The following is a 72,089-nucleotide window of genomic DNA, read 5'->3' as shown; positions in this document are numbered from 1 at the left end:
TGTGGGACCCCGGGGCTCGACTACAACACGACCAGCAACTTTGAAATCTGAAACACATTTTTTTTAAAAAAAAATTAAATGCTACATAACTAGCGTAGTTGCGCTCCAACACAAGTCTAGTCTAGGGCAGAAGCGCTTCTGCGCTAGCAAGTGGATCAAACATATATTTTTGCTTTAAGAACTCGTACAATACTCTCCATGGAGTGCTTAGAGGTGAAGAGCTAAAAACGTTGTATAGCAGCACATCCTAGCATTCAAAATTAAGGAATAAAATAAACTAGAAATGAAATGGATGTGAGTTGCATGAAAGACAATTATTGACAAAGATCTTGATTGTATCCACCTTACCAACACCATACCACGGATTCCCTTGTTTTGGACAGAAAAATCAAAGAAAAGATGCTGAATGTAAGGACTACAATATCCAAAGAAAAAGTCATGGAATTCACATATAATCATCAGGATTACCTGAAATTCAAGGCCCTTGCACTCCACTATAGTGAGAATAAGAGCCCGACGACCAATATATTTAGAAATTCCTTTCTTGCTGAATCATCGCGAACTAATATGACTTGCTCAGCACCAAAACCTACTTGTTTCTCACTCCCACTTCCGCTGCGCGCGTCCAAAAATTATAATAAGTGAGTTTTCATTGCTGCCAGGCTCTAGTACAACAGGTGGTTCACCATATAAACAAGTAGTCTCAGGAGCCAATGCATCAACAGATAGTGGGAAAAAATGATAGAGAAGATCAATGACAATCTGCGCTAATCTAAGAACTCCAGCATGAGTACGAAAATTCTGGCACATTCTAAAAACATCTGACAGAAGGCCTTTCCCCTCTATTCTCGCGTATGACGAATTTTCGGATTTCATGACAAATTCATTGTAAAACAAAGATCGGATATCTTCAAACGTAAAGTCAATTCCCCTGGCAATTGTTTGTGCTGTATCACCAGAAAAGACAAATCCTTCATCAACATTTTTGCAGATATGTCTGAAAAGAGCAATTTGACTCATACTAAGGTCTTGCACTTCATCAAGGTAAACAAAATCCCTTCTGTCACCAACTAAATTCTCTTTGCTTAGCCGAAGATGTATGTCAATCACAAAATCAGCAACATCAAATTCACCACGCGCCATCTTCATTTTCTCGTAGTGTTGATATGTTTCATAGATCACCTTTCTCTTCTTGGCACTTGTTGGAAAATTTGTTATGGACAAATGGATGGTGAATGAGGCTTTATGCTCATTGTCCCACATTGATAAAATGTGGGAATAAATTTCACTATATAATGTCAAAGTTTAGACAATGGGTTGGGGCCCCAAGGGGTACCCATGTTTGTTAAAGGGATCGGACCTAGTCTAGGCTAGGTTCGAACCATTAGCCACACGCGCGCGCGCCGCCATTCGGCCGGCTCGGCGTGGGCTGGGCTGGGCTGGCTTTGACATGAATATAACTTTTTTGGACAAAAATTAATTAAATATTTTATTTTGCTTTTGAATAGGTGCATCTCTTCAGCTCGAACCACTTTTCGGCCATGCATGCATCGAAGGGGTGCAACCGTCCGAGGCAGCCTTCCAACGTCTATAAATAGATAGCCCCTGCATTCATTCGAACTCACCAATTCACTCATTCTTTCTTCTCTTGTCTTGCATTGAGACTTCATAAAAGATTTTCTTTAAAGCACTTTGTGTTCGAAGTTCTTTGGGTTTGCAGTGCTGCTACTCAAAGTTGTAAAGCGTTCTATCTTGGGAGACACTTTGCACAATCCCGTTAGCACCTAGGCGGGGCAAATTTTGTCTTAAAGAAAAAGAGTTAAACTCTTGGCTCGCTGTTTTGATCGTGTGGTTGCAAGTGGTGAAATTTGTCGCTACAAGTTTAAGACAAAATTTTCGTTTCATGGCTACTGATCCATCTGCCAGTATTACGCCCCCACCACCGCCCCCTGTTACGCCACCACCATATGTTACGCCGCCGCCACCTACGGCCCCTGCTTCTACTGCCCATGCCGAGAAACCTGAGAAGTTCTCCGGTACTGACTTCAAAACATGGCAGCAGAAGATGTTGTTTTACCTCACAACACTTCATCTTGCGAGGTTTCTGAAGGAAGTCGTTGCTGTTCCGGTACCGGATGCTGACACACAAACAAGGTCTTCTTTCAATGCATGGTGTCACAGCGACTTCTTGTGCCGAAACTACATACTGAATGGGTTGGACAATACACTGTATAGTGTATATTCTGCAACCAAGACTGCTAAGGAACTATGGGAATCCTTGGAGAAAAAGTATAAGACCGAGGATGCTGGCACAAAGAAATTTGTAGTCGGAAAATTTCTTGAGTTCAAAATGGTTGATACCAAGACAGTGATTAGCCAAGTGCAAGAGTTCCAAATCATCATCCATGATATAATGGCCGAAGGGATGATGATCAGTGAGTCCTTCCAAGTTGCTGCTATAATCGAGAAGCTTCCTCCTTTATGGAAAGACTTCAAGAATTATTTAAAGCATAAACGCAAGGAAATGGGGCTCGAGGACTTGATAGTAAGGCTGCGAATTGAGGAAGACAATCGCAAATCGGAGAACAAAGCTGGTAAGATACCGATGGAAGCGAAGGCAAATTTGGTGGAGCCAAACGCTATGAAGAAAAGAAAGCATTTTGGGAAAGATATGAAGCAAGGGAAGAACAAGAAATGGAAAGGAACATGTTGGAACTGTGGGAAGAAGAACCACAAGACCAAGGATTGTCGCTTACCGAAGAAGGACAATCAATACCGGGCAAATGTGGTCCAACACAAATCTGTGCCTATTGATTTGTCCGAGATAGATCTGTCAGCAGTGATCTTTGAGGCTAACATGGTTGATCATCCCAAAGAATGGTTTATCGACACTGGAGCTACGCGACATGTCTGTGCTGACAAGGATCTATTCTCGAAGTATACTCCTATAAGTGGACGAGAGCTCTATATGGGTAACAATGCGACTTCTAAGATCGTTGGATTAGGCAAAGTGGTGATCAAGATGAATTCGGGAAAAGAGCTTACTCTCATCGATGTCCTCCATGTTCCGGACATAAGAAAGAATCTTGTATCAGGGTCTAGACTGGTCAAAGCCGGATTTAGAATAGTGTTTGAAGCCGGCAAAGTTGTAATCATGAAAAATGGACAGTTCCTAGGAAAAGGATATATAGAAAAGGGACTGTTCAAAATGAATGTAATGACTGTACTTCGTGATCTTGAAAGTAATAAAGTTAATGCTTTGAATTACTTGGTTGAATGTTCTAATTTATGGCATACTAGATTAGGACATGTTAACTTCAACACTTTGAGAAAACTTGGGAAATTAAATCTTATTCCAAGAACTAAGATTGATTCAAACTACAAATGTGAAATATGTGTTGAAGCTAAATTAACTAAAGTACCTTTTCACACAGTGGAAAGAAGTACAATACCTCTAGAACTAATTCACACTGATGTTTGTGATTTAAAGTTTGTGCAAACTAGAGGTGGGAAAAATTACTTTATTACATTCATAGATGGTTGCACAAGATTCTGTTATGTATTTCTTTTCAGAAGCAAAGATGAAGCTCTTGAAGCATTTAAGACCTATAAGAATGAAGTTGAAAATCAATTAGGCAAAAGAATCAAGAAAATTCGTAGTGATAGAGGAGGTGAATATGTTGCTCCATTTGAAGAATTTTGCAATGAATCTGGCATTATTCATCAAACAACTGCTCCTTATTCACCACAATCTAATGGTGTTGCGGAAAGAAAAAACCGTACTCTGAAAGAAATGATGAATGCCATGCTAATAAGTTCTGGACTTTCCCAAAACTTGTGGGGGGAAGCAATACTTTCGGCAAATCATATTCTTAACAAAATTCCACATAAAAATAAAAATGAAACTCCTTACGAATTGTGGAAAGGACATAAACCCTCATACAAATACTTGAAAGTGTGGGGGTGTTTGGCGAAAGTAGAAATACCAAAGCCAAAACAAGTGAAGATTGGACCTAAAACTGTAGATTGCATCTTCATTGGATATGCAAACAACAGTAGTGCATATAGATTCCTAGTGCACAAGTCAGTGATTCCTGATATACATGAAAATACCATTATTGAATCAAGGAATGCTGCATTTTTTGAGAACGTCTTTCCTTGTAACGAAGGAAAAGAAAAGAGATCTTCGAAAAGAGTTCATGAATCCAATAATGAGGAAACTCATGAAAACGAAGAACCAAGGCGTAGTAAGAGAGCTAAAATAGCTAAAACTTTTGGTCCTGATTTTCTTAGTTATGCTATAGAAAATGATCCAAGGACCTTAAGCGAAGCGTTATCTAGTCCTGACCCTCCGCTTTGGAAAGAGGCCATAAAAAGAGAAATAGATTCCATCATGCAAAATCATACTTGGGAGTTAGTAGATCTCCCACCGGGAAGCAAAACTTTAGGATGCAAATGGATCCTAAAAAGAAAATACAATGCTGATGGATCTGTTGAAAAATACAAAGCAAGGTTAGTGGCCAAAGGATTTAGACAAAAAGAAGGGTTGGATTTCTTCGACACTTATTCACCTGTTACAAGAATAACGTCTATTCGAGTACTTATAGCAATTGCTGCTTTAAATAATCTCGAAATTCATCAAATGGATGTTAAAACGGCCTTTTTAAATGGTGAGTTAGAGGAAGAAATATATATGGCACAACCTGAAGGATTCATTGCTCCCGGTCAAGAAAAGAAAGTGTGTCGACTCATTAAATCATTGTATGGGCTCAAACAAGCTCCTAAACAATGGCACGAAAAGTTTGACAAAACAATGATGTCAAATGGATTCAAGATTAATGAGTGTGATAAATGTGTTTATATAAAAGGCACACATGACTCATATGTAATTGTTTGTCTATATGTAGACGACATGCTCATAATGGGTAGTAATCATGATATCATCATGAAAACTAAGAAAATGTTGACAAAACATTTTGATATGAAAGATATGGGAGAAGCTGACGTTATCTTAGGAATTAAGATTGTAAAAGCGCCTGAAGGAATTATCCTAACACAATCTCATTACATTGAGAAAGTACTTAGGAAATTCAACGCATATGACGTCACACCGTTAAAATCACCCGTGGATTTAAGTTTACATTTATCCAAAAATCGAGGTGAACCCGTATCTCAACAGCAATATGCAAGGATAATTGGGAGTCTAATGTATATTACAAATTGTACTCGTCCTGATATTGCATACTCAATAAATAAATTGAGTAGATTTACAAGTAATCCTAGTAATGATCATTGGAAAGCGTTGGAAAGAGTATTTAAATACTTAAAGTATTCAATGGACTATGGATTACATTATGCAACATATCCTTCCGTACTAGAAGGATACTGTGATGCAAATTGGATATCTGACACAAAAGATTCTAAATCCACAAGTGGATATGTGTTCACCATCGGTGGAGGAGCTGTGTTGTGGAAATCCTCAAAACAAACGTGTATAGCTCGTTCCACAATGGAATCGGAATTCATAGCTTTAGACAAAGCGGGAGAAGAAGCGGAATGGCTTCGTAATTTTCTAGAAGATATTCCGTGTTGGACGAAACCAGTGCCAGCAATTATGATACATTGCGATAGTCAGTCGGCTATTGGTAGGGCACAAAGTAGTATGTATAATGGTAAGTCAAGACACATACGTCGAAGACATAATACCATTAGGCAGTTGATCTCAAATGGAGTTATCGCAGTTGATTATGTAAAATCAAAAGATAACTTAGCTGATCCGTTGACAAAAGGTTTAGGGAGAGATCAAGTAAACTGCTTATCAAGAGGAATGAGATTAAAACCTACAAAATTAAAGAATATTCATAGCAGAAACCCAACCTTGTAGATTGGAGATCCCAAGATCTTGGTTCAATGGGAAAATCAAGTTATGAATGTTCGTGTGCACTTAGAACTTCGTTCTCTTCTCATTCCTAGGATAAAAGTGCAACCTGTGCAAGTAGTAAGGTTAAGTTTTAAAACTTTTAATGATTCCTATATTTTTTTAAGAAATAGGGTATGGCAGGATACTCATATAATAAGAGGTCACCTATTTAAGTGTGAAGACGGGCCGCTTCAACGAAACACTTAAGAATCCAAGATTTTGTCCAGGGCCAAAACGGACAAAACCATGAGAACAAATAAAGTGTGAGAAAAATTATTGTGTGAATACTGTTGTCTTGGTTTACATCAACAGCTGAATAGTTCAAGACATCACGTTCACTAGACAGCCTAGTAAATCCGATAGTATTTCACTAAGGAAGGTTCAAAGCCACAAGCTACCTCTCCCCATATAATAATTTTCGTAAGAAACTCTGTTTTAGCATATGCATACATATTCTCATAAATCACATTCATATGGGGGATTGTTGGAAAATTTGTTATGGACAAATGGATGGTGAATGAGGCTTTATGCTCATTGTCCCACATTGATAAAATGTGGGAATAAATTGCACTATATAATGTCAAAGTTTAGACAATGGGTTGGGGCCCCAAGGGGTACCCATGTTTGTTAAAGGGAGCGGACCTAGTCTAGGCTAGGTTCGAACCATTAGCCACACGCACGCGCGCGCCATCGCCGTCGTCCGTCCGACCGGCCGGCTCGGCTCGGCACGGCGTGGGCGGATAGCCAACTTTTGGCTAAGGGCTTTTATGACTCTTTGTGTAAACAATCTTTGTTTAATATAATTTACATTTTATTAATGGCAATGACTTTATCTTTCTTCATATTGTTATATTGTGATATACTATTGTTGTTTTGATAAAGACCTTGAATATACTATAGTGTATGTAAGATGTGGTAGTACATGGGGATGACTATCATGAAACACATCTTATAGTCACTGTATATTCTAAACAGTTCCTAGTCGATTGAGCCGTCCGAAAATAAAGATAAGGATCGCTCGAGTTTGAGACTAGCATTTGCGATGCAGAGTACCACGTTTCATTGGTAGGGAACATAGAGATGTTCGAAGCATGCAAATGGATATTCATATGATGAATGATCGAACTACCCTATTCGGACTTTCCAAGTGGTTATCACTTATCGAGTGGATAAAGTCCGCGTTTTTGGTTGTACACCATTAGTCCTTATTACTTGAAACATCATTAAGACTCTATATGCTAGTACTGTGCTTTGACTCGTTTACCGACTCTTTGGGGGTCATCAGGTGTCGGGATTGGGTACAGTTACGACGCATATAGGAGTCGATGCTTTGTTGTCAAGGATTCACCACATACTTGCGAGTGTGGATATCCTATGCGATCTGAGGAGATATTAGTGTGACGAATCTCTGGCCAGAGTACATGATGTGTTTTAGGTTAATGGTTATCCTAGTAACACATGCGATGTCACTAATAGATCTCCAAGATGTTGTGCATAGTTATCGAATCTCGAACGACTCTCGATGCACCAATGGTTGTTGATTCGATCGGGATATTTGGTTGAAGGGACCGTACTGTACGCTAACCAAAATCTAATGGTTCTTGCAGGCACTATCAGTAATACCTAGGGAATCATGGGGCGATGTTGCTAGACGCTCTTACCATGATTCGTTGGGTAAGTCGAAAATTGTTGTTCCGAGTCACAAGGAGTTGTGAGCCCACGACTAGCTGTATTCCTGAACCATTGAGGGTTACACAAGTAATGGATTACTAAAACCCCGTAGAGATAGTTAAATTTAAAGAGTTAAATTTAATGAAAGAGAAATTGGAATTCTCAACTAAAGGGAGTGGAATTTCCTAAAATGACATAGTGATGGGCATTTTTGGAAATCACTGAATTCGGATTCAGAAAAATTATCTTGACTCTAAAAGATGCAGAAATGGTTTCTGTGCACATTGGTGATATCAGTTTATCAATCGGAGTCAGGATGAATTTTATATTAATTTCTATAACAACGGGCTTGGCTTGTTGGACTTAAGTTATGGATTGTGGGCTTTAAGGAGTTAGAGTCCTGATACAATTATAACTAGAAATTATCTATAAATAGAGGTGTTGGGTTCGAAAATCAAACACTTTTTGTCTTATAATTTTCGAAATTACACTCTAAATATTCTAAGGGTTTTTCGAAATCCTTGTCCCTCCCGGAGAAAATTCAGACTTGTGATTTTTGTGAAAAATTACAATTCTGAATTAACAGATCATATTTGTTTATTCTCTACGCAAAACTTCTGATTGATTTCTAGTGCAGTCAATCAGAGGGTTTCTGTTTTCTGTTCGTGGACCTTATTTCGGTGATTGATCGTGACGCCATCGGTTCCCGGGATATACAAGAAGAGCAGATTAAATTCTGTTGGTGTCCATAATCTCTCTTCGAGATTGGAGGTAAAATATTTAATTAATTATTATTTATTTTACTTGTGTGATTTAATCGTTAAACGTTTTGATACCCATGATATGAAATTGTTTCATATCAAAGAAAAATAAAATTTTTAAACTTTCGCTGCACCGGATATCGATTCAATTGATCTGAACACGATTTTCCAACAGTGGTATCAAAGCCAGGTTGCTTAGATCAAACGATTAAATTAATCGATTGTACAAAAATTTTTGGCCTCGGGTTTTTGAAACAAAAAATATTTTTAAAAAAATCAAAAATTTTATTTTTCTGACGGGCAAGAAAAAAAGGGCAGCGATTGGATCGCTGCCCAAGGGCAGCGATCGTCGCTGCCCAATGGGAAGCGGTGGGCTGCCCAGCCCGCGCCCGGTAAGGGCACGGGCTGCCCGGGATTGTCCCGGGCAGCCCGGAAAATTAAAAATTGATTTTTGAAAATTTTGAAATTTTGAAATTCTAGTGTTTGATCCGATCGAAAAATGTTTTTGATAAGATCACGAGGCATCGGATCGAATTGTTCGAGTCCGAAATTTTTAAAATTGATTTTTGGATAAATTTGAATTTTTGGAAAATTTAAATATTTTATCCGTTAAATTGAATTTTGAAAATTGATTATTTTGGTACAATTGATGATAAGATGTGATCTTATGGATGGATAAGATAAAATATGATTTTATCTTTTAAATTATGATGCCACAGCATGTTTATCCAATTATTTAAATTTTGAATTTAAAATTGGATAATGGGATGATCGATTGCCATAACCAATTTTGTAGGTGTATGTTAGGAATTTACATTTGTCTTATTGTTGTTGGTGTTTATTAATGGGCTTGGTTTATAGCCCAATATGATTGTCATATGTAATAAAAGTGGGCCTGGTTTATGGCCCGTTCCCACCCCTACAAATGTATCCCATATTTGTCATCGAAATTTATTGTAAATTTATTAGACTTAGTGGGAGACAAAGATTTGAAGAAATGGTGGGCCCAGCAGACAATGAAGACTGAAGAAATGTAAATTGGAAGCTCAATGTAATAGGATTGCATTGCATACCTGCATATTACCTATGATTGGATTTAGACTCGTGATTGGCAACCACGGGTCGAATAGATAATGGGATCGATCATCCTTAAATAATATATGATATTATTGATGTATGCATGTTTAGAACAAATTGTATGAATCCCACAAGCATACATAAAAATGAATGATGAGACAAATTTTCAAAATTAAAAATCCCTCATTTTAAATATGATTTAAAATTTATATCAAGATTAATAAAAGGGAATTTAAATATTGTTTAAATTTTCCTACCTTCCATCAACGATCAATGTATGAGATGCTACCCGCGGATATGGTCCGGCTCATATTATTGGGGGGGCCCGTTCGTCGGAAAGCTGTACATTGGATCGACAAATGTTGTAAGTTGGGTGGAACTCCCATGAGATCGGCTCATATTATTGGGGGATCCACATGGCGACCGTCCATCACAACTTAATATTGATGGGTCATCTTGACATGTCACAATAAACGGCGTCATATTATTGGGCCCTTATTGGACATGAGGTAAATACATGGGGTTACTTTGGAAGTAATTGGGCTCTACCTTTTGAAAATTATGGTTGGCTGATATTATTCGGGACTATGATTTGTCAATTGGACTCCATGTTCTCACTAAGGAAAAAGTTTCCCGTTTTCACTAGAGGGTGGTAAAATCGTTAAAATAGTGGGAGTGTAATTCATAAAATTAAAATTCGCCATATTTTATGTCTTAGTAAATTAATTAAACAATCACTGATTATTGTCTGTTTCCTTTTCAGTATATCGTTACAATGAATTCGCGTAATCCACTATTTGCAATTCTCGAACAAAACAAACTCACTGGCGCAAACTATACGGAATGGTTCCGTAAGTTAAAGATTATTCTCACTTCGGAAAAGGCTTTCTACGTGTTAGAGAAGCCGCCCCCGAAGGAAGCCCCGGCTAATACAAGTCCGGAAGAGTTGGCCAAACTTGATTTATGGTGGGACCATGATATCAAGGCCAAATGCTACATGCAGGCTTCGATATCTGATGAACTCCAGAGGCGATTTGAGGATGCCGTGAATGCTGCTGACATTCACAAAGCACTCAAGGAGCTATTTGGAGCTCAGTCAAGGTCGGAGAGGTATGCCACTGTCAGAGAGCTCATGACAAGCCGCATGCGAGAGGGGACTTCTGTCCGTAAGCATGGGGTGCGCATGATTGGGCTCATTGAAAAGTTGGTAACACTCGACTTGACTTTGGAGCATGAACTCAGCTCGGACTTGTTACTCCTTTCACTTCCTTCATCGTATGACGGTTTTGTGGTGAAATTCAACATGAACAATATAGAGGCCACCCTTGAAAAGATGGTCAATATGCTTGTCACATATGAAGCCACACTAAAAAAGGATAAACCGGTACTCTTGGTTGGGTCCTCTTCTAACTCGAAGAAGGGGCCAAGTGGAAAGGGTAAGAAGCGTTCTGCCCCGCCCAAGAAGAGTGTACCAAATAAGAAGGGGAAGGCCAAGGTTTCATATGAGAAGAAGGATGAAAACGTTTGTCATTACTGCAAGAAGCCCGGTCATTGGAAACGTAACTGCAAGGAATACCTCGATCAGTTGCGAACTGAAAAGGGTATGTTTTACATTGAAATAAATGTTTCTCTTAATACTTCTTCTTGGGTATTGGATACCGGATGTGGATCTCACATTTGCAATGATTTGCAGGTAATGACAAGAAGTCATAAGCTAAGGATGGGTGAGACCCAACTGAGACTCGGAAATGGTTCAAGAGTCGAAGCCAAAGCGATAGGAGACATTTATTTAATTTTGCAAAACAATTTTAAGTTATTTTTGAGAGATGTTTTGTATGTTCCGGATTTGGTCAAAAATATTATTTCTATTTCTATGCTTGATAGAGATGGTTATTCTTGCAATTTTGTGAATGAGATTTGCAATATTTACAAGAATGAATGTTTGATTGGAAATGGACAACTTGAAAACGATCTATATAACTTAAAATTAAAAGACGTTTCAATGAATTATGTCGATAAACCGGTAACAACAAATAAAAGGAAAAACGATAGTCAAAACCCGGCAAATCTTTGGCATGCTAGGCTAGGTCATATTTCCTCAAGGAGGATGAACAAGCTAGTGGGAGAGGGCATGTTTGATATGTCTGATATTAACTCTCTACCTACTTGTGAATCCTGCCTGAAAGGAAAAATGACTAAATCTCCATTCAAGGGGAAACCTGAGCGTAGTCAAAATCTGTTGGATTTGATCCATACAGATGTTTGTGGTCCATTTAGAATTGGTACTCAATTTGGCCACACCTACTTCATTACCTTTACTGATGATTATTCAAGGTATGGGTATTTATATTTAATGAAATATAAGTCTGAAGCATTTGAAAAGTTCAAAAAATTCAAGGCTGAAGTAGAAAACAAACTAGGCAAAAGTATTAAAACACTTCGATCGGATCGTGGTGGAGAATACTTAAGTGCCGAGTTTTTGGACTATCTAAAAGAGAATGGGATTCTCTCTCAGTGGACTCCTCCTATGACACCACAGCTGAATGGTGTTTCGGAGCGTCGTAATAGAACCTTGTTGGACATGGTTCGATCCATGATGAGCTTCACTGAGCTCCCACCATAGTTTTGGGGCTACGCGTTTGAAACGGCGGTTTTGTTGTTGAACAACGTTCACACTAAAGCAGTAGATAAAACACCATACGAGTTATGGAATGGCAAAGCTCCTAAGTATTCGTACTTGAGGATTTTGGGATGTCCTGCTTACGTGAAGCAGACAGTGGGAGATAAGTTGGATAGTCGATCCATCTTATGTTATTTTGTGGGGTATCCGAAGAATTCAATCGGATATTATTTTTATCATCCTGCTGAAACAAAGGTGTTTGTTTCAAGGAATGCCACCTTTTTGGAGAAGGAATTCTTATTGGATAAGAAAGGCAAGATGATGGAACTCGAAGAAATTCGAGAAGAACCCGAAATACAAATTAACGATCCTACACCTCAAGAATCATCACAAGACACGCCTATTGCCAGAAGATCCGAGAGGACTTCTAGGCCTCCTGTTATATATGGTCTTCTTCTTGAAGGAGATCAAAGTGAACCCGATATTGGATGTGATCCAAGAAACTTCAAGGAAGCAATTTCTGATGCGGATTCTAATTTATGGCTTGAAGCAATGCAGTCGGAAATAGACTCGATGCATTCAAACCAAGTTTGGTCTTTAGTAGATCCTCCTGATGGAATTGTTCCAATAGGATGTAAATGGATTTACAAAATAAAACTTGGGCCTGATGGCAAGGTGTTGACCTATAAGGCACGATTGGTTGCAAAAGGTTATACTCAAAGACAAGAAGTTGACTATGATGAAACCTTTTCACCAGTCGCAATGTTCAAGTCCATAAGAATCCTAATTGCCATAGCAGCATGGTATGACTATGAGATATGGCAAATGGATGTAAAGACTGCATTTCTTAATGGAAACATTAAGGAAGAAATCTATATGATGCAGCCTGAAGGATTCACCTCCATGGGAAGCGAGCATAAGGTATGCAAGCTTCAGAGATCAATTTATGGTCTAAAACAAGCATCAAGAAGTTGGAACCAGAAATTTGATGAAACAATAAAGGATTTTGGTTTCATCAAGAACCCGGAGGAACCATGTGTGTACAAGAAAGTAGTTAAGGATGCGGTAACATTCTTAGTACTTTATGTTGATGACATCCTACTCATTGGGAATGACGTAGGGATGTTGCAGTCAACAAAGATATGGTTATCAGGTAGATTCTCGATGAAGGATTTGGGTGAGGCATCCTATATTCTAGGGATACAGATCTATAGAGATAGATCTAAGAGAATGATAGGACTCACTCAAGCAACCTACATCGACACTATATTGAAAGGTTTTCAATGGATGAGTCCAAGAGAGGACATCTACCTATGTGTCATGGAGTTTCTCTATCCAAGTCTATGTGTCCCAAGACTGACGAAGAGATAGAGAAAATGACACATATACCATATGCGTCAGCCATAGGTAGTATCATGTATGGGATGATATCTACTAGACCGGATGTGGCCTATGCTCTGAGCGTCACGAGCAGATATCAAGCCAATCCAGGTCAAATGAATTGGAAAGCCGTGAAGGATATTCTTAAGTACTTGAGAAGAACTAAGAATATATTCATGGTTTATGGTGGAAGAGAATTGAAGTTGGAAGGCTACACCGACTCTAGCTTCCAAAGTGACGTGGATGACTCGAAATCAACCTCTGGATTTGTATTCGTGCTCAATGGCGGTGCTGTCTCTTGGAAGAGTTCCAAGCAAGACACCACAGCGGATTCCACCACTGAGGCAGAATACATTGCAGCATCAGCTGCTGCTAAAGAGGCGGTTTGGATGAGGAAATTCATCCAAGAGTTGGGTGTGATTCCAGAATCTGTTGGTTCAGTCCCGGTGTACTGTGACAACACTGGTGCCGTTGCTCAGGAAAAGAAACCAAGGTCTCATCAAAGATCCAAACACATACTGAGGAAATACCACATCATCCGGGAGATCGTGGAAAGAGGAGACATTACAGTCGAGAGAGTGGCCTCTGCAGACAATATCGCTGATCCGCTTACGAAGCCCTTGCCAGGACCATTGTTTGACAAACATCGCGAAGCAATGGGATTACGTAATATGACTAGTTGGCTTTAGGGCAAGTGGGAGATTGAAAGAGTGGGTGCCCGAATAGCCAACTTTTGGCTAAGGGCTTTTATGACTCTTTGTGTAAAAATCTTTGTTTAATATAATTTACATTTTATTAATGGCAATGACTTTATCTTTCTTCATATTGTTATATTGTGATATACTATTGTTGTTTTGATAAAGACCTTGAATATACTATAGTGTATGTAAGATGTGATAGTACCTGGGGATGACTATCATGAAACACATCTTATAGTCACTGTATATTCTAAACAGTTCCTAGTCGATTGAACCGTCCGAAAATAAGGATAAGGATCGCTCGAGTTTGAGACTAGAATTTGCGATGCAGAGTACCACGTTTCATTGGTAGGGAACATAGAGATGTTCGAAGCATGCAAATGGATATTCATATGATGAATGATCGAACTACCCTATTCGGACTTTCCAAGTGGTTATCACTTATCGAGTGGATAAAGTTCGCGTTTTTGGTTGTACACCATTAGTCCTTATTACTTGAAACATCATTGAGACTCTATATGCTAGTACTGTGCTTTGACTCGTTTACCGACTCTTTGGGGGTCATCAGGTGTCGGGATTGGGTACAGTTACGACGCATATAGGAGTCGATGCTTTGTTGTCAAGGATTCACCACATACTTGCGAGTGTGGATATCCTATGCGATCTGAGGAGATATTAGTGTGACGAATCTCTGGCCAGAGTACATGATGTGTTTTAAGTTAATGGTTATCCTAGTAACACATGCGATGTCACTTATAGATCTCCAAGATGTTGTGCATAGTTATCGAATCTCGAACGACTCTCGATGCACCAATGGTTGTTGATTCGATCGGGATATTTGGTTGAAGGGACCGTACTGTACGCTAACCAAAATCTACTGGTTCTTGCAGGCACTATCAGTAATACCTAGGGAATCATGGGGCGATGTTGCTAGACGCTCTTACCATGATTCGTTGGGTAAGTCGGAAATTGTTGTTCCGAGTCACAAGGAGTTGTGAGCCCACGGCTAGCTGTATTCCTGAACCATTGAGGGTTACACAAGTAATGGATTACTAAAACCCCGTAGAGATAGTTAAATTTAAAGAGTTAAATTTAATGAAAGAGAAATTGGATTTCTCAACTAAAAGGAGTGGAATTTCCTAAAATGACATAGTGATGGGCATTTTTGGAAATCACTGAATTCGGATTCAGAAAAATTATCTTGACTCTAAAAGATGCAGAAATGGTTTCTGTGCACATTGGTGAAATCAGTTTATCAATCGGAGTCAGGATGAATTTTATATTAATTTCTATAACAACGGGCTTGGCTTGTTGGACTTAAGTTATGGATTGTGGGGTTTAAGGAGTTAGAGTCCTGATACAATTATAACTAGAAATTATCTATAAATAGAGGTGTTGGGTTCGAAAATCAAACACTTTTTGTCTTATAATTTTCGAAATTACACTCTAAATATTCTAAGGGTTTTTCGAAATCCTTGTCCCTCCCGGAGAAAATTCAGACTTGTGATTTTTGTGAAAAATTACAATTCTGAATTAACAGATCATATTTGTTTATTCTCTACGCAAAACTTCTGATTGATTTCTAGTGCAGTCAATCAGAGGGTTTCTGTTTTCTGTTCGTGGACCTTATTTCGGTGATTGATCGTGACGCCATCGGTTCCCGGGATATACAAGAAGAGCAGATTAAATTCTGTTGGTGTCCATAATCTCTCTTCGAGATTGGAGGTAAAATATTTAATTAATTATTATTTATTTTACTTGTGTGATTTAATCGTTAAACGTTTTGATACCCATGATATGAAATTGTTTCATATCAAAGAAAAATAAAATTTTTAAACTTCCGCTGCACCGGGTATCGATTCAATTGATCTGAACACGGTTTTCCAACAGTGGTATCAAAGCCAGGTTGCTTAGATCAAACGATTAAATTAATCGATTGTACAAAAATTTTTGGCCTCGGGTTTTTGAAACAAAACATATTTTTAAAAAAATCAAAAATTTTATTTTTCTGACGGGCAAGAAAAAAAGGGTAGCGATTGGATCGCTGCCCAAGGGCAGCGATCGTCGCTGCCCAATGGGCAGCGGTGGGCTGCCCAGCCCGCGCCCGGTAAGGGCACGGGCAGCCCGGGATTGTCCCGGGCAGCCCGGAAAATTAAAAATTGATTTTTGAAAATTTTGAATTTTTGAAATTCTAGTGTTTGATCCGATCGAAAAATGTTTTTGATAAGATCACGAGGCATCGGATCGAATTGTTCGAGTCCGAAATTTTTAAAATTGATTTTTGGATAAATTTGAATTTTTGGAAAATTTAAATATTTTATCCGTTAAATTGAATTTTGAAAATTGATTATTTTGGTACAATTGATGATAAGATGTGATCTTATGGATGGATAAGATAAAATATGATTTTATCTTTTAAATTATGATGTCACAGCATGTTTATCCAATTATTTAAATTTTAAATTTAAAATTGGATAATGGGATGATCGATTGCCATAACCAATTTTGTAGGTGTATGTTAGAAATTTACATTTGTCTTATTGTTGTTGGTGTTTATTAATGGGCTTGGTTTATAGCCCAATATGATTGTCATATGTAATAAAAGTGGGCCTGGTTTATGGCCCGTTCCCACCCCTACAAATGTATCCCATATTTGTCATCGAAATTTATTGTAAATTTATTAGACTTAGTGGGAGACAAAGATTTGAATAAATGGTGGGCCCAGCAGACAATGAAGACTGAAGAAATGTAAATTGGAAGCTCAATGTAATAGGATTGCATTGCATACCTGCATATTACCTAGGATTGGACTTAGACTCGTGATTGGCAACCACGGGTCGAATAGATAATGGGATCGATCATCCTTAAATAATATATGATATTATTGATGTATGCATGTTTAGAACAAATTGTATGAATCCCACAAGCATACATAAAAATGAATGATGAGACAAATTTTCAAAATTAAAAATCCCTCATTTTAAATATGATTTAAAATTTATATCAAGATTAATAAAAGGGAATTTAAATATTGTTTAAATTTTTCTACCTTCCATCAACGATCAATGTATGAGATGCTACCCGTGGATATGGTCCGGCTCATATTATTGGGGGGGCCCGTTCGTCGGAAAGCTGTACATTGGATCGACAAATGTTGTAAGTTGGGTAGAACTTCCATGGGATCGGCTCATATTATTGGGGGATCCACATGGCGAGCGTCCATCACAACTTAATATTGATGGGTCATCTTGACATGTCACAATAAACGGCGTCATATTATTGGGCCCTTATTGGACATGAGGTAAATACATGGGGTTACTTTGGAAGTAATTGGGCTCTACCTTTTGAAAATTATGGTTGGCTGATATTATTCGGGACTATGATTTGTCAATTGGACTCCATGTTCTCACTAAGGAAAAAGTTTCCCGTTTTCACTAGAGGGTGGTGAAATCGTTAAAATAGTGGGAGTGTAATTCATAAAATTAAAATTCGCCATATTTTATGTCTTAGTAAATTAATTAAACAATCACTGATTATTGTCTGTTTCCTTTTCAGTATATCGTTACAATGAATTCGCGTAATCCACTATTTGCAATTCTCGAACAAAACAAACTCACTGGCGCAAACTATACGGAATGGTTCCGTAAGTTAAAGATTATTCTCACTTCGGAAAAGGCTTTCTACGTGTTAGAGAAGCCGCCCCCGAAGGAAGCCCCGGCTAATACAAGTCCGGAAGAGTTGGCCAAACTTGATTTATGATGGGACCATGATATCAAGGCCAAATGCTACATGCAGGCTTCGATATCTGATGAAATCCAGAGGCGATTTGAGGATGCCGTGAATGCTGCTGACATTCACAAAGCACTCAAGGAGCTATTTGGAGCTCAGTCAAGGTCGGAGAGGTATGCCACTGTCAGAGAGCTCATGACAAGCCGCATGCGAGAGGGGACTTCTGTCCGTGAGCATGGGGTGCGCATGATTGGGCTCATTGAAAAGTTGGTAACACTCGACTTGACTTTGGAGCATGAACTCAGCTCGGACTTGTTACTCCTTTCACTTCCTTCATCGTATGACGGTTTTGTGGTGAACTTCAACATGAACAAGATAGAGGCCACCCTTGAAGAGATGTTCAATATGCTTGTCACATATGAAGCCACACTAAAAAAGGATAAACCGGTACTCTTGGTTGGGTCCTCTTCTAACTCGAAGAAGGGGCCAAGTGGAAAGGGTAAGAAGCGTTCTGCCCCGCCCAAGAAGAGTGTACCGAATAAGAAGGGGAAGGCCAAGGTTTCATATGAGAAGAAGGATGAAAACGTTTGCCATTACTGCAAGAAGCCCGGTCATTGGAAACGTAACTGCAAGGAATACCTCGATCAGTTGCGAACTGAAAAGGGTATGTTTTACATTGAAATAAATGTTTCTCTTAATACTTTTTCTTGGGTATTGGATACAGGATGTGGATCTCACATTTGCAATGATTTGCAGGTAATGACAAGAAGTCATAAGCTAAGGATGGGTGAGACCCAACTGAGACTCGGAAATGGTTCAAGAGTCAAAGCCAAAGCGATAGGAGACATTTATTTAATTTTGCAAAACAATTTTAAGTTATTTTTGAGAGATGTTTTGTATGTTCCGGATTTGGTCAAAAATATTATTTCTATTTCTATGCTTGATAGAGATGGTTATTCTTGCAATTTTGTGAATGGGATTTGCAATATTTACAAGAATGAATGTTTGATTGGAAATAGACAACTTGAAAACGATCTATATAACTTAAAATTAAAAGACGTTTCAATGAATTATGTCGATAAACCGGTAACAACAAATAAAAGGAAAAACGATAGTCAAAACCCGGCAAATCTTTGGCATGCTAGGCTAGGTCATATTTCCTCAAGGAGGATGAACAAGCTAGTGGGAGAGGGCATGTTTGATATGTCTGATATTAACTCTCTACCTACTTGTGAATCCTGCCTGAAAGGAAAAATGACTAAATCTCCATTCAAGGGGAAACCTGAGCGTAGTCAAAATCTGTTGGATTTGATCCATACAGATGTTTGTGGTCCATTTAGAATTGGTACTCAATTTGGCCACACCTACTTCATTACCTTTACTGATGATTATTCAAGGTATGGGTATTTATATTTAATGAAATATAAGTCTGAAGCATTTGAAAAGTTCAAAAAATTCAAGGCTGAAGTAGAAAACAAACTAGGCAAAAGTATTAAAACACTTCGATCGGATCGTTGTGGAGAATACTTAAGTGCCGAGTTTTTGGACTATCTAAAAGAGAATGGGATTCTCTCTCAGTGGACTCCTCCTATGACACCACAGCTGAATGGTGTTTCGGAGCGTCGTAATAGAACCTTGTTGGACATGGTTCGATCCATGATGAGCTTCACTGAGCTCCCACCATCGTTTTGGGGCTACGCGTTTGAAACGGCGGTTTTGTTGTTGAACAACGTTCACACTAAAGCAGTAGATAAAACACCATACGAGTTATGGAATGGCAAAGCTCCTAAGTATTCGTACTTGAGAATTTTGGGATGTCCTGCTTACGTGAAGCAGACAGTGGGAGATAAGTTGGATAGTCGATCCATCTTATGTTATTTTGTGGGGTATCCGAAGAATTCAATCGGATATTATTTCTATCATCCTGCTGAAACAAAGGTGTTTGTTTCAAGGAATGCCACCTTTTTGGAGAAGAAATTCTTATTGGATAAGAAAGGCAAGATGATGGAACTCGAAGAAATTCGAGAAGAACCCGAAATACAAATTAACGATCCTACACCTCAAGAATCATCACAAGACACGCCTATTGCTAGAAGATCCGAGAGGACTTCTAGGCCTCCTGTTATATATGGTCTTCTTCTTGAAGGAGATCAAAGTGAACCCGATATTGGATGTGATCCAAGAAACTTCAAGGAAGCAATTTCTGATGCGGATTCTAATTTATGGCTTGAAGCAATGCAGTCGGAAATAGACTCGATGCATTCAAACCAAGTTTGGTCTTTAGTAGATCCTCCTGATGGAATTGTTCCAATAGGATGTAAATGGATTTACAAAAGAAAACTTGGGCCTGATGGCAAGGTGTTGACCTATAAGGCACGATTGGTTGCAAAAGGTTATACTCAAAGACAAGGAGTTGACTATGATGAAACCTTTTCACCAGTCGCAATGTTCAAGTCCATAAGAATCCTAATTGTCATAGCAGCATGGTATGAATATGAGATATGGCAAATGGATGTGAAGACTGCATTTCTTAATGGAAACATTAAGGAAGAAATCTATATGATGCAGCCTGAAGGATTCACCTCCATGGGAAGCGAGCATAAGGTATGCAAGCTTCAGAGATCAATTTATGGTCTAAAACAAGCAACAAGAAGTTGGAACCAAAAATTTGATGAAACAATAAAGGATTTTGGTTTCATCAAGAACCCGGAGGAACCATGCGTGTACAAGAAAGTAGTTAAGGATGCGGTAACATTCTTAGTACTTTATGTTGATGACATCCTACTCATTGGGAATGACGTAGGGATGTTGCAGTCAACAAAGATATGGTTATCAGGTAGATTCTCGATGAAGGATTTGGGTGAGGCATCCTATATTCTAGGGATACAGATCTATAGAGATAGATCTAAGAGAATGATAGGACTCACTCAAGCAACCTACATCGACACTATATTGAAAAGGTTTTCAATGGATGAGTCCAAGAGAGGACATCTACCTATGTGTCATGGAGTTTCTCTATCCAAGTCTATGTGTCCCAAGACTGACGAAGAGATAGAGAAAATGACACATATATCATATGCGTCAGCCATAGGTAGTATCATGGATGGGATGATATCTACTAGACCGGATGTGGCCTATGCTCTGAGCGTCACGAGCAGATATCAAGCCAATCCAGGTCAAATGCATTGGAAAGCCGTGAAGGATATTCTTAAGTACTTGAGAAGAACTAAGAATATATTCATGGTTTATGGTGGAAGAGAATTGAAGTTGGAAGGCTACACCGACTCTAGCTTCCGAAGTGACGTGGATGACTCGAAATCAACCTCTGGATTTGTATTCGTGCTCAATGGCGGTGCTGTCTCTTGGAAGAGTTCCAAGCAAGACACCACAGCGGATTCCACCACTGAGGCAGAATACATTGCAGCATCAGCTGCTGCTAAAGAGGCGGTTTGGATGAGGAAATTCATCCAAGAGTTGGGTGTGATTCCAGAATCTGTTGGTCCAGTCCCGGTGTACTGTGACAACACTGGTGCCGTTGCTCAGGCAAAGGAACCAAGGTCTCATCAAAGATCCAAACACATACTGAGGAAATAACACATCATCCGGGAGATCGTGGAAAGAGGAGACATTACAGTCGAGAGAGTGGCCTCTGCAGACAATATCGCTGATCCGCTTACGAAGCCCTTGCCAGGACCATTGTTTGACAAACATCGCGAAGCAATGGGATTACGTAATATGACTAGTTGGCTTTAGGGCAAGTGGAAGATTGAAAGAGTGGGTGCCCGGATAGCCAACTTTTGGCTAAGGGCTTTTATGACTCTTTGTGTAAACAATCTTTGTTTAATATAATTTACATTTTATTAATGGCAATGACTTTATCTTTCTTCATATTATTATATTGTGATATACTATTGTTGTTTTGATAAAAACCTTAAATATACTATAGTGTATGTAAGATGTGGTAGTACATGGGGATGACTATCATGAAACACATCTTATAGTCACTGTATATTCTAAACAGTTCCTAGTCGATTGAGCCGTCCGAAAATAAGGATAAGGATCGCTCGAGTTTGAGACTAGCATTTGCGATGCAGAGTACCACGTTTCATTGGTAGGGAACATAGAGATGTTCGAAGCATGCAAATGTATATTCATATGATGAATGATCGAACTACCCTATTCGGACTTTTCAAGTGGTTATCACTTATCGAGTGGATAAAGTCCGCGTTTTTGGTTGTACACCATTAGTCCTTATTACTTGAAACATCATTGAGACTCTATATGCTAGTACTGTGCTTTGACTCATTTACCGACTCTATTGGGGTCATCAGGTGTCGGGATTGGGTACAGTTACGACGCATATAGGAGTCGATGCTTTGTTGTCAAGGATTTGAAAGAGTAGGTGCCCGGTGAGCCAACTTGTGGCTAAGGGCTTTGATGACTCTTTGTATAAACAATTTTTTGTTTAATATAATTTACACTTTTATTAATGGCAATGACTTTATCTTTCTTCATATTGTTATATTGTGATATACTATTGTTGTTTTGATAAAGACCTTGAATATACTATAGTGTATGTAAGATGTGGTAGAACATGGAGATGTCTATCATGAAACACATCTTATAGTCACTGTATATTCTAAACTGTTCCTAGTCGATTGAGCCGTCCGATAATAAGGATAAGGATCGCTCGAGTTTGAGACTAGCATTTGCGATGCAGAGTACCACGTTTCATTGGTAAGGAACATAGAGATATTCGAAGCATGCAAATGGATATTCATATGGTGAATGAACGAACTACCCTATCCGGACTTTCCAAGTGGTTATCACTTATCGAGTGGATAAAGTCCGCGGTTTTGGTTGTACACCATTAGTCCTTATTACTTGAAACATCATTGAGACTCTATATGATAGTATTGTGCTTTGACTCGTTTACCGACTCTATTGGGGTCATCAGGTGTCGGGATTGGGTACAGTTACAACACATATAGGAGTCGATGCTTTGTTGTCAAGGATTCACCACATACTTGCGAGTGTGGATATCCTATGCGATCTGAGGAGATATTAGTGTGACGAATCTCTGGCCAGAGTACATGATGTGTTTTAAGAAATGGTTTCTTAGTAACACATGCGATGTCACTATTTGATCTTCAAGATGTATTGCATAGTTATCGAATCTCGAACGACTCTCGATTTACCAATGGTTGTTGATTCGATCGGGATATATGGATGAAGAGACCGTACTGTACGCTAACCAAAATCTATTGGTTCTTGCAGGCACTATCAGTGATACCTAGGGAATCATGGGGCGATGGTTCTAGGCGCTCTTACCATGATTCGATGGGCAAGTCGGAAATTGTTGTTCCGAGTCACAAGGAGTTGTGAGCCCACGGCTAGCTGTATCCCTGAACCACTGAGGGTCACACAGAGTAATGGATTTTTAATCCCCGTTGAGATAGTTAAATTTAAAGAGTTAAATTTAATGAACAAAGAAGTTGGACTTCTTATTTAAGAGTAGAGGAGTAAGATTTCCTAAAATGACATAGGGATGGGCATTTTTGGAAATCACTGAATTCGGATTCAGAAAAAATTTATCTTGACTTTAAAAGGTGCAGAAATGGTTTCTGTGCACATTGGTGAAATCGGTTTATCAATCGGAGTCATGATGAATTTTATATTAATTTCTGAACATGCGGGCTTTGCTTGTCGGGCTTGAACTTATGACTAATGGGCCCTAAGCTGTTAGCGGCCTACATTATAAATAAGTTATTGTAGTACAGAAATTACACACAACAGGTCACAAATTTTCGAAAACCCTAAGTATTTTCTCTAACAGTGGCCGCCCCCCTCCCCTCTGCTCAGGAAAATCCAGCCTGTGAATTTTGAATTACAGTCTGGTTTAACGGATCAAATTCGTTAATTCTCTTCGTAGAAACTTCTGATAGATTTTCTAGTGCAATCTATCAGAGGGATTAATTATCCGTTCGTGGACCTGATTGAAGAACAGTTCGTCCATCAGTTCCAGGGATATACAACAAGAGCAGAGCAATCTGTTGGTGTCCATAATCTCGCTTCGAGATTGGAGGTAAAAATTTATAATTGTTATTTAATTTTTACACACACAATTTAATCGTTAAGTTTTGATACCCATTATGGAATCGTTCCATATAAAATTTTTAAACTTCCGCTGCACCGGGTATCAATTCTGATTGATCTGATCGCCGCGTTCTCCAACAGTGGTATCAGAGCCAGGTTGCTCAGATCAAGCGATTAAATTAATCGATTGTACAAAAATTTTTAAGCCTCGGTTTTTTGAAACAAAATAAATTTTAAAAATAAAAAAAAATTTCGGGCAAAACCCGGGCAGCGATTGGATCTCTGCCCGGGGGGGGCAGCGATGGTCGCTGCCCCGGGCAGCGCAGGGCGGCGCACGGCGCTGCGCAGGGCAGCGACGTGATCGCTGCCCAGGGCAGCGATCGTCGCTGCCCTAGGGGCAGCCGGGCTGCCCGGCCCGAGCCCCTTTGGGGCGCGGGCAGCCCGGGAGTGTCCTGGGCGGCCCGCGAAAAATTATTTTTAATTTTTAAATTAAAATTTTAATATGTTAAAATTCTATTTTTGGTCCGATCGAAAATTGTTTTTGAATGGTCCACGAGGCATCGAATCGAATTGTTCGAGTCCGAAAATTTTAAAATTGATTTTTGGATAAATTTGAATTTTTGGAAAATTTAAATATTTTATCCGTTAAATCAGATTTTATGAAATTAATTATTTTTTGTACAATTGATGATAAGATATGATCTTATGGATATATTGAGTAAAATATGATTTTATGTATAAAATTGGATTTTATAGATAAAATATGATTTTATTTGATAAAAAGATAAAATATGATTTTGTATGTAAAATAAGATTTTATATATAGAATATGATTTTATCCTTTTAAATTTAAATTGTCATTGCATGTTATCCAATAAATTAATTTTGAATTAAATGTTATTGGATAAGGATGATCGATTGCCATGACCAATTTTGTAGGTGTATGTTAGGAATTTACATTTGTTTTTATTGTTGTTGGATTTATTAATGGGCCTGGTTTATGGCCCAATATGAATTGTCATATGTAATAAAAGTTGGCCTGGTTTATGGCCCGTCCCACCCCTTGAAATGTATCCCCTACTTGTCATGGTTATTTATTGTAAATACATTAGACTTAGGGGGAGATGAAGATTTGAAGATGGAGGTGGGCCCAGCAGACAATAAAGACAGAAGAAATCTAAATTGGAAGCTCAATGTAATAGGATTACATTGCATACTGCATATTACCTAGGATTGGACTAAGACTCGTGATTGGCAACTACGGGTCGATTAGAAATGGAATCGATCATCCTATATAATATATGATATTATTGTTGTATGCATGTTTTAGACAAAATTATGTGAATCCGGCAAGCATACAAAATTTTAAAATGATGAGACAAATTTTTAAAATTAAAATCCCTCATTTTAAATATGATTTAAAATTGATATCAAGATAAATAAAGGAAATTTAAAATTGTTTAAATGTTCCTACCTTCCATCAACGATCAATGTATGAGATGCTACCCGCGGATACGGTCCGGCTCATATTATTGGGGGGGCCCGTTCGTCGGAAAGCTGTACATTGGATCGACACATATTGTAAGTTGGGTGGAACTCCAATGGGATCGGCTCATATTATTGGGGGATCCACATGGCGACCGTCCATCACAACTTAATATTGATGGGTCATCTTGACATGTCACAATAAACGGCGTCATATTATTGGGCCCTTATTGGACATGAGGTAAAAACGTGAAGGTTGCTTTGGAAGCAATTGGGCTCTACCTTTTGAAAATTATGGTTGGCTGATATTATTCGAGACCATAGTTTGTCAATTGGACTCCATGTTCTCACTAAGGAAAACAGTTTCCCGTTTTCACTAGAGGGTAGTGAAATCGTTAAAAATAGTGGGAGAGAGATTCATAAAATAAATTTCGCCTATTTTATGTCTTAGTAAATTAATTAAACAATCATCGATAATTGTCTGTTTCATCTCAGTATATCATTATGATGAATCTTCATAATCTACTATTCTCTATTCTCGAACAAAATAAACTTACTGGCGCAAACAATACAGAATGATTCCATAAGTTAAGATTGTCCTAAATTCGGAAAAGATTTTCTAAGTGTTAGAAAAGGCTTCTCCGAAAACAGCCCCGGCTGATGTAACTGCCGAAAGGTTGGCCGAACTAGAGAAATGGTTGGACCATGATCTCAAGGCCAAATGTTACATGCAAAATTGGACAAGTCTAAACAAGTTTGCCATCACTGCAAGAAATCCGATCATTGGAAACGTAACTGCAAGGAATACCTCGAGCAGTTGCGAACTGCAAAGGGTATGTTTTACATTGAAATAAATGTTTTTCTTAATACTACTTCTTGGATATTGGATACCAGATGTAGATCTCATATTTGCAATGAGTTGCAAATGATGACAAGAAGTAATAGGCTAAGGATGGGTGAGACCCAGTCAAGGCTCGGGAATGGTTCCAGAGTTAAATCCATAGCTATGGGAAATATTTGTTTAATTTTGCAAACCAATTTTAAGTTGTATTATGAGAAAGATATTTTTATTTGTGCCAAATATTTCATTAAAACATTATTTCTATTTCTATGCTTGATAGAGATGGGTTTTCTTGTAATTTTGTGAATGAGATTTGCAATATTTACAAGAATGAATGTTTGATTTGAAGTGGACAATTTGAAAAGGATCTATATAACTAAAAATTAAAAGACGTTCCAATAAATTACGTTGATAAACCGGCAACAACAAACAAAAGGAAAATCGATAGTCAAAACCCGGCAAACCTTTGGCATGCTAGGCTAGGTCATATTTCCTCAAGGAGGATGAACAAGCTAGTGGGAGAGGGCATGTTTGATATGTCTGATATTAACTCTCTACCTACTTGTGAATCCTGCCTGAAAGGAAAAATGACTAAATCTCCTTTTAAGGGGAAACCTGAGCGTAGTCAAAATCTGTTGGATTTGATCCATACAGATGTTTGTGGTTCATTTAGAATTGGTACTAAATTTGGCCACACCTACTTCATTACCTTTACTGATGATTATTCAAGGTATGGGTATTTATATTTAATGAAATATAAGTCTGAAGCATTTGAAAAGTTCAAAGAATTCAAGGCTAAAGTAGAAAATAAGCTAGGTAAAAGTATTAAAGCACTTCGATCGGATCGTGGTGGAGAATACTTAAGTGCCGAGTTTTTGGACTATCTAAAAGAGAATGGGATTCTCTCTCAGTGGACTCCTCCTATGACACCACAGCTGAATGGTGTTTCGGAGCGTCGTAATAGAACCTTGTTGGACATGGTTCGATCCATGATGAGCTTCACTGAGCTCCCACCATCGTTTTGGGGCTATGCGCTTGAAATGGCGGTATTGTTGTTAAACAACGTCCACACTAAAGCAGTGGACAAAACACCATATGAGTTATGGAATGGCAAAGCTCCTAAGTATTCGTACTTGAGAATTTGGGGATGTCCTGCTTACGTGAAGCAGACAGTGGAAGATAAGTTGGATAGTCGATCCACCTTATGTTATTTTGTAGGGTATCCGAAGAATTCAATCGGATATTATTTCTATTATCCTGCTGAAACAAAGGTGTTTGTTTCAAGGAATGCCACCTTCTTGGAGAAGGAATTCTTATTGGATAAGAAAGGCGAGATGATGGAACTCGAAGAAATTCGAGAAGAACCCGAAATACAAAATAACGATCCTACACCTTAGGAACCATTGATAGACACGCCTGTACCTAGAAGATCCGAGAGGACTTCTAGACCTCCTATTCGATATGGTCTTCTTCTTGAAGGGGATCAAGATGAACCCGATGTTGGATGTGATCCAAGAAACTTCAAGGAAGCAATTTCTGATGCGGATTCAAATTTATGGCTTGAAGCTATGCAGTCGGAAATAGATTCGATGCATACAAACCAAGTTTGGTCTTTAGTAGATCCTCCCGATGGAATTGTTCCAATAGGGTGTAAATGGATCTACAAGAGAAAGCTTGGACCTGATGGTAAGGTATTGACCTACAAGGCGCGATTGGTGGCAAAAGGTTATACTCAAAGACAAGGAGTTGACTATGATGAAACCTTTTCACCAGTTGCAATGTTCAAGTCCATAAGAATCCTTATTGCCATAGCTGCTTGGTATGACTATGAGATATGGCAAATGGAAGTGAAGACTGCTTTTCTTAATGGAGACATTAAGGAAGAAATCTATATGAAGCAGCCTGAGGGGTACACATCCATGGGAAGCGAGCATAAGGTATGCAAGCTTCAGAGATCAATTTATGGTCTAAAACAAGCATCAAGAAGTTGGAACCAGAAATTTGATGAAACAATAAAGGATTTTGGTTTCATCAAGAACCCGGAGGAACCATGCGTGTACAAGAAAGTAGTTAAGGATGCTGTGACATTCTTAGTACTTTATGTTGATGACATCCTACTCATTGGGAATGACGTAGGGATGTTGCAGTCAACAAACATATGGTTATCAGGTAGATTCTCGATGAAGGATTTGGGTGAGGCATCCTATATTCTAGGGATACAGATCTATAGAGATAGATCTAAGAGAATGATAGGACTCACTCAATCAACCTACATCGACACCATATTGAAACGTTTTTCAATGGATGGGTCCAAGAGAGGACATCTACCCATGTGTCATGGAGTTTCTCTATCCAAGTCTATGTGTCCCAAGACGGATGAAGAGATAGAGAAAATGACACATGTACCATATGCGTCAGCCATAGGTAGTATCATGTATGGTATGATATCTACCAGACCGGATGTAGCATTTGCTCTGAGTGTCACGAGCAGATATCAAGCTAATCCCGGTCAAATGCATTGGAAAGCCGTGAAGGACATTCTTAAGTATTTACGAAGGACTAAGAATATGTTCATGGTATATGGAGGAAGAGAACTAAAATTGGAAGGCTATACCGACTCTAGCTTCCAAAGTGACGTGGATGACTCGAAGTCAACCTCTGGATTTGTGTTCATGCTCAATGGCGGTGCTGTCTCTTGGAAGAGTTCCAAGAAGGACACCACAGCGGATTCCACCACTGAGGCAGAATACATTGCAGCATCAGCTGCTGCTAAAGAGGCCGTTTGGATGAGAAATTTCGTCCAAGAGTTGGGCGTTATTCCTGAAGTTGTTGGTCCAGTCCCGGTGTACTGTGACAACACGGGTGCCGTTGCTCAGGCAAAGGAACCAAGGTCTCATCAAAGATCCAAACACGTACTGAGGAAATACCACATCATCCAGGAGATTGTGGAAAGAGGAGACATCACTGTCGAAAGAGTGGCCTCTGCAGACAATATCGCTGATCCACGTACTAAGCCCTTGCCAGGACCATTATTTGACAAACATCGCGAAGCAATGGGTCTACGTAGTATGACTAGTTGGCTTTAGGGCAAGTGGGAGATTGAAAGAGTAGGTGCCCGGTGAGCCAACTTGTGGCTAAGGGCTTTGATGACTCTTTGTATAAATAATCTTTTGTTTAATATAATTTACACTTTTATTAATGGCAATGACTTTATCTTTCTTCATATTGTTATATTGTGATATACTATTGTTGTTTTGATAAAGACCTTGAATATACTATAGTGTATGTAAGATGTGGTAGAACATGGAGATGTCTATCATGAAACACATCTTATAGTCACTGTATATTCTAAACTGTTCCTAGTCGATTGAGCCGTCCGATAATAAGGATAAGGATCGCTCGAGTTTGAGACTAGCATTTGCGATGCAGAGTACCACGTTTCATTGGTAAGGAACATAGAGATGTTCGAAGCATGCAAATGGATATTCATATGATGAATGATCGAACTACCCTATCCGGACTTTCCAAGTGGTTATCACTTATCGAGTGGATAAAGTCCGCGGTTTTGGTTGTACACCATTAGTCCTTATTACTTGAAACATCATTGAGACTCTATATGCTAGTACTGTGCTTTGACTCGTTTACCGACTCTATTGGGGTCATCAGGTGTCGGGATTGGGTACAGTTACAACACATATAGGATTCGATGCTTTGTTGTCAAGGATTCACCACATACTTGCGAGTGTGGATATCCTATGCGATCTGAGGAGATATTAGTGTGACGAATCTCTGGCCAGAGTACATGATGTGTTTTAAGAAATGGTTTCTTAGTAACACATGCGATGTCACTATTTGATCTTCAAGATGTATTGCATAGTTATCGAATCTCGAACGACTCTCGATTTACCAATGGTTGTTGATTCGATCGGGATATATGGATGAAGGGACCGTACTGTACGCTAACCAAAATCTATTGGTTCTTGCAGGCACTATCAGTGATACCTAGGGAATCATGGGGCGATGTTGCTAGGCGCTCTTACCATGATTCGATGGGCAAGTCGGAAATTGTTGTTCCGAGTCACAAGGAGTTGTGAGCCCACGGCTAGCTGTATCCCTGAACCATTGAGGGTCACACAGAGTAATGGATTTTTAATTTCCGTTGAGATAGTTAAATTTAAAGAGTTAAATTTAATGAACAAAGAAGTTGGACTTCTTATTTAAGAGTAGAGGAGTAAGATTTCCTAAAATGACATAGGGATGGGCATTTTTGGAAATCACTGAATTCGGATTCAGAAAAAATTTATCTTGACATTAAAAGGTGCATAAATGGTTTCTGTGCACATTGGTGAAATCGGTTTATTAATCGGAGTCATGATGAATTTTATATTAATTTCTGAACATGCGGGCTTTGCTTGTCGGGCTTGAACTTATGACTAATGGGCCCTAAGCTGTTAGCGGCCTACATTATAAATAAGTTATTACAGTACAGAAATTACACACAACAGGTCACAAATTTTCGAAAACCCTAAGTATTTTCTCTAACAGTGGCCGCCCCCCTCCCCTCTGCTCAGGAAAATCCAGCCTGTGAATTTTTAATTACAGTCTGGTTTAACGGATCAAATTCGTTAATTCTCTTCGTAGAAACTTCTGATAGATTTTCTAGTGCAATCTATCAGAGGGATTAATTATCCGTTCGTGGACCTGATTGAAGAACAGTTCGTCCATCAGTTCCAGGGATATACAACAAGAGCAGAGCAATCTGTTGGTGTCCATAATCTCGCTTCGAGATTGGAGGTAAAAATTTATAATTGTTATTTAATTTTTACACACACAATTTAATCGTTAAGTTTTGATACCCATTATGGAATCGTTTCATATAAAGTTTTTAAACTTCCGCTGCACCGGGTATCAATTCTGATTGATCTGATCGCCGCGTTCTCCATCAAGATTCACCACATACTTGCGAGTGTGGATATCCTATGCGATCTGAGGAGATATTAGTGTGACGAATCTCTGGCCAGAGTACATGATGTGTTTTAGGTTAATGGTTATCCTAGTAACACATGCGATGTCACTAATAGATCTCCAAGATGTTGTGCATAGTTATCGAATCTCGAACGACTCTCGATGCACCAATGGTTGTTGATTCGATCGGGATATTTGGTTGAAGGGACCGTACTGTACGCTAACCAAAATCTACTGGTTCTTGCAGGAACTATCAGTAATACCTAGGGAATCATGGGGCGATGTTGCTAGACGCTCTTACCATGATTCGTTGGGTAAGTCGGAAATTGTTGTTCCGAGTCACAAGGAGTTGTGAGCCCACGGCTAGCTGTATTCCTGAACCATTGAGGGTTACACAAGTAATGGATTACTAAAACCCCGTAGAGATAGTTAAATTTAAAGAGTTAAATTTAATGAAAGAGAAATTGGATTTCTCAACTAAAGGGAGTGGAATTTCCTAAAATGACATAGTGATGGGCATTTTTGGAAATCACTGAATTCGGATTCAGAAAAATTATCTTGACTCTAAAAGATGCAGAAATGGTTTCTGTGCACATTGGTGAAATCAGTTTATCAATCGGAGTCACGATGAATTTTATATTAATTTCTATAACAACGGGCTTGGCTTGTTGGACTTAAGTTATGGATTGTGGGCTTTAAGGAGTTAGAGTCCTGATACAATTATAACTAGAAATTATCTATAAATAGAGGTGTTGGGTTCGAAAATCAAACACTTTTTGTCTTATAATTTTTGAAATTACACTCTAAATATTCTAAGGGTTTTTCGAAATCCTTGTCCCTCCCGGAGAAAATTCAGACTTGTGATTTTTGTGAAAAATTACAATTCTGAATTAACAGATCATATTTGTTTATTCTCTACGCAAAACTTCTGATTGATTTCTAGTGCAGTCAATCAGAGGGTTTCTGTTTTCTGTTCGTGGACCTTATTTCGGTGATTGATCGTGACGCCATCGGTTCCCGGGATATACAAGAAGAGCAGATTAAATTCTGTTGGTGTCCATAATCTCTCTTCGAGATTGGAGGTAAAATATTTAATTAATTATTATTTATTTTACTTGTGTGATTTAATCGTTAAACGTTTTGATACCCATGATATGAAATTGTTTCATATCAAAGAAAAATAAAATTTTTAAACTTTCGCTGCACCGGGTATCGATTCAATTGATCTGAACACGGTTTTCCAACACTGGGATGGGCTGGCTTTGACATGATTATAACTTTTTTGGACAAAAATTAATTAAATATTTTATTTTGCTTCCGAATCAGTACAACCATCCAGCTCGAATCAGTGCAACTTTTCGTGTGAACGGGCACGACTTTTGGTCCGAAACAGTGCGTCCTTTCGGCTGAACAGGTGCATCTCTTCAGCTCGAACCATTGCAACTTTTCGGCCATGCATGCATCGAAGGGTTGCAACCGTCCGAGGCAGCCTTCCAACGTCTATAAATAGATAGCCCCTGCATTCATTCGAACTCACCAATTCACTCATTCTTTCTTCTCTTGTCTTGCATTGAGAGTTCTGATCTCTCTTGTTTCTCTTCATAAAAGAGTTTCTTTAAAGCACTTTGTGTTCGAAGTTCTTTGGGTTTGCAGTGCTGCTACTCAAAGTTGTAAAGCGTTCTATCTTGGGAGATATTTTGCACAATCCCGTTAGCACCTAGGCGGGGCAAATTTTGTCTTAAAAAAAAGAGTTAAACTCTTGGCTCGCTGTTTTGATCGTGTGTTTGCAAGTGGTGAAATTTGTCGCTACAGCACTTAAAGTGGATACCCTACTCTTGGATAATGAAACATAGTGCTGCTGGTTTCTCTTAACATCACATGCTTCCCCTGCTTGTAGACCAACTTTGATATGAGACAATCTCATTAAAAACTTGAGAAAGATCAAGGTTATTTGTTAGCTTTGTACTGAAATGTGGCCAATAAAAGGATGAGAAACGGTCGTAAGTAACCTCATTTCTCCACATGAGAGTCTGGACAGCAATGGATCTGAAACTTCTACCTCCATAATTAGAGGAATCTCTTACATCACCCAATCTCTCAAAATATGAATTGCCTAGAGTACCATCAAGCATCATTAAGAATTTATGAAATGTGATAATAAGCGGGTACTTTTCAGGTTGAATGCCAACAAATATGTCTGGAATATCTTTAAATTTAGCCAAATCTTCTATATCATCAGTATCAGTGAAGCTACAGTTGGTAGAGAAGTCTTCATTAGCAAATCTGCAAACAAACATGTAAGAATGATACTGGTGAATTGAATCGAAGTAATACTAGTTAAGTCATTGGAGAATGCATGTAACATAGCAAGCTCTTAACTATTGCTCGCAAGCGTATGAGTGTCAAGTTTTAATATAGTGATAAATTAAGTATCGTTCGCACATAGAGTAAAATGAAAATATTCAGTTCTTGTAATTAAAATAGTCCTAATTTTATCTAGAAAATCAATGATCAAGAGGTTTTGCAGAAAATAAAATAATCAATGAGTTTTTTATAACATGCACACAACTTTTAGATAAAAATCAATCAGAGGAAAAATGATCTATAGGTTTAGATTTCACCTGGTTTCAACAACAATCAATTCTAATTAATTAATTTTCATGAATTTCAGTCAATTAATAAGAACACTTAAATTAAGTGTATAAAATACACTTATCAACTATAGACAGCTTTCCCTTCATACAATTTTACTATGCTTTTTCTTTTTGCCCTGACTTCACCGTGGTAAATTTTATAGAAATGTAAGAAAATTGTTTTACGAGTAATTGTTTTTTTTTTTTTAACAACAACAATGGAAAAATTATACACAAAATCATATTAAAATCCAAAGACCTGTTCAATAATTATTCGTCAAAATAATGCAAGAACCGACTATGAATTATCAATCATTCGATTTACTCTAGTTAAGATATATGTAAAAGAACAAGTTATGGCCAATAACAAAGAGCATGAAATGGAAGATAGGACAGGTGTGATTGAGTTTTGCATATGTCCAGTTTGTTTTTGGCAAAGACTTGACGAAAAGACCAAGTTTGTGTGTGCATACTTGAGATTTCATCTAATCCTATATTAGCATGCTATCACATGCAGTAAATTCAAAGCAATATCACTTGAATCAGTTCCACTTAATAAATATGTGAGCAACAGAAACATGCAACAAGATTTACAAAAATATGAATGACAAAGCCAATTTCAGAACACAAGGCTACCTTTTGAGCTGAGACACGTGTCGTTTGACTAAGTACATTGACAAAGTTTTGGACTCACGATGACAAATAGCTGACGCAAGGAGGATCACGTGCAGACATTTTGTACTGCTGTAACTTCTGGAACAGCTTCCTAGAGTTTCATTATATTTTGGACCTCAAAATCGTGAAATAAAAAAAAAAAGGGAAGCAACAGAGGCAGTTTATCAGTCCGAAAAGGATAAGTTTGGCACAAAATAGAATCAAATTCTCTGATAATTTGTAATGCAAACATCAAGGAGTCAAAGGTCTCGTTTGGTATCAAAAGTCAGACCAAAAAAAAAAATTTTTTTTATAAAAAAAATGTTTTTTCAACTAATAAGGTATTTGGATGACCAAATAAGTGCTTAAAAAAACATTTTTTTAAGGAAAAAAAAGAGCTTTTTCAAAAGCAAAAAATTATAGCTTAAAAAAGCACTTATTTTAAAAAATCTCTACAAAATCCAAACGGGCCCAAAGCTATGGAGGAAATATTTACATAACCTGCCTTTTTCCTTTCTCCTACTTATCATTGTTCTTCTTCTTTCTTTTTCCCTCAGTGACTGGTTTTTCTGCCTGCTTGAGGGGCTTCTTTACATTATCAACGACGAGCCAAACCTGCTTGCTGGGCTTCTTTATATTATCAACAGCAAAACCTTTAGAGTCTTCAAGGTTCTCATCACTTTTGATAATACTCGAGTTTGTGTCCATCAAACTTGATAACATTAAGTCTTCCAGTAGAGGCCTTCTGGACTCCAAGCTCTTCAAAACTTCTCCAATCTCAGACAAGTCTTGACCATCCAAGTTACTGCATAATCGCCAGATCATCATTACCATGATATGAGTTCATTCCAAAAGAAGTCAACAGTGATCCCTAAAAAGTTATGTGATTCATGAAGCAATTTAGTTACATACTGATGACTAACCTTGTAACTAGCCAAATTTGATAGCTGCTTCAATTCCTTGATCGTGTCTTTGACATCAAACATGTTTTCATTTGTTACGCTGTAACGAGATTTCCGCTCAGTTAGCTGAAACACTAGAGCTGCAAAGAAGTTCATATGCTCCTGGACCTGACAATATAGCAAAATCAGAAAATCTTTATTAGCAAGAAGCTAAGAGATAAAAAAAAAAATCATTTGAGTTACCTTATTTTTCAGGCCAATGACATTGAAATTTCTGTTGTATTCACTTCTACGGGACTGTAACATGTCACGTATGTCCGTGAGAAATCCCCATTTCATTCGGAGGTCAAATTTTGAGTTCTCTGAACTCAAGTTTGAATCAATTTTTGGCATTGTTTCTGAAGGTTGAACAGCACTTCTCTTACCTTTATTTTTAGCCACTTGAGGAAGGCTGCTGCCAGATTCAGTCACATTTCTCTCAGCCGTAGTTACTCGAGCATTTGATGTTTCAGTTTTTTTTGGAAATAACACATTCATTATGTCATTTTTGCATGAAAACAACCTGAGGTCCAGAAAAATGGCATCAGGACACACAAACTTGAAATTATGTCCTCTGAATGTCACAAGCACAACAGGATCCTCAATAGCATTGAGTGCTGCCGCAACTTTCGCTACATGTGATTTGTTATTCCTCTTTCCATGTAAGAGAGCATCATAAAATTCTTTTCGCTGATGGGATCTTATTTGAGGCCTCTGCAACAGCCTAAGGAGTTTATTAAGGGGCATTTCAGAGTTCAGATACACCAAACATAGAATCACTACCAATCTTTGTACTAGCACTGGAAAATAGGAGTCATAATCAATGTTGGACTGCCTAATCCATTCTTGCGTATCAACAACGTTTTCGTAAAGAAATTGGTGAGCCACACTGATTGTGAAATCAATGATGCTTTTTGGGGAGGATCCCATGTCTGTATCTAAATTGGCACTTGGATTAGCATTCGACTGTTGGCATACAACCCACTCTACAAATGATGATTTTGAGGTGAAAAAACAGCCACGAGGGTGAGGTGCCAAAATCAAAAGGCGCTCCAAAAGATATAAGAAACAATTCGGTGATATATAGTTGCGTACCCTCCAGTTGGACATGTAAGTTTCTTCTAGAGCTTTATAAAATCTATGACTCAGAGATTCCTTGGAGTTTTTTGATAGAGAGTTATGCAAACTTCCTGATTGTGTGCTTTCGTTCTCCAAAGTGGTATCAGGAAGAACTTGTGGTGCCAGATTGCTCGAGGCAGACACAATTGGAGATTCTGGCTTAATGATGCCCCCAAGGATCTCGATGAATGCTTTCCAATACGAGTTCTCAGGTAAATTTTTGACCATTCTCTCACAGATAGAATGTTTTGGCTTGCCAGACCCTAGCCATATCATCACCACTTCTCCTATTTGCCTATAGGTAATATCACAATTTTTGCTGACATTTCTAGAGAGAACTTCTTCCAGTAAAGTCTTTGAAAGTTCGGTTTCCCTAAGAACAATCATGTTTGCTGATAAGGACTGTTGAGGGTTTAAAGGGAAAACAATTTCAAAGTATTTGGTCGATAGTTGTAAGCATTCTTGTAGTTTCATGTCTTCAGATTTCTTCAATTCGAGTGATTTTGAATCGATCAAGAACTTTGCTATATCAAAAATGAAAGTTAAGCATATGCCTTGGTAGTATACGGACGAGGATTTCACCCCAAACAATGACTGAAGTGCCTCCAAAACTTGAAGCCCAACAGAAACCAACTCTTGGTGCCAGTATTTTTGAGCTGCTGACAAAAAATGACGAGCATGAAGAGTTGCCACATTTCTCTTCCTATGAATAAACGTCTCATGCACATTTTCAACCCATTTAGCATCAGGGTTCATCAAAAGACAGGTGACACTAGAATCTTCCAACCACCTCACACCAAAGTAATGCAAACAGAATTCCATGGTATCTTTAAATTTGTCAGTGTCGCCTCTTTCAAGAGAACCAAGACATTCTACGATCTCCAAAATGTTTTCCTTGTACAAGTTCCAAATATAAACAAGAGTTCTCACAGAGACTTGGTCCCTCAAAAATTTTTCCTCCGAGTCACCTTTTAGATCAACTGGCGATTCCTGATCCAATTCATATTTTGCCACATGTATTCCAAAATGCACATCTAGTAGTTTTCTAATAGAGAGGATTTGACCTCTGCGACTTTCATCTCGGCTCAAAGCAATGTAACATCGCATCAACTCAGCCAAGTTCATATGCTCATGGGACAAAATTTTTGTGTATGTACAAATGGATGAATGAAAATTTCCAGAAACTTTCTCAGCGAAGGACATCAATTTAGTCAAGAGTTCCTCCTTTTGAGGAAATGACTTCAAAGGCCAACCTTGGGTTGTCGATGACCATATAGAGTTTGAAAGAACGTATGAAAGGATGAGCATGGATGCACTGGCAAAATTCCCAGCCTTCGCAAGCAGATCAACCTCAGCAAGATTATCTCCCATCAGCTTCACAACATCTGCTGCCTCTTTGAAGTTTCCAGACTCTTTCTCCAAACTCAAAAGCTCTTCAAGGCAATCTAAAGACCTCAAGAAATTGCGTTTAGATTCCATAGTACCAAAAGCTCGAATAAATTTCATAAACAATATATTGTTCTTTGTGCTGTAATATTCCAAAGCACCACTTTCCAAATACTCCTGCTCAATTTTGTCAATCTCATTTAGTTTAGTCCTAATTTCAGTATTACAAGGTGCTTGCTGTTTCCAGAACTCTATATATTGCAAACCCATGTCAAAAAGTTTTCCTTTAGCGCAGGCTGACAAGCACTCGATGAACAAATTTCCCTTGGCACACACATCTGCTGCAGTCTCATAGTGCCCAGCTAATGTGAAACAGTCACCAGCTTTTCTCAACTCCAATGCACCACATTTCTGGAGGTAAATCATTCCTGGAGCATGGTTTTTGAATAATCATCGTAACAGCCAAACTTTAATAACAAAAAAAACCCGATTATCTGACTTTATAGAAATGTCAATAAGAAAACTTTGCTACAAGGGCGACCAATGAGATTCCAGATCAAAATAACTTCAACATTACCCTTTCCTCAAATTTTCATAGCTCACAGATTTTAATACGAGTCACAGACTCAAAAGTTAACCACACAAATGCTCATCATATTCTAGAATGAGAATGAATCCCAACACTTTTCTATATAAGTCCAGGAGGAGGGTATACATTGGGTCTGGACAGACATACACAAATAGAATAAATGAAAATATATAAATGGGTGGTGAAATCGACAACAATACTACGATTTCACTACTACTTGTTTATAAAGTAACAACTATTCTCAAGTTAATCCAATATGTTGAAGAAATCTTCCATCTGATGCCCAGAGACACATTCGTCTTGAAAATATCGAATACTAGAATGGGAAATTCAACAAAGCAAAAGGTGATAGCTTCACTAAAACTATATCCAGAATTTAGACTGGTAAATTTATTGGTATAGTAGATTAAATTTTTGTAGTCCAGGATGACATAAAACTTGATCATACCTGCTTTTTCGTATTCCTCCAAAACACAGAAACATTCAGCTGCAGAAACAGCTCTTCCAATAGAATCAAATAATTCTGCAGCCTCTTTAATCATTATGTGTGCCTCCCTGGGATTTGAAACGTGAAGAGCAGATGCTCTTAGCCCAGAAGCCTTGGCTCTTTTCTCCCATGTTGCTTCTCCTGCTCTTTCAAAGCACATGGTTGCCATGTCGTAGTTTTTTTCCCAAAACAGCTACACAAACACAATATGTCAACTTCGCAAGATATTAAAATATAGGAACCAAAACAAGGTGAAGAGAGCCCAACCTTGATTCCCTGTGATTTCCACTCCTCTGGGCTGCTTGCCCTTTGCATTTCTTCTGCAAGAGCATGATCTAGTTTTCTAACTTTCATGAGACCCAATCTCTGCCAGTAGTAAAATATAGGTTTGGAGATCTCTGCATTGTCTTCGTAGATCCATAACCTTTGTCTCGTTCGTGTGATTGCCATGTATAACTGTTTCAGTTCGGAACACAAGATACTATGTTTCGACTGGCTAAAACTTGGAAATGACTTTGGAAAGTTTGGATCAAACAGATCTTTATGCTTTAACAACTCGTACAATACTCTCCATTGAGTGCTTTGAGGTGAAGAGCTAAAAAAGTTGTAAAGCAGCGCATCCTAGCATTCAAAATTAAGGAATAAAATAAACTAGGAATGAAATGGATGTGAGTTCCATGAAAGACAATTATTGACAAAGATCTTGATTGTATCCACCTTACCAACACCATACCACGGATTCCCTTGTTTTGGACAGTAAAGCTAAAGAAAAGATGCTGAATGTAAAGACTACAATATCCAAATAAAAAGTCATGGAATTCAAATATAATCATCTGGATTACCTGAAATTCAAGTCCCTTGCACTCCACTATAGTGAGAATAAGAGCCCGACGACCAGTATATTTAGAAATTTCCTTTCTTGATGAATCGTCGCGAACTAATATGACTTGCTCAGCACCAAAACCTACTTGTTTCTCACTCGCACTTCCGCTGCGTCCAAAAATTGTAATGAGTGAGTTTTCATTGCTGCCAGGCTCTAGTACAACAGGTGGTTCACCATATAAACAATTAGTCTCAGGAGCCAATGCATCAACAGATAGTGGGAAAAAAAGGTAGAGTAGATCAATGACACTCTGCGCTAATCTAAGAACTCCAGCATGAGTATGAAAATTCTGGCACATTCTAAAAACATCTGACAGAAGGCCTTTCCCCTCTCTTCCTGCGTATGACGAATTTTCGGATTTCATGACAAACTCATTGTACAACAAAGATAGGATATCTTCAAACCTAAAGTCAATTCCCCTGGCAATTTTTTGTGTGGTATCACCAGAAAAGACAAATCCTTCATCAACATTTTTGCAGATATGTCTGAAAAGAGCAATTTGACTCATACTAAGGTCTTGCACTTCATCAAGGTAAACGAAATCAATTCTGTCACCCACTAAATTCTCTTTGCTTAGCCGAAGATGTATGTCAATCACAAAATCAGCAACATCAAACTCACCACGCTCCATCTTCATTTTTTCGTAGTGTTGATATATATCATAGATCACCTTTCTCTTCTTGGCACTTAAAGTGGATACCCTACTCTTGGATAATGAAACATAGTCCTGCTTGTTTCTCTTAACATCACATGCTTCCCCTGCTTGTAGACCACCTTTGATATGAGACATAATCTCATTAAAAACTTGAGAAGGATCAAGGTTTTTTGTTAGCTTTGTACTGAAATGTGGCCAATAAATGGATCTGAAACTTCTACCTTCATTATGAGAGGAATCTCTTACATCGTGCAATCTCTCAAAATATGAATTGCCTAGATTGCCATCAAGCATCATTAAGAATTTATGAAATGTGATAATAAGAGGGTACTTTTCAGGTTGAATGCCGACAAATGTGTCTGGAATATCTCTAAATTCAGCCATATCTTCTATATCATCAGTATCAGTGAAGCTACTGTTGGTAGGGAAGTCTTCACTAGCAAATCTGTACAAAACATGTAAGAATGATACTGGTGACTTGAATCGAAGTAATACTAGTTAAGTCATTCGAGCATGCAGGAAACATAGCAAGCTCTTAACTATAGACAGCTCCCCTTCCATACAATTTTACTATGCTTTTTCTTTTGGCCTAACTTCACCTTGGTAAATTTTATAGAAATGCAAGAAAACTGTTTTACGAGTAATCGTTCATTTTTTTTAACAACAACAATGGAAAATTTATATACAAAATCATATTAAAATCCATAGATCTGTTCAATAATTATTTGTCAAAAATAATGCAAGAACCGACTATGAATTATTAATCATTCGATTAACTCTAGTTAAGATATATGGTAAAAAAAACAAGTCATGGCCAATAACAAAGAGCAGGAAATGGAAGATAGGACAGGTGTGATTGAGTTTTTCATATGTCCAGTTTGTTTTTGGCAGAGACTTGACACCATTTTTTTAAAACAAAACAGGTCAAAAAGACCAAGTTTGTGTGTGCAAACTTGAGATTTCATCTAATCCTATATTAGCATGCTATCACAGTAAATTCAAAGCAATATCACATCTATCAGTTCCACTTAAATATGTGAGCTACAACAGAAGCATGCAACAAGATTTACAGAAATATGAATGACAAAGCCTATTTCAGAACACAAGGCAACTTTTGAGCTGAGACACGTGTCGTTCGACTGCATGACAAAGTTTTGGACTCACGGTGACAAATAGCTGACGCAAGGTGGATTGACCCTGGCACTGAATGTGATCAACACTCTCTCGTGCAGACATTTTGTACTGCTGTAACTTCTGGAACAGCTTCCTAGTCAAAACAGTTGTTGTCCCAGTGCCAGATCTACCTAGTATGAAGCTGCTTCTAGGAAATATTATTATCTCTCGCTCTTCTTCAGTCACCTCCGATGGGAGTTCAACTTCTCTACCCTCATGGTCAGAAAACAAATGCTTCGCACAAGATAGAGAGTAAAACTTCATTGAAAGCAAGCTTTCACACACTCCGGAATTTGCAGCATAACTGCTGCTACCGATGGCCGAATTCATGCTGCATTTCGTATCATGATTGAGATTCTTGTATCGGACAACAGCATCAGAACTGGACCAAATCTTTGGAATTTCCCACAATATGTCCCAAACTTTCAAATATTGCGTCCACATGGAGTCCTTCACTATATCAATGGAGCACAAAAGATAGTATCCTTCAACTTTGGATTGTTTTACAACATATGAAGAGCTCTGACATCTCAAATCCACATCAATGTTCTTGGGTCTCCACCCATTAGCAAGCTTAAGCAATACATTTACCACCAACTTCTTTATGTGTGATGGTTTCAGTTTTTCGAAAGATTTTCTGAAGTGATCACTGAATGTTACCTGAAGGAATGAAAGATTATAAAGCATCACAAAAGAATCTTTCTTAGAGGTACAATTTGCATGCCTATACAAAATTGGTACTTAAATACATTTAATCAGCGCTGAAAGTAAGCACAAAGCAGAATTTTGGTGATGGAGTCTCTAGAAAAAAGAATGCATCTAAACTATATCAATACACACATATATATATATATATATCACCAACGGCATTAAATTTGCAATGATTCATGCATGCAGAGATAACCAATCAGGCAAATGAGAGACATTAGAAAACTACCTACTTAGCATGCATCAATTTAACTCCTAGATTTATATACCAGATCTTTTTGTGCAACTAGCATGCGATGCAGTAGATAACAATCAAATATAATAAAAATAAAAAATAAAACATTTTCATGTTAAAAACAAAATTTCTAAACATTATTATATATATAATTTTTTTTGAAAGTATATTTGTATTAGATTGTATTTCTGTAAAGTAATATTGATAACTATTTATTTCCTCTTAAATAAGCCCTGCAATAGCAATAAAATAAACTTACCTAACCAATCATCAAAATCAACTAAATTAATGCAGTATATAAATTATATATCAATAGATTCCACGAATACTTTTTGTTGCCAACATTTGAAACATAAATATTTCAAATATAAATTATCCAATTTATTTATCATAAATAAAACAATATAAAGATATACAAGAAAATTGAAGAGTTCATAAAATTTATTGATAATATCTCCATTTATTATTAATATATTTTTAAAAAAAATTGGTATTAAATCTGAGAAGTTCATAAAATTCATCACTGATATTTTTTAAGGTTAACGGCTGATTAGTGATATAATTATAATATATTATTGGTGACATCTACATTAAAATAATAACAATAGTTAGAAGAATAGTGATCCATCTTTAACAGCATTGGTAATAGGGAATTGTAGTTTAATTATAAAAATATTTGTATTTATAATTTTATTTCTCTTATTAGAATTTATCAAACTTTTAAACTTTTTGGGAAATATTTATTATTTAATAAGGTTATTCATTTGACATGAAATAAAAAATATTGCAAGTAATAAATCAAATAAATTCACTAATCTAATTATATATATGTTATATAATTCAAAAAAATTTGGAAATGATTATCAAAGGAGAGAACTAAAGGGGCATAAATTTTGTAAAGTAACTCAAACAAATACTAACACTAAAATTCATAACATACAATGCGTACTCGAGAAATGCTAATTTATTATTACCCTATGTACTAATCTTTAGTTTTTTTCAAATAATCACCCTTCATGATGCCTTTAAAAATTTATTTATATCTTTTAACATTCAATTTATATGTTTTTGTGCGTAAATTTTTAGTGTAACTTCTAATCAACTAGTAGTAAGCACGTGTATTGCACGTGGATAACGAACATGGGAAAATAAGAATGATCGTAACTTTTTTTTTAGAATAAATAATTAATTGTTATTTTGCAAATGAATATATATGTACATATAATTTATTTCATTTCTCATTCAATAACAATATTGTTCCATAATTTATTTATGACTATAACTGACCATGATTTTCAATGTTTTCATGCTTGATTTTCATCGGTTTTTTTTCCTGCTTCCTTTGATCAAATTCAACAATACTTTCATCATATATCGTGGTTTCCTTGTCATCATTGAATTTAATGTTTATTATTCACTTTATTTGAGTTCGTTTTTCCCACTAGGTCTTCTTCTCGTGTTTATATGATTATTGTTCAAGCGTCATGTCTTTCTCTTTTTTATTTCCTCCTAATTTTAATTTTCATTTGGTCCTTCCACAGTTTTCGCCACCGACATATCATTTTTTTTCTACAAAAAAAAAAAATTAAAAAAAATTTTGAATAGAAACTTGCTTGGTTCGTTGATGGTTTATAAAGAATATTTTTTTTATTTCATCTAAGTTTTTATTGAACTTTTTTAATCACGATTATACGTGTTGGAAGCATACAATATAGATCTAAAATTAATATATTTCAAAATATTAATATTTAAATGTCAAAATAAATTTATTGAATTATTATTTAAGAACTATGTAGAAACTAAAATATACATCATAATTAAGATTTAAAGATTAAGATACTGATATATATAGAATTGTGATGAGAATATTATGAAACAAATGGTGTAAGTCTAAAAGAATAAGGTAGTGTTTGAGAGAGCTTTTAAGAAATACTTTTCAGTTTCTTCTTAACAAAATTTCACAAATTTTCAAAATTTTGTTAAGAAAAAGCTGAGAAGTATTTTCTAAACTCTCTCAAACACTACCTAAGTATGATAATTGTGAGTAACTTTTGTCTAATTAATTAGAAATTTTTCAATAAATATGTTTAATTAATTAGAAAGTTTTTCCGTATGAATTAGTGATTGAGTCCTTAATTATGAGCATGTTTTTTTCCTACCTGAAGTTCTAATAATAGTATCTTGTGAGTTAAATAACAAATTAAACAAATTATCAAAATAAAAACTATTAAGAAAATTCAAAATATGTGGCTATTCGATTAGTAACATGTTTGTTAATTTGCTAATATAATAAATGTGAAACTCATATTTGATGAGTTCGACAAGAAGTCGTGTAGGACAAAATACAATTTCAGTGAAATTGCTCGATTCTAGAAGAAAACACATGTGTTGCACGTGGACATAGTTCTATTTGAAAAAAAAATTATATAATTCGAATAATATTAAAAATAACAAGTACATATTTTTACAATTCATATTAATCACTCGTACGTTACTAACTTTGGGAAAAATCATTATTTTCCTATTTTTTCTCTTTATATTAGATTTAACTTATTTATTCTTTGTTATATATGTTATTTTGAGTTATCATATTCAATCTCAATAGTTATATTTTCTTGATCATTTGGTGATTTGTTAATTCTTTTCTCTTTTCGGTAAAGTGAATTTCATTGCTGCAAATTATTATTTTCTTTTTTGTAATATTTGTTATATATATATATATATATATAATATCACATTTGATTTTTAAGACATTTGCGGTTTTTGTTTTTATTTCGGGAAGAAGCGCAAAAAATATGAAACATTGTGAGTTTATGATAAAATTTCAAGTTAACTTTTTATTTAGTTTTAAGCTAAATTTTATTTTATTTTATTTTTATAATAGTTAACTTTTAAATTTTAAATAATAAGTATTTCACGCATAAAATTTTGAGAAAATACATTGTTGGTTCCGTGTATGTTTCTTTACGATTTTGATCTATGTTACCAATTATAGGTCTACTGGAAAAGGATGACAGGGCTTCCATTAGATCAAGATCAGTGTTAGTTCTTTGTCTTCTATTTTGATAATTTTAATCATTTTCATTGCAAGTACTGATGTGACATCACATATGTCAAGGACACAATATTGGTGTCACATCGGATAAATAAATAAAATTTTAAAAAACACAAAGACACAAGGTCAAGACTAAAATTTGATAATATAGAGGACTAAATAACAAATAGTCAAACACACACGACCAAAAATATATTTTTTTCCTAAATGTTTAAAAAATTACTCTAAAAGCAATGAAACAAAACATCACATAGTAGAAATTTGTAAGATTTATGCTTTTATTCTTAAATTTTGTATGCTTATGCGTTAATTAACATCTATCGATTGACTTATATAATTAAAATTATAGCAAAACATAAAGACATATAATCATGTTTAATGTCACTCTAAATTGCTTAAAGCTATGAAGTTTTGACACTTAACAATGAGTTTTGTCATGTTTTTTAGAATTTTGTATAAAAGTATATAAGGAATGCAATATCTAATTTACAATTAATAAAAATAGCATTTCTGACAAGAAGCATCTTGTTGCTATCTCTGTTTTGTATATTTATGTCTTAATTATCTTATTGATTGATTTCATATAATTAAATTTTTTAAAATCTTTTATATATATATATATATATGAAATGCAATATCTAATATGTAATCTACAAAATTAGTTTTTTTGAGAATAAGTTTGGTGTTGCTATCTCTAATAACTTTTATTTCAAACATTTGTAGTATAAATCACAAGAATATCTTTTATAGTCAAAATTAATAATCAAAATAGATTTATTTCATTTACAAAATTAAATAAATGAAATAAGAGTGCATTTGAATTGAGTTTTTTGAAGTTATGAATTCTAAATATACTGTAATTGTTTGGGTAAATTTAACCAAAATAATTTTCGTTTCATCTCATTCAATTTATAAATAGCAGTTTCAAATGATTTCGTATACCTATGTTAATCTACTTTGAAATTCATTTTTCATATCATTACTCAAATCAAAATTGTTTAGAGTATGTTTGGTTACAAACCCAAAAAAAGAAAGTTTTTTTTAAAGAAGTGATTTCTTAAAAACTTAGACATTTGATTACAAAAATATTTTTTTAAAAGCACTTAGTACTTAATAGTGCTTTTTCAGAAATCATAAATTTTTGGTTTTTTGGCTTTTGTTTCTACTTCTAATTATTTTATTTTTAAAATATATATATAACATTTTTACAAACGCCAAAATTTTTTTATTGTTGTACAATTTTCGTTTCAAAAAAAAATAAACAAATAAAAATTCACAAATAATAATGGAAAGACCGAAATCATAAATAATCTAAAAGAATAAACTATGCAAATATTTTTCTATTTTGCAAATGAACTTTCCCATATTGATTGATTGATAGTCTATACGAAAGCATATAATAAAGAGAAGGATGCATAATGATGCAAATTTTGACACTAAATTTATTTTGTGTCACACTTTAAGAAAAAAATTATAATGATGAATAAATAATAAATTTTGTTCAAATTAAAAATATATGTAGGAAATATATAATGAAAATAATATTTTTATTCAAGATAATGAACATTTGTTTAAAAATACAATACAATATAATATATTCTTAAAATCTAGATAGTCCATAAATTAGTTGTCATTAGATTTTCTCATTTTCATCACTCATTCCTCAATACACTTTCATTTTTCATTCATACTTTATCGTGAACGTGCAAAAGATACGTAAGTATTGAAAATAGAACATATTATCCATCTTATTTAAGGAAAGGAAATGGATTGAATAATTCATTCAATAGACTTGAAAATTAAATTTAACATATCAACCGGTCTTTATGTAACACCCGGTATTTTAAATACGTAAATCCGCATGCATAATTAGGGTATTTAATTATTTAAATTTGTGATTTATGGGTTAAATAATTATGTGAATTATTTGTGCATGATTTAATTTATTTTTAAGCACTTAACCCATAATTAATGATTTTTATGATTTTTAGTATTTTAATTATTTTATCGCGTAGACGGGACCGTGGACGGACGAGATGACAACTTTCTAGCCAATTAATTTCATGAGCCTTTTTAGAGCCCTAAAATATTATTTTGAGTTTTATTACCTCAAAATTTTTAGTATTTAATTTTATATAATTTTAGGAGTCCATTTTATTCAAAATAAGCCAAAATATTGACTTTTTAGTATTTTTAAAATTCCATTAATTTGATATTTCGGGATTTTAATATATTTAAGTTATTTATCAGATTATTAAATTTTATATAGATTTTTAAGTGGTATAATTTTTATAATTAAAATCTTTTTAATTATATTTAACTATCCTATACTTTAATTTAATTAAACCCTAAACCTAATATACCCAACCTCACGTATTCAAGCCCCAGCCGACACCCCACTCTCCTCCATCACCCTCTTCATCGTTCTAGACATCCCCAAGACTCCATAGCTCGATTTTTCTTTAAGCTTCGAAGCTGTGTTTGTCGTTCGTCGTCCCGGAATCGTCCCACGCTCGTTTTTCTCTTCGTTTCCGGTGAAAGGCATGATTTCCTTCTATATTTTTCGTGCCTATCAGATATATTAGTGTGTGTATTGGGTATGCATCAAAAACATTGAAGAATTTTCAGAAAACAAATTTATTGTGGTTGTATGCGCATGTCTCTTGTTTTGGGTTGATCATGTCCACGTTTTTCCTAGCCATGAATGTTCTAGCTGCTGGTAAGGGTCCCTAGGGTGTCTAGGGTGAGTCTAGGCTCGATTGGCTCGGTTGGTTCAAGCCAAACGAGCCCAGGAACCCAGTTGGTGCAGATCGGCCATGGGTGGTGCAGTGTAGGGTTCGTTGGAAGAGGCTTCGGCTGCTGTGCTTGGGGCTGCATGGGGTCGGGGTCGTGACCAGGTTAGGACCGCCCAGACGTGGGCTACGTCTGGGCGGCGAAGCTCCGGCCAGGGGCGGCCGGAGCACAGTGGCAGCAGCCCTAGAAGGGCTGCTGCTCGCGGCGGACAGATTAGAGAAGGGGTAGGGCAGTTCGGGTTTTAGGGTTTGAAGGGTCCGGGTCGGGTGGTTAGGTCCGGGTCGGGTCAGTCCAGTCTTGGGTCAAGTTAGTTGGGTCCGGGTCCGGGTTGAGTTAGTTGGGCTCGGGTATTTTTGTTTTTAAGTTTTAAGTTTAATTAAAGGTTTAATGGGCCTAATTAAATCTTAAAATTTTATTGGGCTCCATTTAATTATTTTGGGTTGATTTCAATTATTTGGGCTTAAATTGATTTAATTAAGTGAGTCCAATAATTTTCATGGGCTTTAGGGCCCGTGAAAGTTATTGGGCCAGTGTTTGGGCTTTGGGGCCCATTGGGCCAGAATTGTGTTATGGGACTTTAATTAATTTTATTTGGGCTTAGAACAATTTTATTGGGCTTAAGTATGTTAATGGGCCAGATTTAAGTGAATGGGCTTGAGAGTTTAGGGCCAGCAGTCCAGTACAATCCATGAGAAATTGCATGTGTCCTGATTATATATTTAATTATTTTTATGCATTGAAGTTATTTTAATATTTATATGTTAGTAAGAAATTAAATTAAATATATATGAAGGACACACATTTTATTTAAGTACATGCATTCATAAAATAATTTTATGTATGATTAAATGTTTAAGGTTGAGCAATAAGAAAATATTTTATGTTTGAAGTTGAAGTAGTGTGACATTTTGATATTTGAGGGGGATTCGTCCCCATATGTGAACTATTGAAGGGCAGTTTACTGCCAATTTAAGAGGTGATTCGTCACCGCCACGTACGTTGGTTTCCACGCTGATCAGTATTTAATGTATGATTTAAGGTTACACTACGGATACAATCATGCGATGTTAGAAAATAATTTGCTCAACAATATTTATGTGTTATGTTATTTAAGATAATTTAAGTTATGATATGTTATGATATTTTTAAGCATGCACCTTCATGTATATGTTATGTATTAGTAGCAATTTGATTTAAATTATTTTAAACCCTTGTTATGTTAGCATGTTGGGCCTCTAGGCTCACTACACTGGTATGGTGCAGGTGAGTTCGTAGAGGAGGATGTAGTACCCACCGGAGGCGAGGACGTCTGAGCGGACTGGCAGTGATCCCCGTGACCGTGATAGATGTCTGAGTCGTTGTGCATGTTTTGAATATTTTTAGTATGTTACATTTTTAAGTATTTTTCAGTGGTTGGGTTTGAAATATTTTATTTAAATATTTTCAGTGCATGCAAACTTTAATCATTTTATTTATGCAGTATTTTTATTCAATATTTGACTCAGATATTTATTTTATTAAAGAATGCATTTTATTTGAGTTATTTATTTATTTATTTATTTATTTTAAATCTTTTTATTCTGTGCGTATATGTATGGGCATATATGTACATATTTTATTTAGTAAGTATAAAAAAAAAAAATTTCGCATATTTATTTATTAATTATAGAGTTAGGGTCGTTTCAGTTGGTATCAGAGCACGGTCCTTGGAAGGGTCATTACTGCTATGCGAGCTCAGAAATCCACGCTACCGGTCTGTAAGTTTTAAGTGTTTATAGCATGATTTAATTTTTAGAATTTAAGTTAGCATTAATTTTAAACAACTTAATTATGCATGGCGATTTACGTAAAGAAATATGTGGTGGTGCAGAATGCCTCCCAGACCGATGAACAGACGTGGGGGATCTCCACCTACACCTCCACCTCCACCTCCACCTCCGCAGAACCCTCTAGCAGCATTAGAGCAGGCCAATGCGACCTTGATGGCGGGGATTACTGCTCTGCTAGAGCAGCATGCTTCACGTCCGAGGATGTCCCATGAGGAGGACGTAGCAGAGCGGTTCCAGAAGAAGGGACCCAAGGAGTTTTCTGGTACCACCGATCCTTTGGTGGCTGAGGGGTGGATTCGCTCTTTGGAGTCCATCTTTGCGTACATGGGGATCACAGATGCCGACAGGGTGAACTGTGCGACGTATATGCTGAGAGGAGACGCAGCTCTATGGTGGGAGGGTGCTGCCAGGGGAGTTCACATTCCTACACTGACATGGACAGAGTTTAGGCGTATCTTCTACGCCAAGTATTTCACCGAGGATGTGCGTAGCCGCATGATCCGGGAGTTCATGAGTCTCCGGCAGGGGGACCGATCAGTGGTGGAGTATGTGCGACAGTTCGAAAGGGGCTGTCACTTTGTGCCCTTGATTTCAGATAGCCCGCAGGAGAAGTTGAGGCAGTTTGTGGAGGGCCTGAAGGCAAATATCAGGCATGACGTTCGCATGGCAGACGTCTTTACTTATGTGTCTGCAGTCAGTAGAGCCTTGCATTCCGAGGAGGGTCGGAGAGAGATCCAGAGGAAGCAGCAGGGGAAGAGGCAGTTTCAGGCTGGGTATCAGCGACCATCTTCGCAGCCTCCTGCGAAGAAGCAGTTTACAGGGCCGGCTAAGGGCCCGAATCCGCAGTAGAGGCCGCAGCAGCAGAGGGGCGGGGCCCCTAATGCCATAGGTTTTCCTACTTGCCCGAAGTGTCAGAAGATGCATTCGGGACCGTGTTTGTTGGGAGCAGGGGTTTGCTATCAGTGTAGGGAGCCAGGGCATGAGATAGCTAACTGCCCGAGGAAGAAGAACACTGCTGGTAGAGTGTTCGTCATGCAGGCCGAGGAGGTAGATCCAGACACCTCCTTGATCACCGGTATATCTTATCCCTAGTATTTTATAATTTTCCTTTGGTTAAGAATTTCGTTTCTTTATGAAATTGTTGTTCTTTGAGTTATCTATCTGCATGTTAGAATAAGAAGCATGTTTTACTTGTGATTAGAATTAAGAGTTAGTAGTGACTCGTTGGGAAAATTTGGTAGTGATATGAAATTGTTGGGAATTTTCTGCGTGCAGGGAGAATTCTAGTTGGAGGCAACTCCACGTTTGCATTGCTAGATTCAGGGGCTACGCATTCGTTTATCTCCCTGGAGTTTATCAGGCAGGTAGGCATCACACCTGAGATTATTGACAGTGGATATGATGTTACTATGCCGTCAGGGCAGATTATTTCTACCTCGAAGGTTATTCGAGGACTGGAGTTGGAGCTGCAGGGACACTCCATTCGAGCAGATGTGGTGGTTTTGCCATTGAGTGGTTTCGATTTGATTTTGGGTATGGACTGGTTGACAGTCAATGAAGCTTCGATTGATTTTCGTCGGAGATCAGTGTCAGTGAGACCTACAGTAGGCGACCCGTTCACTTTTCATGCATCTCAGAGCAGTGATATTCCTCAGGTGATATCTCTTATTCAGGCAAGGAAGTTGTTGAGACGGGGTTGCCAGGGGTTTCTAGCGAGTATAGTCACGACCTCAGAGCCATCTAGCAGATCATTATCAGAGATAGAGGTGGTTCGTGACTTTCCGGATGTTTTTCCGGAGGATGTTGCAGGAATTCCACAAGTGAGAGATGTGGAGTTCAGCATCGACTTGGTGCCAGACACCGTGCCTATCTCTAAGGCACCGTACAGACTTGCTCCTACCGAGATGAAAGAGTTGAAGGAGCAGATTCAGGAGCTATTAGAGAAAGGCTTTGTTCGTCCTAGCTTTTCTCCATGGGGAGCTCCGGTGTTATTTGTGAAGAAGAAGGATGGCAGTATGCGATTCTGCATCGATTACCGAGAGCTCAACAGGGTCACAGTGAAGAACAAGTATCCACTGCCGAGGATAGAGGATTTATTTGACCAGTTGCAGGGAGCTTCAGTGTTCTCCAAGATCGACCTGCGATCTGGTTATCATCAGTTGCGTGTTAGAGATGCAGATGTGTCCAAGACTGCTTTCAGGACACGATATGGGCATTACGAGTTCTTAGTGATGCCATTTGGGATGACCAATGCTCCAGCGGTTTTCATGGATCTCATTAACCGAGTCTTTCAGCCGTATCTAGATCAGTTTATCATAGTTTTCATTGATGATATCTTGATCTATTCTAGGAGCATTGAGGAGCATAGACAGCATCTTCAGATAGCCTTGCAGACTTTGAGGAAGCATCGTTTGTATGCCAAGTTCAGCAAGTGCGAGTTTTGGCTTGAGCAGATGGCATTTCTTGGCCACATTATTTCGAGAGATGGGATTGCAGTTGATCAGTCGAAGGTTGAGGCAGTGCAGAATTGGGGTATTCCGAAGAATGCTTCGGAGATTCGCAGTTTCTTGGGTTTGGCAGGATATTATAGGAAGTTCATCAAGGGTTTTTCTTCTATTGCAGTACCCTTGACTTCCTTAACCAAGAAGAATGAGAAGTTTATCTGGAGTTCAGACTGTCAGAGGAGCTTTGATCAGCTGAAGGAAGCACTCACTACTGCACCGGTGCTAGCGGTGACAGTACCACATGAGGAGTTAGTGGTGTACACCGACGCGTCTAAGTTGGGTTTAGGCGCAGTACTTATGCAATGTGGCAAGGTTATTGCGTATGCGTCGAGGCAGCTGAAGGTTCATGAGCAAAATTACCCGACGCATGACTTGGAGTTAGCAGCAGTGGTTTTCGCTTTGAAAATCTGGAGGCACTATCTGTATGGCGAGAAGTGCAAGATTTTCACAGACCACAAGAGTCTCAAGTACTTCTTCACACAGAAGGAGTTGAACATGAGACAGCGCCGATGGTTGGAGTTGGTGAAGGATTATGACTGTGACATTAGCTACCATCCGGGTAAAGCTAATGTAGTAGCAGATGCTTTGAGTCGGAAGTCGTCAGTGGTCTCATATTTGACCGTACAGTTACCACTGCAGAGCGAGATTCAGAGATTTGACTTGGAGTGTTATCCGAGTGGTCATGCACCGAGCTTGTCAGTGTTGACGGTGCAGCCAGTTCTGCGAGATCGGATTAGGGATGGACAGTCTACTGATGAGGAGTTGCAGCGATGGAGACAGAGAGATGAGGCTAGGGGTAACCTCTTGTATACAGTGGTGGATGGTATCGTTCAGTACCGTGGTAGGATGTGGGTACCGAACGTCGATCAGTTGAGAGCTGAGATTTTAGCAGAGGCTCACACATCTCCGTACTCCATTCACCCTGGAAGTACGAAGATGTACAAAGATTTGCAGCTATTGTATTGGTGGCCCGGGATGAAGAGTGACATCGGAAGAGTGGTGTCAGAGTGCTTGACTTGTCAGCAAGTCAAGGCAGAGCATCAGCGTCCAGCAGGACTTCTTAGACCTCTTCCTATTCCGGAATGGAAATGGGAGAATATTACGATGGACTTTGTGGTTGGCTTACCGAGGAGTGCCAGAGGTTGCACAGCGATTTGGGTGATTGTGGATAGACTCACCAAGTCAGCTCATTTCTTGCCGGTGAGGACTACCTACTCATTGACACAGTATGCAGAGCTTTACATCAAGGAGATTGTTAGACTGCATGGCATACCAGTGTCGATCGTGTCGGACAGAGATCCGAGATTCACATCTGCATTTTGGAAGAGTCTGCACACAGCATTGGGGACTAGGCTTTTGTTCAGCACAGCATTCCATCCCCAGACAGATGGTTAGTCTGAGAGAGTGATCCATGTTTTTGAGGATCTTCTGAGAGCTTGTGTCATTGATTTTCGGGGCTCGTGGGAGACTAGACTGCCATTAGTGGAGTTTACCTATAACAACAGTTTTCAGTCGTCTATAGGTATGACTCCTTATGCAGCATTGTATGGGAGGAGATGCAGATCTCCTGTGCATTGGGATGAGGTTGGTGAGCGAATTTTACTGGGTCTTGAGATTGTGCAGCAGACAGCTGACATTGTGACTCAGATTCGAGATCGGATGAGGACTGCTCAGAGTCGTCAGAAGAGTTATGCAGATGCCAGACGACGAGATTTGGAGTTCGCTGTAGGTGATCACATATTCCTGAAGGTGTCACCTATGAAGGGAGTAGTGCGTTTTGGCCGGAGAGGCAAGCTTAATCCGAGGTATATATGGCCTTTCGAGATCTTGGAGAGAGTTGGCACGTTGGCCTACCGTTTAGCTCTACCAACAGGGCTAGCGGCAGTGCACAACGTTTTCCATGTATCCATGCTTCGGAGATATGTCTCTAACCCGTCGCATGTGTTGGATTTCGAGCCCTTGCAGTTGCCACCAGATCTAGTTTATGAGGAGAGGCCAGTGCGGATCTTGGCTAGGGAGGAGCGGAGGCTTAGGACGCGGGTCATACCGATGGTCAGAGTCCAGTGGCTGAATCACTCGGAGGAGGAAGCTACTTGGGAGACCGAGGCAGACATGAGGACTCGCTACCCGGAGTTGTTCGGGTAAGTACTTTAAATTTCGAGAACGAAATTCAATTTAGGGGGGGGGGGGGGGGAGAATTTTAACACCCGGTATTTTAAATACGTAAATCCGCATGCATAATTAAGGTATTTAATTATTTAAATTTGTGATTTATGGGTTAAATAATTATGTGAGTTATTTGTGCATGATTTAATTTATTTTTAAGCACTTAACCCATAATTAATGATTTTTATGATTTTTAGTATTTTAATTATTTTATCGCGTAGACGAGACCGTGGACGGACGAGATGACAACTTTCTAGCCAATTAATTTCATGAGCCTTTTTAGAGCCCTAAAATATTATTTTGAGTTTTATTACCTAAAAATTTTTAGTATTTAATTTTATATAATTTTAGGAGTCCATTTTATTCAAAATAAGCCAAAATATTGACTTTTTAGTATTTTTAAAATTCCATTAATTTGATATTTCGGGATTTTAATATATTTAAGTTATTTATCAGATTATTAAATTTTATATAGATTTTTAAGTGGTATAATTTTTATAATTAAAACCTTTTTAATTATATTTAACTATCCTATACTTTAATTTAATTAAACCCTAAACCTAATATACCCAACCTCACGTATTCAAGCCCCAGCCGACACCCCACTCTCCTCCATCACCCTCTTCATCGTTCTAGACATCCCCAAGACTCCATAGCTCGATTTTTCTTTAAGCTTCGAAGCTGTGTTCGTCGTTCGTCGTCCCGGAATCGTCCCACGCTCGTTTTTCTCTTCGTTTCCGGTGAAAGGCATGATTTCCTTCTATATTTTTCGTGCCTATCAGATATATTAGTGTGTGTATTGGGTATGCATCAAAAACATTGAAGAATTTTCAGAAAACAAATTTATTGTGGTTGTATGCGCATGTCTCTTGTTTTGGGTTGATCATGTCCACGTTTTTCCTAGCCATGGATGTTCTAGCTGCTGGTAAGGGTCCCTAGGGTGTCTAGGGTGAGTCTAGGCTCGATTGGCTCGGTTGGTTCAAGCCAAACGAGCCCAGGAACCCAGTTGGTGCAGATCGGCCATGGGTGGTGCAGTGTAGGGTTCGTTGGAAGAGGCTTCGGCTGCTGTGCTTGGGGCTGCATGGGGTCGGGGTCGTGACCAGGTTAGGACCGCCCAGACGTGGGCTACGTCTGGGCGGCGAAGCTTCGGCCAGGGGCGGCCGGAGCACGGCGGCAGCAGCCCTAGAAGGGCTGCTGCTCGCGGCGGACAGATTAGGGAAGGGGTAGGGCAGTTCGGGTTTTAGGGTTTGAAGGGTCCGGGTCGGGTCAGTCCAGTCTTGGGTCAAGTTAGTTGGGTTCGGGTCCGGGTTGAGTTAGTTGGGCTCGGGTATTTTTGTTTTTAAGTTTTAAGTTTAATTAAAGGTTTAATGGGCCTAATTAAATCTTAAAATTTTATTGGGCTTCATTTAATTATTTTGGGTTGATTTCAATTATTTGGGCTTAAATTGATTTAATTAAGTGAGTCCAATAATTTTCATGGGCTTTAGGGCCCGTGAAAGTTATTGGGCCAGTCTTTGGGCTTTGGGGTCCATTGGGCCAGAATTGTGTTATGGGACTTTAATTAATTTTATTTGGGCTTAGAACAATTTTATTGGGCTTAAGTATGTTAATGGGCCAGATTTAAGTGAATGGGCTTGAGAGTTTAGGGCCAGCAGTCCAGTACAATCCATGAGAAATTGCATGTGTTCTGATTATATATTTAATTATTTTTATGCATTGAAGTTATTTTAATATTTATATGTTAGTAAGAAATTAAATTAAATATATATGAAGGACACACATTTTATTTAAGTACATGCATTCATAAAATAATTTTATGTATGATTAAATGTTTAAGGTTGAGCAATAAGAAAATATTTTATGTTGGAAGTTGAAGTAGTGTGACAATTTGAGATTTGAGGGGGATTCGTCCCCATATGTGAACTATTGAAGGGCAGTTTACTGCCAATTTAAGAGGTGATTCGTCACCGTCACGTACGTTGGTTTCCACGCTGATCAGTATTTAATGTATGATTTAAGGTTACACTAAGGATACAACCATGCGATGTTAGAAAATAATTTGCTCAACAATATTTATGTGTTATGTTATTTAAGATAATTTAAGTTATGATATGTTATGATATTTTTAAGCATGCACCTTCATGTATATGTTATGTATTAGTAGCAATTTGATTTAAATTATTTTAAACCCTTGTTATGTTAGCATGTTGGGCCTCTAGGCTCACTACACTGGTATGGTGCAGGTGAGTTCGTAGAGGAGGATGTAGTACCCACCGGAGGCGATGACGTCTGAGCGGACTGGCAGTGATCCCCGTGACCGTGATAGATGTCTGAGTCGTTGTGCATGTTTTGAATATTTTTAGTATGTTACATTTTTAAGTATTTTTCAGTGGTTGGGTTTGAAATATTTTATTTAAATATTTTCAGTGCATGCAAACTTTAATCATTTTATTTATGCAGTATTTTAATTCAATATTTGACTCAGATATTTATTTTATTAAAGAATGCATTTTATTTGAGTTATTTATTTATTTATTTTAAATCTTTTTATTCTGTGCGTATATGTATAGGCATATATGTACATATTTTATTTAGTAAGTATAAAAAAAAAAAAAAATTTCCGCATATTTATTTATTAATTATAGAGTTAGGGTCGTTTCACTTTATCTCACCATTTGATGGGAAGAATCGACACAAGAGAATTCCTTTATATAGAAAAACCTTTTTTTCATTCAAAATCTTGAGCGTACTTTGGTCGACAATGGAGGTTTGAAACAAAAATAAACCCAAAGGTATAATAATATAATTTTTAATAATTTCAACACAATTCAATTCAACGATTTTTTATGAAAAAATTCGACAAAATTAAAAAGTAATAAAAACGCCTAGTTTTTTTTTTTTTTTTTTAAGAAAATCGACCATGCAGGCCCAAAAAAGAGGAAAATAAAAATAAAAACACAAAACACAAAACACAATAACCATCCTCAAAGCTAAATGAAATAATGAGATTATCATAAAAATCGAACTCAAACTTAATTAAAGTTAGACACAATCCACATAAATTGAAGGGTCATTGGGAATCTCTTAAAGGAAACGAAAGTATGCCATTAAATTAAATTAGATTAGATTAAATATTAAATACAATATGACAATTAAATTCAATATCACCGGATCTCAACGTGAATGACTAAATTCATCATTGAATGATATTATAGCATTGTGAAATCACAATTGGAACTAACATATTGGAGAATAACTTTGTAAAATCACAATTGGAACAAATATATTTATAATAGTATTAGAGTATTAGATTAACAATTGATTTTAAGTGTAACTCATGAAGTAGCTAGGCTTGGTGATAACTCCTACTAAATCAATCTATCTACATATTCACACAAAATGCATGAGCATCATCTTGCAATACTTCTCCATGACACACGAGTCTGAAATAAAAAACTTTAATGTGAGTTTAAGGGAGTCTTGATAGAGCTTCTACAAAGTACTTCTTAGTTTCTAGCAGCGTGAAAGTGCTTTTGTGTGTTTGTAAATATTACATTCTGCTTTAGCTACTACAACTTTTACCAAAAAACAAGAAACAAAAATTTGATTTTTTTTTTTTTGCTTCTGCTTTGTTGTTTAAGGTATAAAATTATAAGTTGACATTTATACCCTTAATAAAATTTTCATATTACGTATGCTTTTATTTTTAAAAAAATATTTTTTTACATTTTACATTGTTATTACAAGCATTTATTTTTTTAGAAAATATATATTGCATTTTCATAAATATTTTTGTACATATCTAGTATATTTATACAAATTTTGTCATTTTTAATATTTTTATTAATCTTATATATTTTTTCAAGTATTCATGTTATAAAAAATAAAATATTTTTGATACAAAATTCATAATGTAATAATAATATATAAACTTATTTTTTATAATGTGAGTATCCAAAATTAAATAATTAAATAAGGTTATGGTTGTCATTTAATTAAAAAATTTAGCTTGAAATCAATTATTCTTCAAACACCAAACTTTAGTTTGAATTAGCTTTCAACTTCTATTTTCAAACTCTCTATACTTAAGCTTCTCACCAACTTCAAAATAATCTCTACAAGAATCAATTTTAAATAAGTAAAAGCTCTCCAAAACATTCGCTAAATCTAGCTAATTAATACTGAGTACGTTATATTTGTCGAAGCATAATAATTGAAACTTATAAGAGGGAACAGACTCGATTAAAGTAGGAGGATTCATATTGCCTACAACATAAAATCATATTTGTCGAACCAAACTCATTGAAAATAATCAGCCTAAGAGAAAGAGTACGTACCTTCCATCTCGCATGTTTGAACCTTACACTCGCCCGGTTGAGTAGATCATCAAGTTGTTCCAACTCTTTCTTTACAGTTATAACATGTTTGTCAATGTCACCATCATCATTCACAGTATAGAAACAATGGCGGTGCTTCGCGTCGCGTATCAATGCTTTCCAAACTGAATTGGCTTTACTCAAAGTTCTTTCATTTCCTAAGATCCAGAGACAATGACTAAAAGACGTACACAAGAATCAGATTATTCTTATAAATCAAACCAAGATCGTATATATCATTAATAAAAACTCGAGTGATCACATATTACGTACCGAGCTCTTGTGAGGGCAACATTAACTCTCCGCGGGTCAGACAAAAAGCCTATTACTCCACTTTCATTAGACCTTGCAGTTGATATGATAATAATATCTTCTTCTCCACCTTGAAACCCATCAACGGACTTCACCTTAATCGTAAACTTATGACGGTTTCCACATTTCTGTTTAAGCAGCTCATCATCGATTGCGGCAACTTGTGCAGCATAGGGTGATATCACACCAATGCTTGGTTTCTCTTCTGACCCATTCCAACCTATTAATTAATACATAAGACACAGAAAGCATATATAGTCATGAGAAGATGTGTATTCGCAAACAGATTGCTCTGAATAAACTTCAAATATTTGCTGATCATAAACATGATTTCCTTGCACATATATAAATATCCATCCATTTAGCATATATACCTTGGAAGAGTTTCTGCAAAATTTTCAATGTCACGGCTACCTCAACCATGTTTCTTCTACTGTGCCCAACGTCATCCACCTCTTCTTTTCCTCCGAGTATATTTATGAAAGAATATGTACCAAACATTCCCCCCTCAAGATAGCATCTTTCATAGCTTTTACTCAAGACATTAGGTGCATCTAAAATTTGCTTCTTGTAGAAATTTGCATTTGGAAACTGACTTATTGATGGATGCATTCTATATTGCATATTAAGGAGATGCTTAGAGTGACCTAGTGAGCTCAACCTTTCAAACAAACTTCTCCCGAATCCAGCTTTTTCAGAGAGCTATAAATTTAAAGAAAATATGTTAAAGATTGAATATTATTCTTAATTTCCTATGAGTTACTAACTTAAAGGGTAACTAATCATACTAACCTTGCTTTTTATTGTTCCTGGTAACTGACATTCATCGCCAACCAGAATAGCATGCCTCAAATTTCGAATCTGAAGAGCTATAACTAATTCACTCTCCTTCACCTGAGCGGCTTCATCGATGACCACTACCTTAAGTGGTTCCATACGCACATTGTGAAGCCTGTATGATGAAGAAATGGTGCAAAATATTAAAGAAGCCTTCTGGAAACAGAATTTCGAAATCTTAGTTTTACTCGTCACAGGTGGAAGGTCGAGTTTTGTGAGAGAAGACTGAAGAGATCTTAGAGCAGATAAACACTCATTTCTCAAAGAAGAGAAGGATGAGCGAGGATGAATCATTTCCTGACTTGAAAGGATAATCTCCAGTTCATCAGATGTTAAGCTGCATTCAAACAACAATGTTTCAATAGAGTCAAGAAGGGAATAAGTTGGACTGCGTTCTCATGAAAGTTCTGCCTCAGAATTCTAGGTAAATGAGTGACAAATGTTAGCAAGGATTCTCTGAGAGGACGTGCTATGTGTTTAAACCGATCTCTAGCATACTCCAAACTTGTTTTGAACTCGGATTGCCGAATTCCACCTTCTTTGGCTTTGCTTTGCTCATTAGCAACGTATGTATTATACTGAGAAACATGATCCTCAAGAAAACCAAGCATGGAACTGATCCAGTGCTTCAAACCAGTTCGTGTTACCAAACATTCTACAAGTTTGTTGACACGATAATCAAGGAAATTTTCTTCAATGTCAGAGCCAACTGTGAAACCCTTGGATTTTTAGAATTTATATTTTAATTCATGGTATAATTATATATTTCGAGATAATATTGGAGATAGAGTATATATTTAGATTTTATTTATTAATTTTGTGAGATATTTAGTTTACAAAATTAAGATAAGTAATCAATATATAGATGGAGTAAAATCTTTAAGTGATATGATTTCCATTCAAACTTTGATTATCGATATTTTAGTCAATATTAAATTTTTTTGTGACTATAAATAGAGGAGCATGCATTGTGAAATATCACACACAAAATTCTCTCTTTTCCTCTCTTATTTTTTTTTTTAATAACCGACCCCTTTTTTCTGCCCTCTCTCGTGTTCTTGGCTTAGAAGTTAGTCAAGAATTCTTTAATTTTGTCCCCCAATTCTCGAGTAAAAAGCTTGTGTCAGCAAAAGTTGGTCCATTATCTTTTCCTTTTCTTCATGCACGTAGAGTTTGAGCAGGAATTATGAAGAGAAAGTAATAATTCAATCAATTGAAATTCCCGAGGAGACTCAACAGGAAGTTTGAGAATTTAAGGCTAAATTTTCGTGGACTTGTTTGTAAAGATTTCGGTCGAAGCTTTGCCCGTCTGTTCAAATTTTTGATTTTTGTTTTCGCACAAGTTATTCGGTAAGTGGGCTTATGTTTTAAAATATTATGTATGATTTAAAATTTCGATCGTTCATGATATCCTTTCGAATTTTGCTATTAATTGTTATTTTTGATGAATTTGTTATAAGTATGTTTTGGCACTGTCATGACTCAATTAAGAGTGGAAAAGGAATTTCCGAGCTATGTTATGTTATGGCCCTGATGCGGTGGGTAATAATAACCGTTCCATGACCTCACCCCTTAGAGAGATTACATATAGGGGACTGATCAGTTAGCCACGATTAATGAGAGGAATTTCAGTGTCTGGCCAAAATATGTAAATCATGTTGATTTTGTTATGATGATGATGTTTATGTTATACTATGATGAGACATGCTATGAGATGATATGTTTTGAAATATGACATGCTTGAAATCCAAGTATGAGTTTTCTCAAATGAATATATCTATAAATATGTATTTTTGGTATGATCGATCGACCCCCACTTGCTGAGTATTTCCCAAAACACTCACCCCTTACTTTTCCTCCCAGATGACGAAGATGACGACTTAGATGAGCAAGAACAAGTCATGTCTTGGAGATGTGGATGAAGATAGTTTTGAGATTTTATAGTTATTATACTGATTTTTAAGTTGTAAGACGTTTCTGCAAAGTTTATTCCAAATTTGGAAATTTTGAGTTGTACAGAATATTTATTTTGGAATTTATTCATGAAATATACTGGTTTTAGTTAAATTTTGTACTAAGAGCCTGGTTGTTTTCGAATTTTATTTGAAAGCAACGGCGATGTCACCCGACCCCGGGAGCGGGGCGTGACAGAAGTGGTATCAAAGCAAAACCAGGTTCATGGTCTTGATGGGAAATTAGAATTAAGAATTTATGATCTTGATGAAAAGGAACCACTTGAGTGTAGTATTTATATTGCATAGGCAGTATAAAATTTGAGATGAATTTTGTTGGTGAATTATTAGTTTAAGTTAGATTGAATTATTTAAGTCATTATTTTTGGGATTAGTAAGGAATCATTTGGAAATTAGATTAGGTTTTGATTTTGAGATTTAAGTTGACATTTGGAAATTAAGTTTGACTTTGATATTAGGACTTTTATATTAACTTATAAATTATTAGATTTAAGTTTTATTTTTGTACTGACAAATTAAGTTAAAATTTTGGGATTTATTCTAGAATTAATACTAATGAGATTCTAGTTTCAACTAAGTTAAATCAAGTTTCGAGGACGAAACTTCCAATAAGGTGGGAGGGATGTGAAACCCCGGATTTTTAGAATTTATATTTTAATTCATGGTATAATTATATATTTCGAGATAATATTGGAGATAGAGTATATATTTAGATTTTATTTATTAATTTTGTGAGATATTTAGTTTACAAAATTAAGATAAGTAATCAATATATAGATGGAGTAAAATCTTTAAGTGATATGATTTCCATTCAAACTTTGATTATCGATATTTTAGTCAATATTAAATTTTTTTGTGCCTATAAATAGAGGAGCATGCATTGTGAAATATCACACACAAAATTCTCTCTTTTCCTCTCTTATTTTTTTTTTTAATAACCGACCCCTTTTTTCTGCCCTCTCTCGTGTTCTTGGCTTAGAAGTTAGTCAAGAATTCTTTAATTTTGTCCCCCAATTCTCGAGTAAAAAGCTTGTGTCAGCAAAAGTTGGTCCATTATCTTTTTCTTTTCTTCATGCACGTAGAGTTTGAGTAGGAATTGTGAAGAGAAAGTAATAATTCAATCAATTGAAATTCCCGAGGAGACTCAACAGTAGGAAGTTTGAGAATTTAAGGCTGAATTTTCGTGGACTTGTTTGTAAAGATTTCGGTCGAAGCTTTGCCCGTCTGTTCAAATTTTTGATTTTTGTTTTCGCACAAGTTATTCGGTAAGTGGGCTTATGTTTTAAAATATTATGTATGATTTAAAATTTCGATCGTTCATGATATCCTTTCGAATTGTGCTATGTAATTGTTATTTTTGATGAATTTGTTATAAGTATGTTTTGGCACTGTCATGACTCAAATTAAGAGTGGAAAAGGAATTTCCGAACTATGTTATGTTATGGCCCTGATGCGATGGGTAATAATAACCGTTCCATGACCTCACCCCTTAGAGGGATTACATATAGGGGACTGATCAGTTAGCCACGATTAATGAGAGGAATTTCAGTGTCTGGCCAAAATATGTAAATCATGTTGATTTTGTTATGATGATGATGTTTATGTTATGCTATGATGAGACATGCTATGAGATGATATGTTTTGAAATATGACATGCTTGAAATCCAAGTATGAGTTTTCTCAAATGAATATATCTATAAATATGTATTTTTGGTATGATCGATCGACCCCCACTTGCTGAGTGTTTCCCAAAACACTCACCCCTTACTTTTCCTCCCAGATGACGAAGATGACGACTTAGATGAGCAAGAACAAGTCATGTCTTGGAGATGGGGATGAAGATAGTTTTGAGATTTTATAGTTATTATACTGATTTTTAAGTTGTAAGACATTTCTGCAAAGTTTATTCCAAATTTGGAAATTTTGAGTTGTACCGAATATTTATTTTGGAATTTATTCATGAAATATACTGGTTTTAGTTAAATTCTGTACTAAGAGCCTGGTTGTTTTCGAATTTTATTTGAAAGCAACGGCGATGTCACCCGACCCCGGGAGCGGGGCGTGACAGAAGTGGTATCAAAGCAAAACCAGGTTCATGGTCTTGATGGGAAATTAGAATTAAGAATTTATGATCTTGATTAAAAGGAACCACTTGAGTGTAGTATTTATATTGCATAGGCAGTATAAAATTTGAGATGAATTTTGTTGGTGAATTATTAGTTTAAGTTAGATTGAATTATTTAAGTCATTATTTTTGGGATTAGTAAGGAATCATTTGGAAATTAGATTAAGTTTTGATTTTGAGATTTAAGTTGACATTTGGAAATTAAGTTTGACTTTGATATTAGGACTTTTATATTAACTTATAAATTATTAGATTTAAGTTTTATTTTTGTACTGACAAATTAAGTTAAAATTTTGGGATTTATTCTAGAATTAATACTAATGAGATTCTAGTTTCAACTAAGTTAAATCAAGTTTCGAGGACGAAACTTCCAATAAGGTGGGAGGGATGTGAAACCCCGGATTTTTAGAATTTATATTTTAATTCATGGTATAATTATATATTTCGAGATAATATTGGAGATAGAGTATATATTTAGATTTTATTTATTAATTTTGTGAGATATTTAGTTTACAAAATTAAGATAAGTAATCAATATATAGATGGAGTAAAATCTTTAAGTGATATGATTTTCATTCAAACTTTGATTATCGATATTTTAGTCAATATTAAATTTTTTTGTGCCTATAAATAGAGGAGCATGCATTGTGAAATATCACACACAAAATTCTCTCTTTTCCTCTCTTATTTTTTTTTTAATAACCGACCCCTTTTTTCTGCCCTCTCTCGTGTTCTTGGCTTAGAAGTTAGTCAAGAATTCTTTAATTTTGTCCCCCAATTCTCGAGTAAAAAGCTTGTGTCAGCAAAAGTTGGTCCATTATCTTTTTCTTTTCTTCATGCACGTAGAGTTTGAGTAGGAATTGTGAAGAGAAAGTAATAATTCAATCAATTGAAATTCCCGAGGAGACTCAACAGTAGGAAGTTTGAGAATTTAAGGCTGAATTTTCGTGGACTTGTTTGTAAAGATTTCGGTCGAAGCTTTGCCCGTCTGTTCAAATTTTTGATTTTTGTTTTCGCACAAGTTATTCGGTAAGTGGGCTTATGTTTTAAAATATTATGTATGATTTAAAATTTCGATCGTTCATGATATCCTTTCGAATTGTGCTATGTAATTGTTATTTTTGATGAATTTGTTATAAGTATGTTCTCAAATTAAGAGTGGAAAAGGAATTTCCGAACTATGTTATGTTATGGCCCTGATGCGATGGGTAATAATAACCGTTCCATGACCTCACCCCTTAGAGGGATTACATATAGGGGACTGATCAGTTAGCCACGATTAATGAGAGGAATTTCAGTGTCTGGCCAAAATATGTAAATCATGTTGATTTTGTTATGATGATGATGTTTATGTTATGCTATGATGAGACATGCTATGAGATGATATGTTTTGAAATATGACATGCTTGAAATCCAAGTATGAGTTTTCTCAAATGAATATATCTATAAATATGTATTTTTGGTATGATCGATCGACCCCCACTTGCTTGAGTGTTTCCCAAAACACTCACCCCTTACTTTTCCTCCCAGATGACGAAGATGACGACTTAGATGAGCAAGAACAAGTCATGTCTTGGAGATGGGGATGAAGATAGTTTTGAGATTTTATAGTTATTATACTGATTTTTAAGTTGTAAGACATTTCTGCAAAGTTTATTCCAAATTTGGAAATTTTGAGTTGTACCGAATATTTATTTTGGAATTTATTCATGAAATATACTGGTTTTAGTTAAATTCTGTACTAAGAGCCTGGTTGTTTTCGAATTTTATTTGAAAGCAACGGCGATGTCACCCGACCCCGGGAGCGGGGCGTGACAGAAGTGGTATCAAAGCAAAACCAGGTTCATGGTCTTGATGGGAAATTAGAATTAAGAATTTATGATCTTGATGAAAAGGAACCACTTGAGTGTAGTATTTATATTGCATAGGCAGTATAAAATTTGAGATGAATTTTGTTGGTGAATTATTAGTTTAAGTTAGATTGAATTATTTAAGTCATTATTTTTGGGATTAGTAAGGAATCATTTGGAAATTAGATTAAGTTTTGATTTTGAGATTTAAGTTGACATTTGGAAATTAAGTTTGACTTTGATATTAGGACTTTTATATTAACTTATAAATTATTAGATTTAAGTTTTATTTTTGTACTGACAAATTAAGTTAAAATTTTGGGATTTATTCTAGAATTAATACTAATGAGATTCTAGTTTCAACTAAGTTAAATCAAGTTTCGAGGACGAAACTTCCAATAAGGTGGGAGGGATGTGAAACCCGGATTTTTAGAATTTATATTTTAATTCATGGTATAATTATATATTTCGAGATAATATTGGAGATAGAGTATATATTTAGATTTTATTTATTAATTTTGTGAGATATTTAGTTTACAAAATTAAGATAAGTAATCAATATATAGATGGAGTAAAATCTTTAAGTGATATGATTTTCATTCAAACTTTGATTATCGATATTTTAGTCAATATTAAATTTTTTTGTGCCTATAAATAGAGGAGCATGCATTGTGAAATATCACACACAAAATTCTCTCTTTTCCTCTCTTATTTTTTTTTTAATAACCGACCCCTTTTTTCTGCCCTCTCTCGTGTTCTTGGCTTAGAAGTTAGTCAAGAATTCTTTAATTTTGTCCCCCAATTCTCGAGTAAAAAGCTTGTGTCAGCAAAAGTTGGTCCATTATCTTTTCCTTTTCTTCATGCACGTAGAGTTTGAGTAGGAATTGTGAAGAGAAAGTAATAATTCAATCAATTGAAATTCCTGAGGAGACTCAACAGTAGGAAGTTTGAGAATTTAAGGCTGAATTTTCGTGGACTTGTTTGTAAAGATTTCGGTCGAAGCTTTGCCCGTCTGTTCAAATTTTTGATTTTTGTTTTCGCACAAGTTATTCGGTAAGTGGGCTTATGTTTTAAAATATTATGTATGATTTAAAATTTCGATCGTTCATGATATCCTTTCGAATTTTGCTATGTAATTGTTATTTTTGATGAATTTGTTATAAGTATGTTTTGGCACTGTTATGACTCAAATTAAGAGTGGAAAAGGAATTTCCGAACTATGTTATGTTATGGCCCTGATGCGGTGGGTAATAATAACCGTTCCATGACCTCACCCCTTAGAGGGATTACATATAGGGGACTGATCAGTTAGCCACGATTAATGAGAGGAATTTCAGTGTCTGGCCAAAATATGTAAATCATGTTGATTTTGTTATGATGATGATGTTTATGTTATGCTATGATGAGACATGCTATGAGATGATATGTTTTGAAATATGACATGCTTGAAATCCAAGTATGAGTTTTCTCAAATGAATATATCTATAAATATGTATTTTTGGTATGATCGATCGACCCCCACTTGCTGAGTGTTTCCCAAAACACTCACCCCTTACTTTTCCTCCCAGATGACGAAGATGACGACTTAGATGAGCAAGAACAAGTCATGTCTTGGAGATGGGGATGAAGATAGTTTTGAGATTTTATAGTTATTATACTGATTTTTAAGTTATAAGGCGTTTCTGCAAAGTTTATTCCAAATTTGGAAATTTTGAGTTGTACAGAATATTTATTTTGGAATTTATTCATGAAATATATTGGTTTTAGTTAAATTCTGTACTAAGAGCCTAGTTGTTTTCGAATTTTGTTTGAAAGCAACGGCGATGTCACCCGACCACGGGAGCGGGGCGTGACACCAACTTTCAGACGGTCCTCGTTCCCAAAGATGAGCATGTCTCCTAAAGGACAAGATACGAACATCTCGTGTTCATCTTGAAATGCATCTCTCGATAAGCTTAAGACGCGAGACGCTAGTTCCTTGATTGCCACATTCGTCGGGGCACAAATGAGAGTTCTGATTTTCATTCTCAAGAGATTATATAGCAAAACACTCAAGGTTTTCGTCTTTCCAGTCCCAGGTGGACCCCACATGAGTTCCACAGAAGCCTTGTGGTTACATCCAGTTCTAACTTGAGAAGCCAAAATCGCATTGTTTTGTGATTCATTTAACAGGGATGATGTGGTTGGTTCACATTTTACTTCCATTTGACTACGGATGTTGGCTGGGCAAGACTCGCAATCGTCCTCATCCTGTTCCACACATATATGCACATGCAAATTTGAAGCAATTCGATTTTTGAAAACGCAGAATTAATTTCCCATCAAACAGTGCCAACATGGATGCATGAAAGTTTAAGTTAAAATGAAAAATCCACACCCTACAGGCATAAAAGTTGCGCTTTGATAACCTTCAGAGATCTTCTTTCAAATTTAAATCCACGATTTACTAATAGAATAAAGTTAATGTTTCAAGATTCGACGTATACATATACACACACAATGTATTTTCAGCAGTGGAAGAACCTTTGAAAAATGACAGAAACAAAGCAGGGGTGGAGATAGCAAGGACTAGTAGTAATGTCGTTCTGACTATATTATATTTGTTTGTTTGATTGCAATGCATTTGACCCCTTCAAATCAGCAAACTTACCAACTCATTCGTGCACAAGATTTTCTCAACAATACTCAAATTTTTACGCATGCGCAATGCATTCCATATTCTTCTGTTTGTTGCCAAGTTCGCCAAGAAAACAACATACAATGATTTGCTTTGTATCTGATCTCCAACATCAATGCCCATCTCCATTTTCACTTTGAAACTGGGTCTGTTCTTACCATCTGATATCTGTGTCACAGACGCGAGAACGAATTTCCAAAAATCAACACGGCCAAGATCAGAAACAGATTCAGGTTTCAAATCTGACAGCAGAAGAATGTCACCGGGCAAGGTTCTTCTGTAAGGCTCCTTCCCGGTTATCCTGTTTCTCCAAAAATCGACTACAACTGAATGCAAACATTTCCCATGCTCTGTTAGAGAAGTCACTTCAGCAAATGGAGCTTTGTAAATCGTTTCCATGGCTGAAGCAAGCTCAGCTCGGGTTTCTTCCAGCAAGGGGAAGACATATGAACCGAGATATCGATCAACGCTTTTAAATGATTCAGGAATTTTCTCCACCTGAATGGCAAATAGAAAAATTGTATCTAACAAATGACAAATGAAAATATTGCAAATTTTTTCAAAGAAATAGATAGTGAGTCAGTCTACAATATTGATTTCCACAAAACTTCTTCAATTGAATGTGAACATCTATCTAACAATCAGGCGATCGATGCAAAGAAAAGGCAGCTCAATGATCTTTTATCCAAAAATCTAGCAAAGAAACAAGAAATATCCGTATGGGTATCTCAATGACATTTAATAGTAACCAACAGAGAAAGAGTACTCGAATCAAAGTTCATATGACTTAATTATGCTGAGTTCAGCTTGATTTCTAAAATCAAAACCAAAAAAAAAAAAAAAAATCAATCTTTATTATTCGGAATACTTAAATAAACCACCAAATGAAGCAACCGTTAATGATCAAAGACCTGATTTTTGTACAGATTGTTATCTAATATTTCTTCAGGAGACCATGAGAGCACCAAATCAGTGAACTCATCTTTAGATCTCCTTCCCTTCATTTTGCACTCAAGAGTTGTATCTGGAAAACAGAGACCATCAAACGCAAAATGATCTCAAAACTGCTTCATGCATCAAGATTCAATTGAAATCTTAGCGGGTAAGTTTTCTTGATGACGAAGGAAGATGGAAACAAGAAAATGAGGAAAAATGATGAGGCAAGTATTATTTATCAATGCTCCAAAGTAAATTAAAGGGGAGCTGCTGGCATTTTGGTAAGAACAGCAAGTCTTGGTCAATAAAAAAGATTAGAGTATCGTACTATTCAAAGACCCCTCCATTAACAAACAAAAAAGTAACAACACTGCTGAGACAGAAAAAAGTTATTAAAAAAGGAAAGAAAAAAAAAAGTTATCAAGTGTGTTATTATCAAAGAACTATTGTGATGCCTTAGCAGGCGTTTTTTAGAAAATAATAATAATAATAATAATAATAATGATGATGATGATGATGATGATTTTTTAGAATTATGATCATTTTTATTGACTTCATCTTCATATAATTCACACATTTTCAAACAGATTTTTTTTGATCTCTCAAACAGATCCATGTGGATTTTGGTAGAATTTTTGTAAGATTTTTATAAAAATCTATACATTTTTTCATGGAATTATATATGGAGTCTGTATTTTTAATTATAACTTTTTAGTTTACATTGATTTCTTTAAAATATTAAATATTTAACAATAGATAAAATTTTCAGTTTGAAATAATTTTTTTTATTTATTAAGTAAAATAAAATTTACTTATTTAAAATTTAAATCTTTAAATCCTTACATGTACATGTGTGTATGTGTGTGTATATATGTCGGCTTCTCTGTATGTTCATAAATTTTTGCAATATGTGTCATTGTATTAAAACATTAACTTTGTGTTTGATTTTAAAATATATATCTTCACGTGAAAAAATATTTACAGATATTATTTACAGTTGTTTAAATATAATTTTTGAATATGGTCAAATATATATATATATATATATATATATATATATATATATAATTTTTGAATAAAATATTATAGTTTACAAAATAACAGTATATACGAAAAAATAATTTTAACAATAATTTTAATTCAAAGAGTTAACAAAAAAAAATTATTTAATTTAAAAATTATTATTACTTTCAGTTTCATGGAACAACAAAATTTCATGATTTTCATACATGTGGTATAATAACTTAATTAAAAAAAACTCGTAATTATAAGTTGGTTTTGATTTCAAATCATTTTTTGTGATTTAATATTAATTTAGAAACTCTTCGTACCTGTACTCGGGAAAAAAAAAACGAAAAGAAAAAGAGTGAAGTTAAAAGGAAAAAAAATAATTAACTAGTGCATTTGGTATGGGCAGAGTGAGATAGAGAGAGAGGAGGAGATGAAACGTTTTTAAAATCCATCTAAATCATTGGGTTGGATCAAAGCCAATTTTTTACAATTTATAATTGTATTTTATACTTTAATGTTTGTATGTTAATGAATTTTTAGATTTATTAAAAGTTTATTGAAATTTTGAATACTCATTTAAGATTGAACGTTTATTGTTTTACCAAAAGCTATAGCTAATTAGTGTTAACGATACAACTCAAATTTTTTAAAACGCACAGTAGTCCAAGCATCATGGTTCGATCGTTCTACTTCTATCCAACAGAGACAATTATTGTATCCAACACCCATAGAAGTTTGTAGAGTTTTTAAAAGTCGGTGTTGAATATCACTTAACTTTTAAAAACTCTACAAAAATAATTTTTGAATATCGCTAGATTTTTATAAAATATAGAAAAGTTTGGATTGAATACCTCTTAATTTTTAAAATTATAAAAAAATAATTAAAATTTATTAAATCTCCTTTATTAAATCTACCCCTTAATGTAAAATGAAACTCAA

At 36.3% G+C, this 72,089-nt stretch overlaps 4 protein-coding genes across 4 annotated transcripts; 1 reads left to right on the top strand and 3 right to left on the bottom strand.

Moving 5' to 3' along the window:
• The first annotated feature begins 1,903 nt into the window (after positions 1-1,903).
• On the top strand, positions 1,904-6,015 carry LOC140861113 (uncharacterized). Its single transcript, XM_073264116.1, has 5 exons — positions 1,904-3,242; positions 3,306-3,489; positions 3,574-3,815; positions 4,908-5,806; positions 5,974-6,015. The coding sequence occupies exons 1-5, from the start codon at positions 1,904-1,906 to the stop codon at positions 6,013-6,015; spliced, it is 2,706 nt and encodes a 901-aa protein (XP_073120217.1).
• A 29,054-nt stretch (positions 6,016-35,069) lies between these two features.
• Positions 35,070-40,799, bottom strand: LOC140865057 (uncharacterized). The gene is made up of 6 exons (XM_073269556.1): positions 39,895-40,799; positions 39,320-39,673; positions 39,014-39,245; positions 35,676-38,404; positions 35,454-35,600; positions 35,070-35,335 (listed from the first exon to the last, which is right to left on the bottom strand). The coding sequence occupies exons 1-6, from the start codon at positions 40,723-40,725 to the stop codon at positions 35,333-35,335; spliced, it is 4,296 nt and encodes a 1,431-aa protein (XP_073125657.1). The 5' UTR covers positions 40,726-40,799; the 3' UTR covers positions 35,070-35,332.
• Positions 40,800-41,861: 1,062 nt separating this feature from the next.
• LOC140861112 (probable helicase MAGATAMA 3) lies at positions 41,862-61,275 on the bottom strand. Its single transcript, XM_073264115.1, has 6 exons — positions 60,534-61,275; positions 60,116-60,443; positions 59,703-59,961; positions 59,391-59,607; positions 41,950-42,423; positions 41,862-41,894 (listed from the first exon to the last, which is right to left on the bottom strand). The coding sequence occupies exons 1-6, from the start codon at positions 60,870-60,872 to the stop codon at positions 41,862-41,864; spliced, it is 1,650 nt and encodes a 549-aa protein (XP_073120216.1). The 5' UTR covers positions 60,873-61,275.
• A 7,030-nt stretch (positions 61,276-68,305) lies between these two features.
• LOC140861111 (uncharacterized ATP-dependent helicase C29A10.10c-like) lies at positions 68,306-70,405 on the bottom strand. Its single transcript, XM_073264114.1, has 3 exons — positions 70,115-70,405; positions 69,177-69,701; positions 68,306-68,776 (listed from the first exon to the last, which is right to left on the bottom strand). Exons 1-3 carry the CDS (start codon positions 70,205-70,207, stop codon positions 68,306-68,308), a joined length of 1,089 nt encoding a protein of 362 aa, XP_073120215.1. The 5' UTR covers positions 70,208-70,405.
• Between the last annotated feature and the right edge of the window lie 1,684 nt (positions 70,406-72,089).

The sequence above is a fragment of the Henckelia pumila genome, chromosome 4 (assembly GCF_033568475.1).
Source record: "Henckelia pumila isolate YLH828 chromosome 4, ASM3356847v2, whole genome shotgun sequence".
Taxonomy (NCBI): Eukaryota; Viridiplantae; Streptophyta; class Magnoliopsida; order Lamiales; family Gesneriaceae; genus Henckelia; species Henckelia pumila.
This window is presented reverse-complemented; position numbering and strand designations above follow the sequence as displayed.

Excerpts from the sequence above, each read along its gene's own strand:
- LOC140861113 (XM_073264116.1), top strand. The coding sequence starts at position 1,904 with ATGGCTACTGATCCATCTGCCAGTATTACGCCCCCACCACCGCCCCCT. Across the intron at positions 3,490-3,573 it reads ACTGATGTTTGTGATTTAAA|AAGCAAAGATGAAGCTCTTG; the intron begins GTTTGTGCAAAC and ends ATTTCTTTTCAG. Across the intron at positions 5,807-5,973 it reads AAGGTTTAGGGAGAGATCAA|GATAAAAGTGCAACCTGTGC; the intron begins GTAAACTGCTTA and ends TCTCATTCCTAG.
- LOC140865057 (XM_073269556.1), bottom strand. The coding sequence starts at position 40,725 with ATGTCTCATATCAAAGGTGGTCTACAAGCAGGGGAAGCATGTGATGTT. Across the intron at positions 39,246-39,319 it reads GGAAATCACAGGGAATCAAG|CTGTTTTGGGAAAAAAACTA; the intron begins GTTGGGCTCTCT and ends GTGTTTGTGTAG. Across the intron at positions 35,601-35,675 it reads TCATTGGCCTGAAAAATAAG|GTCCAGGAGCATATGAACTT; the intron begins GTAACTCAAATG and ends CTATATTGTCAG.
- LOC140861112 (XM_073264115.1), bottom strand. The coding sequence starts at position 60,872 with ATGATTCATCCTCGCTCATCCTTCTCTTCTTTGAGAAATGAGTGTTTA. Across the intron at positions 59,962-60,115 it reads TTTGCAGAAACTCTTCCAAG|GTTGGAATGGGTCAGAAGAG; the intron begins GTATATATGCTA and ends ATTAATTAATAG. Across the intron at positions 41,895-41,949 it reads AAGTTGAACTCCCATCGGAG|GTAGATCTGGCACTGGGACA; the intron begins GTGACTGAAGAA and ends GCTTCATACTAG.
- LOC140861111 (XM_073264114.1), bottom strand. The coding sequence starts at position 70,207 with ATGAAGGGAAGGAGATCTAAAGATGAGTTCACTGATTTGGTGCTCTCA. Across the intron at positions 69,702-70,114 it reads ACAATCTGTACAAAAATCAG|GTGGAGAAAATTCCTGAATC; the intron begins GTCTTTGATCAT and ends TTTGCCATTCAG. Across the intron at positions 68,777-69,176 it reads TCTTGTGCACGAATGAGTTG|GATGAGGACGATTGCGAGTC; the intron begins GTAAGTTTGCTG and ends TGTGTGGAACAG.